Consider the following 55,907-nt stretch of genomic DNA (forward strand, 5'->3'; position numbering starts at 1 on the left):
GAAGGAAGGAGGAAAGAAGAAGGAAGGAAGGAAGGAGGAAGAAGGAAGGAAGGAAGGAGGAAGGAGAAGTGAAGGTAAGGCAGTCAACTTAATGAGGCAGAGGAAGAATACGGAAGGAGCGTAAGGAAGGAAGGAAGGAGTAGTAATTACGTAAGGACCCTGGATGATGCCAACTTCTCCTCAGGAAGAAGGATTGACCTCCATACTTCCTCCTTATTCCTAATTCCGCAAAAGTCCTCCCTCCTCCTGCATTACTTCCTGCCTCTTTCCTGTTGAAGGAAGGAAGGAAGGAAGGAAGGAAGGAGGAAGGAGGAAGGAAGGAGGAAGGAAGGAAGGAAGGAAGGAAGGAAGGAAGGAAGGAGAAGGAAGAAGGCAGGCAGGCAGGCGGGCGGGCAGAGGGAGGGTGGGAAGGAGGGGTACCATCTGCCTATCAATTACTGAGAAGCGGGAAAGCTCAATTGCTAGAGCGCTAGTTTGGGCTTCAAGATGTCTGAAGACAAACCCAAATCCCTTGTGACCCTGGGTCAGTCCCGTCAACTGGGTCATAGCCTCAAATCCCCCATCTGTAAAACCACAGATTCACCATCCATCAAGTCACCCAAAAGGGTTGTGCCCTCACCCAAGAAGGCCGCCCAGGCCCCTCTCCGGAGCCGTCGCCTTGCCCTCAACCAACATGGCCACTGCGCGTGACGTCGAGTTCCGTCGCCCCCGCCCTCCGCCTTTCCCTGGGGGGCGGCGAGCATCAATGACGGCGGCGGGCTGGGCGCATGCGCGGCGGCGGGGCCCGGCCCGCGGCGGCGGCGGCGGCGGCGGCGGCGGCGGCGGCGAAGGGGCGGAGGGGTTCTCCGCCCGCAGTTGCCAAGCCGCGGCGGCCGAGCCGGGATGGTGTAGCTGGGCCTGCGGGCGGGCGGCGGGGCGCGGGCGCGGGCGCGGGCGGGGGCGAGGCTAGGCGGCCGCGAGGGCCGACGCCGCCGGACGGGCTCGGGTGCAGCGGCGGCACGCTGAGGGGGCGTCGCCGCCGCCGGCCCCCGGCGCCGCCGCGGGAGGCCGCGCCCGCCATGGCGGCCCGGGCGGTGCTGGACGAGTTCACCGCGCCCGCGGAGAAGGCGGCGCTGCTGGAGCGGAGCCGCGGCCGCATCGAGGGCCTGTTCGGCGTGAGCCTGGCGGTGCTCGGCGCGCTCGGGGCCGAGGAGCCGCTGCCCGCGCGCATCTGGCTGCAGCTCCGCGGGGCGCAGGAGGCGGTGCACAGCGCCAAGGTGAGTCCCGCCGCCCGCCTGCCCTCCGTGCGGGGACGCAGCGAGGCGCCGCGGCTGCGAGCGCATCTCCGGAGCCCGCCGACCTGCGTGCCCGCCCTCGAGCCGTGCGACCTTGGGCTGGCGGCTCAGCCCCCGGGCGCCTCAGTTTCCCCGTTTGCGAAGCGGCGCTGACGCAAGCGCGTCGGTCGGAGGGCGTCGCGGCGACCGCGGTGGGTGCTGTTGAGCGCGGAGCGCGGAGCGCAGAGCCCGGGGCCGGCCCGCGGGGTGTTGCGCAGGGCCTGCGCGCTCGCGGCCTGCAGCCGCCTCGGCCCCCTTTCTCTCCCCGGGCCTCCGGGACCCACGGGGCTTCTGAGCCCTTCTGGGATTTCGGGCCCCTTTGACAATCCGACAAAAAAAAAAAAAAAAAAAAAAAGGCCGACCATCCATCCTAGTAGTGAAATGCACAGCGTACCATCATCCAGAAGAGATGGGGATGTTTAACAACAGTGTTGGAAAAAGAGCGTTATTCTTTGTGTTGATGTTGTTGGTCACAGAGCGTCAGGCGTTATGCTAAACCCTACACGAGGGTTATCTAACGCAGGTCTTAAAAAAAAAAAATCCGGGGCGGTGCATTTTTATTATTTTTCCTCTCTCTAAATTAAACAGCTGGGGAAACTGAAACTCTGCAAGTGGTGACTCACCTCTCAAAATCAGCATTTCAGCCTTAAACCTACGCAACACCTTCAACTACTCCCCTTCTTCCCCGAACCAAGACACAGTAACAAAGCATCTCTCTCCTCCCCCCCCCTTCTCCTCCCTTCCAGGTTTCTCCAGGTTTTCCTGTCTAGTCCGTGGGGGAGCCAAGACTCAGACTTAGGGCCCTTGTTCTTGATACCTGTCTTCCCAAATGATGAACCCTCTGGCTGGGAAGAAAATGGTCCTTTTTGTGGCATCCTACTTCAGAAATTTCAACAGTGTCCTTGGAGAATTGGATGTTCTGTGATTCCTGAGTATCTTAGACTTAAAAAAAAAGAAAAAAAAGAGCCTGGGTGCTTGTTTTAGTATCTTTGGAAGAGATAGGGCAGTTACCTGTGATTCTTCTCCGCAGCGTAACTCAAAACATTGTAGATGTTGAATCACATTTGCTTTCCTGTGCTTAATTTGTTCCCCGACTTTTCATTTTTGTAAAGTGTTTTAATTTTCTAAAGTAGCCCTATGCATCCAGCGTGGGGCTTGAACTCATGACTCTCAGATCAGGAGTCACATGCTTGTGGACTGAGCCAGCCAGGCACCCCCTAACTTAATTTTTAACTTCTTCCCAGGCCCCTCATTCTTTTTTCCCCAGCGACTGACTTTCTTCCCCAGAGCTAAAAGGTTGGCCCGTGACTAAGCTCTGTTAATATTTCTGAAAATCTCTTAGATGCACTCATTCGCTCATTCTTCTCTTTTTCGTTGCCTCTGCTGCAATTGAGACCTTCATCCTTGGTATGTGCCCCTCCCTTAGTTCACTGCCCTCACTCCATTCCTTCCTCCCTCCCGTTCTCCCTCCCTCTGGTATAACTTGCATTAAACTGATCCTCCCACAGAAAATCTTTTTCCTGCCTTGGGACCTACTAGGACCTCCTGTTGCCTGTCTCATTCACTCTAAACTCCTCCTCTGGAGATTTACAGAACATTAACCTAATCTAGTCCCACCTTATTTTACCAGTTCTGTGTGGTAGCAGCTCTCAAGCTTAAACCTCTACCGACTGACTAGTCACTGCTTTTACTGTGTGCTTCACCTGCTCCCAGTTCAGCTTTACTCAAGACTCCTCCCAAGTGTGGAAAGTGCTCTACAGAAAAACTTGGCACGCTCTGCCAGACCCTCCCAACTCCTTTTCTCCTGCTTGTCCTGCCACGTAGTTGAGTGTAAACTATTTGGAAAAGGTGTGCCTTACAGTATCTTGGTAGTAGGTGTCACTTGCCCTGGTGATATACAGTGTCTCGGATATCTTTGTGATGTGTGTTACTCATCATCCAGTCCTCCCATTTGTAAGAAATCCTTTTTCTTTTCCCTTGAGATTCATGGGTAAGCACTGAATACCGTAGTTTTAATTGGCTTTGGAGTTTGTTTTACATTCTTTTGAGGAAGAGAAAACCATTAACTTAGAAATTAAGAACAGGAAAGCAAACTTCAACATCTACAATATTTTAAGTTGTGGAGGAGGAGAAGGTTTGGGGGAAGGAAGATTTAGAGTAAGTAAGAATTTTTTTAGGTAGCTAGCTAGTAGGCTCAGATAAGATGCCAGCAACTTTTCTGGGTCCTTGCAGGTGGTTTACTTTGTTTCCTGCTTTTAAAATGTTAAATCACTGCATTTAGCTAATGTTAGAGTAGAAGAGAATGTGGGGGTTTAGTTAGTTAGGGCTCCATTGGCTAGAGAGAAAGGTAAAGAAAATGATAATGTCCTGGGAGGTTTTAAAAAGGCACACATTCTGTAAATGTGGACCCTACGTCAAAGAGGAAATGTGTTGGGGGAAGCAGCACTTGGGCTGAGCTTTGAAGAGCCTGTAAGATTCCCAGGAGGTAGTTGTGAGCAAAAGCTTGAGGTCCAAAACACAGCATCTTGGTAGAAGTGTCGGAGCCTCAGTGGACCCAAATGCCAGGTTAAGCCTTTGGGCCTTATTCATTAAGGAGTCAGTGAGGAATTTTGAGAGAAGAAGGACTTGCCTTCCCTTTACTTGGAGGCAGGAAGACCCAGCTGTGGAAAAGACATGTTCCAAGCTGGACATGGGGGGGGGTGACAGTTTTCACTGAGATCTGGTGGCTGAGTGGATGTAGGGATTGAGGGAAAGGCTTTAAGCCTTGGTGTCAGGGAGGATGGTAGATATATTGTTTCGACCTGTTGGCAGAGCCAGGTGGCCAACATTTAAAGAAAATTTATGTGTCAGGAAGTGCACTGACAGTTGCCTCTGGACTTCAGGTAATCCATAGCTTAGTAGGGGAGACAGACTTGGAAACAAATAGTACAGTATGATACATGTTACCCATTGAAATATGTACAAGGTGTTACAGTAATACAGGAGAGGAAGGATTGCTCTTCTTAATGGGGTGTTAAAGAATGGAACAAGAGTTTTCCAGGGGGAAGAACATGTGTAAAATTACAGGGATGTGAAATAGTGCCAGTTTATCACTGACTTCACAAGTGTAGGAGTAGATAGGAAGAAACAGTCAGAGACAGAAAGGGGCCAAGTCACAAAGCACTTGGGGCCTGCAGAAAAACATGGATTTTACCAAGCAGGCAGGTAGGAGGGAGTCATGGAAGGGTTGTGACAACATGAGTGATGCCATTAGATTTACATTTCTAAGAACTATCTCCATAGTCAGTGTTTATACTCTAGGCTTCTTTTCTCAGTGTGGTCCATTGCTGGTTTGTGTTGATATGAGGACAGAAATTGGGGGTGTTTAGTGACTTTTATAGCAATGTGGCATTACCACAAGGGCTGGGAGGAGATGTCTCAAAGAGAGGGAACCCGGTAGAGAGTATTGGAACCCAGCAGGAGGAGGTTGAAGTCCGTGGTGGCCAAAGTTACAGAATCATAGGAGGTTGAGGACTGAATTTCAGAGAGGAAGTGAAGGTACTAACTAGATGTTGCTTCACTCACAGATCAAAGATGCAGTGCCTGGGTAGGATCCTTGGAGTTAGACAGTGGTGGTAGAGAGGGATGAGGCTGAAGAGATCTCAGCCCTGGGAATGAGAAGTTCAGATTCTTCCTTTAACTATAGGAACCACAAATTCCATGCTCCCTGTGGGGAGACCCCATATGGAACCCGCTGGTTGGTAGGGAGGAACTGGTGAAGAAGGTGCTCATGCCCCTTGGGGGACGGTAACTAACTGCCAATGCTTAGTATTAGCCAGTTACATAGGATGGGCCCAATGATGTCTCATCCAAGAAAAGCCAGGGGCTTGGATTTGATGTGAAATCTATTTTGTTTTGGAAGAGGCAACTAATTTGTGTTTTAAAAATCATGCATGCTGTGAATTATATCTCAAAATCCACATTAATATATTTTTTAACCAAAAAAAAAAATTACTCTTTTAAAAGTAAATATTCTAAACACAAAAAGCAACCATGTTTGCTAAACCAAACATGTCAGAGGACCAGGTTCAGCTTTTTAGGACCTCTTCTTTAGACAGAATGAGTGAAGATATGCTCCCCCTCTGCCATTTGGCATAGAGGGCAGTTGAACACCTCAATGGCCTATAGTACTGTCTCAATAAAGTAGGGTATCAGTTCATAACTGGGAGGGGGGGGTGAAAGCCTGAAGACAGTGGAGCATGGTAGGCTAGATGCCACGGAACTTTTGGAAGTGCATTGGAAAAGAACAAAGAAAAAGAGGTGCATTGGAACTGAAGTAAGGCCAGGGAAAGTTAGATGGCCTGAATTTAAAATACCACTTGACCCAGAAATTCTCCAGTAGGTGATAATTTCCCCCACTCTGGATGTTGGTGAAGCTAACACCCCAAAGACTAAAGGAATATAAGGTGTGATTGGACAAGGTAGAATGAGGCTCAGGAAATGTTTCTGAATGGTCGGCGTTATTTGGGCTAGAACAATCAAAAATATATAGACTTAACTTCTACTTTTAGTGAATTGATAGCCAGAGAGGTTCAGACTAGAGAGGAGAAGGCAGAAAGGGGCATAATGAACTGTAAAAACAGGGAAGGAATAAGACCTTAGATCCTGTCCCCTCTGAGATTCATGGAATCCTGCAGATAGGGCAAGTTCAGTGAGTGTTGGAGAATCACAGAAGTTGTAGTTGGGGAGGAGTTTCAGAGATCAGAATCTTTGAAATGGAGGAATTCTGAGAACGAAGGATTGGTGCCTCAGTGGTCTGGGTATGAAGTGGAAGTATTCCCTTCAACTTAGAGAAGGTAAAGAGGATGGAAGTGTGAGGCATCTGGAGATAATATAGTGCCTAGGTTAACAAGGTCCATAGCAGTGATTTGGGTGCTAACATTAGTTTAGTTGGTTGATATAGGAGCCTGCCCTGAAGGTTAACAAACAAAAGGGAGTAATGGAAAACAAATGGCATGGCTACTTGTAGAGTTTTTCCATGAACTTTTAGGGTGTTAAATTTGCTAACCACAATGTCTATCACTTGGTGGTGTTTCAAGCATTACCTCATAACAGTGAGTTGCCACCATGAGCCATAGCCAGAACACCAGTCTGGAGGACTTAGAATAAAATTTGGAGGACTGATAAATCTTAAACATTGAAATTATAGTACACGCAAGAAACTCTGCCAAGGTAGACTAAACATCTATCCATTTTAATCTGTGACGAAGAGAAAAAGAGAGGAGGGTCATCTGAGGAGTTGGTTATTGTCCTTGGAGTTTTTACTTACTTATTTGTAGAGTAAGAGAGGAGAAAGATGCAGATTTTTTTTTTTTTTTAAAGAATTGAGTAGAAGTGTCCCATTACTGCATTGACATCAGAGGGTTAAAATGGACACTGTATTGTTTCATTTTCTTTTCTGTTAGGAGAGCTTGGTACCTGGTTTCATGAATAAATTCTTGAACAGTAGATTTGTTCGTGGAGGAAATAATTTGTAGATGTAATGCTGGGTGGTGACCTGGAGTTTTTGTTTTGATTTTACCAGAAAGGAGGTCGGTGGCCTCTTTGCATTTCCTAGAATGATTTTTATTTTAACTCACTATGGTTGTGAAAATCATCTTCTTAAGAAATGGTGGTTTGTTCAGTTTCTTTTTATGGTTAATATTTTGGGGTTATACCAGAATGTTGAAATAAGGGATACTCACAATGGTTATACTGGGGTCAAAGTGATTGCTCATGACTGTTGTTTCCTCTTCCCTTAAGATTTTATTCATGAGAGACATAGGCAGAGGGAGAAGCAGGCTCCCTGCAGGGAGCCCAGTGCAGGACTCAATCCCAGGACCCTGGGGTCACGACCTGAGCCAAAGACAGACATTCAACCACTGAGCCACCCAGGTGCCCCAAGAACTGTTTTTTAAAAAATAAGTTATGTCAAATGGAAACAACATGGGAAACTTCTTTGTTTAAGGAAACTGAATTATTATGTGTTTTAAAAGGTTCCTTCCAACTTGGTGAAGGGTTTTTGTTCAGTCTTAGTGCTGAGAGAATTAGTAATTTACATTAGTTGATGAGTAAAGAGCCACATAATAAATATTTTAGACTTCATGGACTATACAGGGTGTCTGTCTCTTCTTTTTGTTTTTTTACAACCTTTTTTGAAGGCAAAAGCAATGCTTACCCTGGGAACTGTACAGAAGTAGTCCAGAGACTGGATTTGCACCGTCCAGTATGTAGCCACTACCACATGTGGCTATTTAAATCAAAGTTCATTGAAATTTAGTATTTACTTTCTCAGTTGCACTTCAGGTGCTTGATGGCCACATGGGACTAGTGTCTACCAGTGTGAACAGTGCAGTTATAGCACATGTGTGCTATTTTGTCCAGCAATTCTATCAGGTACAGTGCAGCCCTAGGTATGAAACAATCCTTGGTTGGACCTCCTAGAAAATTCTCTGATATGACATTGAAAGAACATGCAGCCGTTCTTTTACTTCATTTCCTGGGTTTCTGTAATTTTTGTTAATTGTATCACTTGTAATCATAAATAACTTCCAAGGATTACTCTTGATCACACAGACACATGCACACAGACTAGCTTCATTGTATTTGGAATATGGGGGAGATATTAGCAATTAGTAAACTTGGAGAATTATTCTCTGTGGAAATTTCATAAGGAATTGCAGTTGAATTTTTAATAGAAGGTGGTTTTTGTTTTTAATTGCCTTTTATGGCTCTTTTATTCTAAAGCAGGAAGCCTCCAAAAAAATCAAGAAAGCCATTTCTACATTTTTCACCTATGGTGTCTATACATTTGCATGATTTTTTTCTGTCGTCAAGGTTCCCAAAATGCTAAAATTTCTGGCCTATCAGAAAGTGACTTTCTTTATACTATATTTAAGGCTGGGACCCTGTATGCCACAGAACAGGTACGAGAGCAGTTTCCTAAGCATTGGTTCTATACATGAACTACAGCCCTTGTTTTGTAATAGTGATGTTACCATACCTGCTGATTCAACAGGATTCTTAAATATGACGTTTTAGTTATGGCCTGGGTTGCACCTTGAATTCGTATAATTTTATCCTAGTAAAAGGACAGATTGTCACTGATCTGTATACAAATAACTACATTGCCACGAAAAAGTAAAAGAAACCAGACTTCCCTTTTGATTTGACACAACTTAATGGGGTTCCACTAAAGAAGTACGGAGTACTCCCAAAGAAGTGAACTAGTTTTAGCATTCTTGTTAGAAGGTAAACAATAAATCTTTGTGACTGACTGCTGGGGACCTTTGGGAAACCCCCAAAAAAGTTTAGGGGTTAACCTAAACTTTCAGAGTGGTATACTGCACGAGAGTAGAAGAGAACACAGGACTGATTTATGCACTGATACATGAATCTCAAAAAAATGCTGACTGAAAGAAGATTTACCTTAGAGCATATATCATCATATGATTCTGTATAGGTGAAATACCAGAGAAGGCAAAAAATTGTGTAATTATGGTGAAAAAAATAAGAATGTTTAGAACAGAACAACTGGAAAAGGACATCAAACATAGACTTGAGTATTAACAATACTAAGGAATCACTGTTCATTTTGTTGTGTGCTATAATGACATTGTGGTAATATTAGAAAGCCTGTATGTGTATGTGTTTAAACTGCATTTGGTGTCTGACTCATGTGGAAATTAATGATGTATATAAAGAGTATCCTTTAGTTAACCATTTATTATTAGTCCAATCAAGGTCTTAAAGTTAACTAAGGATATTGGAAATTACTCTTATGCTGACGACTGAATGGCATATAACTTTTGATATTATAGAAGTTGTCAGTGTTATAATTCAATTTGGTTGAATATATAAGCTTATATTTTTCATTATCATAAATGTGAGTAATCATGAGTAGTACTAGCCTCTCTGAAGAGCAAGCCAGCAAAGTTCAGTGTATCTCTTCATAGGGGAAAAATATATATATATGTGTGTGTGTGTGTGTGTGTGTGTGTGTGCGCATTGTTTTCTACACTGATGAAATCAGGAAAAGGATATCTTTTTAAATTAGCATGAAAATTATCAAATCATACTGGCTTACGGATTATTTTTAGTGCATGAATTAGGATTCTTAAAAATTCTTTTGAAGTAGCAGTTTCTATAAGTTTGTGAGGTTTTTTTCTTTTGGTCGTTAAAAGGCTAACATATATGGGCAGCCCCGGTGGCTCAGCGGTTTAGCACTGCCTTCAGCCCGGGGCATGATCCTGGAGTCCGGGGATCGAGTCCCACGTGGGGCTCCCTGCATGGGGCCTGCTTCTCCTTCTGCCTCTGTCTCTGCCTCTCTTTCTCTCTCTCTCTCTCTCTCTCTCTCTCTCTCTCCCTGTCTCTCTCTCTCTCAGTGTCTCTCATGAATAAATAAAATCTTTTTAAAAAATTAAAAAATAAAAGGCTAATAACATATAAGTATTAGATGTTTAGTTTCCTTACTTTCTAGGAATTCTAGAAATATAGATTTAGATTTATGTAAAAGCTTCTTATTCTCTGTAAGCCAATTAGAACAGAGGTTCTTCGGGATCCCTGGGTGGCGCAGCGGTTTAGCGCCTGCCTTTGGCCCAGGGCGTGATCCTGGAGACCCGGGATCGAATCCCACGTCGGGCTCCCGGTGCATGGAGCCTGCTTCTCCCTCTGCCTATGTCTCTGCCTCTCTCTCTCACTGTGTGCCTATCATAAATAAATAAAATAAATTAAAAAAAAAAAAAAAAAAAAAAAGAACAGAGGTTCTTCAAGAAACTTTTTAATTTTTTACTACCTTTGGAGGTAGAAATACATTTCATACTTAAACCATGAGGAATCAAGGCTTTTCTTGTTTTATAGATACAGATATGTATGTATTCAGTTCTGCTTCCACAATCTTAGCCATAGGTCAAAAGTAATCCAAAAACACAAAACTGGTCTGGAATTCAAAAAGACTGTTCTTTCAGTGGTGGTGAGACATGTTCTTACACAAACAGAAAGACAGAAAAGACTAAAACCAGATTTTCTTGTAGTATCTCATCCAGCAGAAAATAGATCCATTATCCACTGACAGATCACCACTTGGTCAGGTTGTAAAATCAGATTCCTGCAGACTAAGTACAGTGTATACCAAGGGTGTAGTTGAGACTGACTGACCTGGTAGTATGTAATCAGTGATGGAGGTGTAGAAAGGGACATGTGGCCAAGAACTGTAAAACAAAAACAAAATCAGAAGAATAATAACAAGGAAATAGCACCAGTAAAATTCTCTTCCTGCTCGGGATTCACCCTGGGACCTAAAACGAGGCATGATTGGGCTTACACAACCATGCAGTCCTCTTCTTAGGCCACTCAGTTTAATAGCTACAAGCGGTGAGTCCACTTAGATAGACTTGAGTCATATAAACTGCCGAAGTGTAAATTAAAAAACAACAACTACTACTACTATAGGGGCATCTAGGTGTCTCAGTGGTTGAGTGTCTGCCTTTGGCTCTGGTTGTGATCCTGGCATTCTGTGATCAAGTCCCACATGGGAAGCCTGCTTCTCCCTATGCCTGTGTCTCTGCCTCTCTGTGTCTCTTCATGAATAAATAAATAAAATCTAAAAAAAAAAAAAATCCCAAAACTATAAATGTGACTTTCAGACTAGTAACTCATGACTGAGGGAACCAGCAGGAATGTAAAACTGGTTCAGAGAGTGTTTGAGGATCTGAGTATTTATCTACACTAAAAAAAAAAAAAAAAAAAAAAAAAGAAGAAGAAGAAGAAGAATGGTGGAGTAAAATTGCTTGATTAGATGCAGATTGGTTTATATCTTTCAGAGTAGTATAATCATAATATTTTGTCTGTAAGGTGGAGATATTGGCATCTCTGCTGGACAAAAAAATCTACATTTTGATATGTAGCATCCCAGTTCAGGCCCTAATGAGTAATGAATCGTGTGTCAGACAAAGGTAAATTTCCCAGAGAATTAAACACTCTGTGGGTGGGCCAAAGGGAGTGCTCCATTATGCTTGAAAGGCCATCCTTTTTGCCTCATTTAGGAGTATTTAAAACTTAAAGTTATGCAAGCTATTAAAATGGAACCCTCTACCCCTTTTTGGTCATTTTGGCCACTTTCTCTTTTACAGTGTTACCCACATCATTGATACTAGGCTGGATGTCAACCTGTGTTCTCAAACTTCCTAATTTCTGCTTGAACGCATATTTGTTCAACATTTATTGATTAGTTCAGGGTTTCTCAACAGTGGCACTGTTGACTTTTTAGTCAGAATATTTTGTTGTGGGGGTTGTATTGTGCATTGTAGGATGTTTAGTACCATCCCTGACCCCTTCCCCCGAGATGCCAGGAGTACCCCATCAGTTGTGACAACCAGAAATGTCTCCTGAGATTTCCAGTGCCCCGTGAAGAGCAAAATCATCCCTGATTGAGAACCACTGTGTTTATTTTTTTTAAGATTTATTTATTTATTCATTCAGAGAGAGCGAGAGAGAGGCAGAGAGACAGGCAGAGGGAGAAGCAGGCCCCATGCAGGAAGCCTGATGCAGGGCTCGATCCCGGGTCTCCAGGATCACACCCCAGGCTGCAGGGAGCACTAAACTGCTGCGCCACCTGGGCTGCCTGAGAACCACTGTGTTTAATAACCAAGGCCAGTCCCTGCACTGTCCAGTTGAGTTATGTAAATGCTGTAGTTCATATAGTATGATAATTGTGTGTAGAAAACATTAACATCTCCCTCAACTTGCTCTTGGAAGGTGTTTTTGGATGAATTTAAGGAAGGAAAGGTTAAATTAGGCTACAGAAGTAAGAAAATGGACTAAAATCCAAACCACAGAGGACTTTGAATATGATTCTGAGGGTCTTGAACATTAATCTTAACGCAGTGAGGACCCTTAGAAAGTTTTTTTTTTTTTTTAAGATTTTATTTATTTATTCATGAGAGACACAGAGAGAGAGAGAGAGGCAAAGACACAGGCAGAGGGAGAAGCAGGCTCCATGCAGGGAGCCCAACGTGGGACTTGATCCCAGGTCTTCTGGATCATGTCCTGGGCCGAAGGCGGCGATAAACCACTGAGCCACCCGGGCTGCCCTAGAAAGTTTTTGAGTAAGGAAGTGAGACAGGTGTGCTCTCACATGTCACTGATAATGTTATTAGGGGTGGAGTATGACAAGACAGGCAACAGAAGCGTTTAGAGTTGGTTGCAGTAATATTCCCATGAGACAAGCTTTATGAAAAATGGCATGAGAAGGAAAGAAAACTTCAAATCCAGGCAACTGTGTTTCATTTTCAAGGGGACTTGGACCAAAGACGAGTGGGAAACTGAGCTCTAATTCAGATCATTAAATTTGAGGCAACTGTGGGGTTAGTCCAGTAGAAGTGTCCAGGGGATGGATAGTCTGCAGCCTAACAGTATTAAGGACTAGGGATGGAGATTTGGAGTGGTACCATAGAAGTAAAAGTTATGGCTGGAATCTGAAGAGTCTGTGAGAGTATAATTGAGGGAGAGGACTGAGGGAGGGGGAAGGCATACATTTAAGGTGCAGTAGGAAGTGGCAACCGAGGATTTCAGGAAGTAGTCAGGAAAATAACTAGACAGCGGTATCCTGAATTATGGAGAGGAAATAACTTGTCAAAGAGAAGTTGGACAATGGTATCTTGCTACAGAGAGCCTGACTAGGAGAGCACAGAGAAGGGGCGTTTGAGCTTTGCAGTAGTTGTCACAGTTGGCATTTTAAGAAAGTGGTTTCAGTTTGAATGGGGGCCAAATCCAGATTCAAGGGGTTAGCAGTGAAATGGAGTTTAGGCTACTTAAGTGTGGATGGGACGCCTGGGTAGCTCAACCGTTGAGCGCCTGCCTTCGGCTCAGATTCCAGGATTCTGGGATCAAGTCCCACATCGGGCTCCCTGTGAGGAGCCTGCTTCTCCCTCTGCCTATGTCTCTGCCTCTCTCTGTGTGCCTCCCATGAATAAGTAAAATCTTAAAAAAAAAAAAAAAAGTGTGGAGATGAAGACAGAGATGGAGCAGTCCCATGCATAGGCAGTGAGACTGAAGGAAGTGTTATGTAGGAACAGGGAAACCCACACAGGTTTGTAGGTGCGCAGAGGTGAGTAAGAAGGAAGTGATGAATCAGAACTGGGAAAGCAACATGGCTTTAAAACAGAGTGAAGGAGAACAGACTCATGAAAGGTAAAATGTTTTAGATGAAAAAGGAGAGGCAGTTGAAGGGCTTCACAAATGTTGGCCTTCAGACTGTGATAAAATAAATGTCTTTTACTCAGAGTAAAAAGAGTGAAAATGCAGTTTGGGACCTGAAGACATTTGGGTAAGAGTGAAGAATAAGTTGATCAGGAGAGCTGAAAGTTTTGGAAGCTATAGAATTTCAGATATTTACAGGTGTAATGGAGATGACATCTAGGGTAGATACTTCGTGTGGCCTCTGGTCCTGTTTTCAAGAAGTATGCTCAGAGCGAGCAAGCTGGAAGTGCTTCCCTGTGGAGCTGTTAAGACACCCCTGCTAGGAAAGATCTTGGTAGATGTTTTAGAAATGAGATTGAAGAGAAAGATGGAACAGAAAGCTAATGTTGGAAGTGCATTGGAAAAATGGCTAGTACGGTTATTAGTCGTTCTATAGCAATATTATTAATATAGATAGCCAGATAGAGACTAAAATGAACCTGTTACATATTTGTAGATTATTGATGTTAAAGCGCGTGGGGTTTTTTGTAAGGCTTATATGATGCTTCTAACAATATGTATTCTGTAGGACTCGTGTCAATGTCTAAAAATTTTATTACTACTCCTACTTTATTTTCTCTTAGAGATAATATTACAACACCATTTATGCAAGAGTCTCCTAAACAGAAGAAATCTTTAGAATCCTGAAGTGTGCAGCCAGAGATGAGAACTGCTTGTCCGAACACTTTAGAAATCTCTCTATAATGTAGAGTTCCTTGCCTGCATAGTTTATTTTGCCTCAGTGATTTGTGGTTCACTTGAGTGTCTTCTGTTATGTTGTGCCAGGGTACAGTTATGCTCCTGGCAGCTGCCACTATGTGTTAGATCTGTACTTACGTGAGCCAATCTTGAGTTGCTATGGCTTTTAACCATTGTGTCTTCCTTCAATTTATTTTTGCACCTGTGCTGTCAGTTGTCATTTGCTGTTCTGTGCTCTGCAGGTATGCCCTTTGTTGTTCCTCCTACACTCTCAATCAGCTGCTTCAAACTATGTGTGACCTGGGAGACAAGCTGACAAAGCCCTGCACGTGTGTGCCCATAATAGATGGAGGATGGTGAACAGTGGAGCCAAGAAACCTTTCCCTGGTCAAATGTGGAGACTCTTCGAGTAGCCACTTTGATCTTTTCTGGTTTAGCTATGTTCTGAATAGCACAGGTTGCCAGGGACTTCTGTCTGGATTTGTAAATGTTATGATAGAGTTGAGAAGAGCTGAATTTGTAGAAGGTAGAATAATAGGAAGTCCCTTGCTACATGAAAGGGAAATTGTTACATATATTAGATCTAAAATATCTGCTTTTTCCTTAAAAGCCTGAGTAAAGTAAAACAATATGAACATTGCAGGATGGGGAAGACAGTTTTTGACTAACATTCAAATATTCAGATACCAAATACAGCCAAATGCAAATAATGGATATTTGGGTCCACAGATGCTTATCAGTGCAATTTATGACTAGACATCTAGAACGTAGTAGTACAGGGACGTGTGGGTGGCTCAGTGGTTGAGCAGCTACCTTTGGCTCAGGGCACGATCCCGGAATTCCAGAATCGAGTCCCATATCAGGCTCCCTGCATGGAACCTGCTTCTCCCTCTGCCTTATGTCTCTGCTTCTCTCTCTTGTCTCTCATGAATAAATAAATAAAATATTTTAAAAAGGATCTCTGGGTGGCTCAGCAGTTTAGCACCTGCCTTCGGCCCAGGACGTGATCCTGGAGTTTCGGGATTGAGTCCCGCGTCGGGTTCCCTACATGGAGCCTGCTTCTCTCTCTGCCTGTGTCTCTGCCTCTCTTTCTCTGTGTCTCTCATGAGTAAATAAATAAAATCTTTAAAAAAAGTAGAATGTAGTAGTACAGTATACTTGTATACTTTATTGTTCACTTCTGAATTTGAATATGGAAAATCAATTGCTGCTACTTAGTAATCCACAAGAGTAAATTATTAATAAAAAATGGGAGTCTTGGGGGATCCCTGGGTGGCGCAGCGGTTTAGCGCCTGCCTTTGGCCCAGGGCGTGATCCTGGAGACTCGGGATTGAATCCCACGTCGGGCTCCCGGTGCATGGAGCCTGCTTCTCCCTCCGCCTGTGTCTCTGCCTCCCTCTCTCTCTCTCTCTCTCTCTCTGACTATCATAAATAAATAAAAAATTTAAAAAAAAAAAATGGGAGTCTTGGGATCCCTGGGTGGCGCAGCGGTTTGGCGCCTGCCTTTGGCCCAGGGCGCGATCCTGGAGACCTGGGATCAAATCCCATGTCGGGCTACTGGTGCATGGAGCCTGCTTCTCCCTCTGCCTATGTCTCTGCCTCTCTCTCTCTCTCTCTCTCTCTCTCTCTGTGTGTGTGACTATCATAAATAAATTTAAAAAAAAAGCATAGAGCTTTAAAAAAAATGGGAGTCTGAATCTCAAGAAATAATTACTCCTGTCTTTTGGGAGTACACAGTTTTGTGCATGTGAAGCTGTAATAAGCTCTTAGCACAACTCTCCCTCAAAACTAGGCATTTAGTCTTGCAGTAATAGTTTTAGTTATTTGGGGAATAACGTCAGATGACTCTGCTTGTATTGGGCATTTCTCTGCCAGTCCTGATGCTTACACACCGAGAGCCACAGGAGCTCTCCTGAGACCCTCTATGATCTTCTCAAAGGATCTAACTTTACTTGAGCATTTTTTTCTTTGAAAGATAGTAATTTAAATAGTATCTGGATACATCCCTGAGAATATCACTTGCTGTGAAATGGTTGCATAAGCAGTGAAAAGTAAATTGTTTGTAAATAACACATCAGATTTACAGTTTTAAAGTATGTATTTTCTGTAGGCTCAAATGTATAAAATTGATTAAGTTGATAAAAACATACAGAATTTTAAGGATTATCAGTAAACAAATTATGTATATTTTTTAAAATCTCTACCTTCTCAATTTTGCTGTGAACCCCCAACTGCTTGAAAAAATAAAGTCTATTTACAGAAATCAAAATCAAGATTATCACAATCTTTGCAGTTACCTGTCTCAGCCTCTCGTTTAATCTTACTCTTTTTTTGGTTGCATAGGATTAAGAACATCCTAAATCAAATACAAATAAAATTACAACTAATTAATTATAGCTTTTCTTGCAGATTATACCACTCCAGAAAAGTAACAGAAGTAATGGAAAATGTTTGTTTCAAAGATGAATCACTCACATTATTTCAAAACTGCTAACATTTATCTTAAATGTAAGATAAAAATCAAGGAAAACAAAATTAATGCTATCACTAATATAGCATCACAGCATGTTATGTATCCATTTTTTAAAATTTTTATTGGGATTAGGAAATGAGTATCCCAAAATATATGCGCATGATTAAAACAAAAAAGTAGTGCTGAGAATTTTTACAAGAAACAGTAATCGTCTCTTCTACTTCCTAAAGACAGTTACTTTTTACTGTTTTTAGCTGATGTTTTGATGGTTAAATAATTGTAAATAACATACTGCTATTTCTTATAAATTTTAGGCATTATCCACTTTCCTTTTTTTTTTTTTTTTTTAAGATTTTATTTATTTATTCACGAGAGACACACAGAGAGAGAGAGGCAGAGACACAGGCTGAGGGAGAAGCAGGCTCCATGCATGGAGCCCGACATGGGACTCCATAACAGATCTCCAGGAGCAGGCCTTGGGCTGAAGGCGGCGCTAAGCCACTGAGCCACCCAGGCTGCCCCATTATCTACTTTCTTTAAGATAGACGAGATTGGGCACCTCGGCAACTCTGTTGGTTAGGTGTCCAACTCTTGGTTTTGGCTGAAGTCATGATCTAGTGTTCGTGGATTGAGCCCCTCTCTGGGCTCTGCATTCAGGGAGGAGTCTGCTTCAGAATCTGTCTTCCTCACCTTCCTGCTCTCTGTCTCTCTCTCTCTCTCTCTCTCTCTCTCAAATGAATAAATAAAATCTTTAAAAAAAACAATAAAGATGGGTGAGGCCAAAACTATCCCCATTTTCCCATTTACTGTGGGCTGAATATTTGTGTTCTGTCAGAATTCATAAGGTGAAATCTCAATGCCCAAAATATGATGATATTAGGAGATGGAACCTTTGGGAGGTAATTAAGTCATAAGGGCTTGAATGACATTAATACTCTTAAAAAGAGGCCCAGGAGAACTCCTTTTCTTCTTCCACCACGTGGAAAAATGAGAAGACTGCACCCTGAAAGACAGCCCTCACCCGACCATGTTAGCTTCCAGCCACCAGAACTGTGAGAAATAAATTTCTGTTGTTTCTAAGCCACCCAGTCTGCTATTTTATTTTAGTAGCCTGAATGGACTAAGACATCAATATAGTGATTTTGTTTTTAGCTAAAGCAAGAAGCAAGGTTTATATAATGACTTACATCATTATTACTGTAAAGCCCAGTACTCTATTTTCCTTCTGATACAATTTTTAATTTTTACTGTAATTTATCTGCCCTGTTTTCATCTACTTGTGAAATATGATTTTAAAATATCCTTAATCTTGTACAAATATTCCTTTATATCAACTATTTGTTGAGCTTTCTTTTCTGGGAGAGCACTCCTTGAGCCTCCTCCCCTCCTCCACTTAGCTAATTGCTCAGCTTGTTTGCCACATGGCTGTAGTCTTTGGACTTTGCCAGGCTTGGATTGAATTTACTAATTATTTCATCTCTTATTTTTAGTGGCCTTCATCTTCAAATAGTTTCTCAAGAAAATAGTCTGTGGGAGTAATTTTGTCTGCTTTTAGCCTGTCCAGAAATGGATGATACAGAATTATAGATTGAAAATCAGTTTCCCTTAGAATTTTAAATGTTGCTATCCTTTTTTCCCAGTCATCCAGATCTGCTGTTGAGAATTTCTGATATTCTGATGTCATCCTTTTACATATGCCCTGTTCCCATCCTGCCCCCAGGATTTTTTTCTTGTGGGTCTTTAGAAAAAATAATCATGCTTAGATATTCTGTGGACGCTTTCAAGATAGTATCTGTGTGCTTTAGTTCCCAAACAGATTTGATGTAATTTTTTCACTAATCATACATGGAGTCTTGTGTATTTTAGTTCCAGGAAATTATTTGTGTTACTTCTTTATTAATTGCCATTCTGGGTTGGTTTGTCTGTCTTTCTTTCTCTCTCTCTCTTTCTTTTTTAATGTCAGTTGTTTGGATATTGGATATACTGGATAGATCCTTAAAGTTTCTTTTCCCTCTTATTTTTCACTTTGTTTTTGTGGTACCTCTGGAGAAATTTCTTCCAATATGTATTTGAAATCTTTCTCTTAACTTTTGTTTTGGCCATCATATCCATAATTTACTAGTACTCCTATTTTGATTATTTGTCTCTTTTTTTAGCATCTTGATTCCTGTTATATGAATTCATTATCTTATATCTGTTAGAAACAGTAATTAAAATTTTGTTGAAGTTTTCTTTCCTACCCTGCATTCGTTACCTGGTTTCCTCTGGTTTTCCTCTATTTTATGTTCTACTTTATTAGTTTCTTTCTTTCATATTTGAGATTGTATTCTGATGTTGGTCTTTTTTTTATGTTTCATATAGCATCTGAAAAACTAGTTGGAGGCCTTGTGTCTGGGTAGGATAGGTGAGCTTTACAACTTGAATCTATTCAAGGGTTAGCCCTTACTTGAGAGGATACTTGTTTTAGAAGCCTTTTATCTGGAGAAGAAACCCCTTCTCTCCAGGTTGGCTAATAGTTGTGCTAACATTCCACTGAGTAGGTGTGATCACCTTTTTTCTCATCCAGCGGCTGCACAGTAGTCTCAATGGTATTTGGTGAATTCAACCATGCACTTACATATGCTAAACAGGCAGTATTACTTAAATAGGCAGCAAGGAGGTTCTAATTCTGAGTAAGATAGAGCAAGCATACTCCACCCTGTCACTCCTACTGAATATAGTTACAAGCCCCGGATAGCATGGAGCAGCTGTATGAGGGCTCTGAAAAGTAAATAGGAGGCAGACTGGGGAAGAAAAACAGAATTCAGAACACCACCAAACCAGTGGTGAGTTTTCCATCTTTTTCCTCTCCTTTGTCCCCTAGTTTGGGCTCCGTGGCCATTTTTTTCATTTCAGTGCATACCAGCTTCCAAACAATCGTGGCAGGGGCATTGGGAGCTTGCAGGAACCAAAGTTCTGAGGGAGAAGAATTTTCCTCTATGAGTGGTGGTTTGGGGTCCCAAGAGGTTGGGGCCAACCTTATTACTTTCTCTGTGTGTATCCTCTGGGAAGACCCAGGCATAGATGCAGTAATGCAAGGTAAAGTAGGGGAACCAGAAAGCACTAGAAATATGGCAGAGAGAGAGAGAGAGAGGAGCTCAGAAAAGTGATTCCATAAAATTTATTGATGATCTCCTGGATTTATCCCTAAACTACATGTGTGGATCTACTTTTCATCCATAACAAAGACTTTTGAAAACTGAACTAACAGCAAAACTACTATCTAAGTCCCAGACTGGCCTCTGGTAGCATGCATATGGGACAGATACAGGTAATGTTGCAGAGACTTTAAAAACTGAATTGACAGAATCACAGCTTTCTGAAGACAGGCTGCAGCTTGCAGTGTGAATCCAACTAGGTCAATTACCTGCTAGAACAGAAATATCAGCATTCATTATACATTCAAGAGTACTAGTAAATTAAATAAGATTAAGAGTCTCATAATATTCAAATTAGATACAGTGCACAATTACTTGACATGTGAAGAACAAGGAAAATATCAATTCTCATGAGAAAGGACAGCAGATACCAGTACCAACATAACATAGATATTAGAATAATCTAACAAAAACTTTTATTTTATTTAAGATTTATTTATTTGAAAGCATGCCCACAAGTGGCAGGGGGTAGGGATGTGCAGAGGGAGAGTGAGCAAGAATGAGAGAATCTCAAGCAGATTCCATGCTGAGCACAGAGCCCAACTCAGGGCTCAATCTCACAACCCTGAGATTATGACTTGAGCCAAAATCAAGAGTTGGACACTCAACTGACTGAGTGAACTTAGGTGCCATTCATTCATTCAGCTAGCTAGATAGCTCAGCCCCACACCCAGTTTGGAGCCCAATTTGGGCCTTGAACTCCAGACCTGAGAGATCAAGAGACCTGAGCTGAGATCAGCACTCGGACACTTAACCAACTGAGCCACCCAGGTCCCTCATATGACAGATTTTAAAACATCTATTATAAAAATACTCCAACAGACCATTACAAATACCGTTAAAAGTAGTTCAAAAAGTAGAAACTTTCAGCAGAGAAAAAGAACCAAATGGAAAAGTTAACACCAAAAAATACAATAACCTATATTAAAAAAAACTCTCTGGATAGACTTGATTTTAAGATGGAGACGAAAGAAGAGTCAGTGAGTTTGAAAATAGAAAGTAGAAGTTATCTAATCTGAACAGGAGACAAGAGTGTGATGCTAAAAAAATTCAGAGAAATAATGGCTGAAGACTTCCAAAACCTGGTGATGAAGATATAACATATAAGAAGTTCATTCAGACTTCAACATCCAGACATCATAACCACAATGCTGAAAACTGAAAACAAAAATTATGAAAGCATCTATTAGAAAAACACATATAGAGTAACAGCAATTAGAATACGTACAGGTTTCTCATCAGAAACTATAGAGACCGGGGATCCCTGGGTGGCTCAGCAGTTTAGCACCTGCTTTCGGCCCAGGTCATGCTCCTGGAGTCCCAGGATTGAGTCCCACGTCGGGCTTCCTGCATGGAGCCTGCTTCTCCCTCTGCCTGTGTTTCTGCCTCTCTCTCCCTCTCTCTCTCTCTCTCTCTCTCTCTCTGTGTCACTCATGAATAAATAAATAAAATCTTAAAAAAAAAAAAAAACTATAGAGACCAGAGAAGTGGCATATTTTTCAAGTGGTTTAAGAAAAAAAAAGTTAACCAAAAATTTCTTATCCAGTGACGTTATCCTTCAAGAATGAAAGTGAAATAAAGCCAGTTAAGAATTCTCATTTGAAGAAAAACTAAAGTGAAATTGCCAGTAGCCTGCTCCCAAAGATTTGGTAGAAAAAAGTTCTTCAGACAGAAATGATAAATATCTGGATAAATGTAATAGATTACTTTCTTCTCTTGAGTTCTTTAAAATGAGTTAGTGGTTGAAAACAAAATTTATAACGTCTGCGGGGCACCTGGGTTGCTCAATGGTTGAACGTTTACCTTCGGCTCAGGGCGTGATCCCAGGATCCGGGATTGAATCCCATGTCAGGCTCCCTGCAAGGAGCTTGCTTCTCTCCCTCTGCCTGTGTTTCTGCCTCTCTCTGTATGTCTCTCATGAATAAATAAATCTTTTAAAACAAATTTATAACATCTAATGGGATTTCAAATGTATATACATGTAATCTATGAGATAGCTATAACATAGAAGAGAGGGCAGAGAGAATAGAGACCAAGGGTAAAGGATGATCATGTGTTCTAAAATTTATACCTGTGGGATTTTAAGTTAGGAAAGTGACTGAATGATGGCCTGGAGAAGTCAATGCCACTGAAGGAAGCTTTTGATTATTTATATCTTCTAGGAGAAGGGTGCATACTTCACCATGCTGGGCTCCAGGTTAAGCATCAGATTTTGGTCAGAAGCAGAAGCAAAGGGAAGTGCAAGACAGGATAAACAGTTTAGGATTAGCTAATTTAGATAATTCTACTGGGTTTTGGGGCATAGAGACTGCTCTTAGTTGTCTGATTCCTAACCCAGGCTTGATAGGGGAAATATTGGCTTAGTGTGTGAGTTAGATAAGGAGATGGGTGTGGGAGCACACCACTTTCAGGCAATCTGCACATGAAAGGTGTGCGCCAAGCATGTCCACCCTGCTAGAAATTAGAGCAGGGGTCTCTCCTCAGGTGTAAAAGGCCCCCTAAGATGTCAAAACATAAGTCACAAAAAATATAAACATGACTAGTGCTGATAGTAAGGTTTATACATTCTTCTTGAAATGATAGATTTTTTTACTTTGAAGTGAATCAGTTATGTTATAATTGATACCATGACCACCTAAAAAACTATACAGAGATACAGTAAAAATGCAATAAATGAATCCTAATACTAAAAATGTTTATGTAATGCAAAAGAAGGCCAAGTAGGGAAAAAGGAATTAAAAACGGAACAAAGCACCTGGGTGGCTCAGTCAGTTAAGCATCTGCCTTCGGCTCAGGTCATGATCCCAGGGTCCTGGGATTGAGGGCCACATCTGGCTCACAGCTCAGCAGGAAGCCTGCTTCTTCCTCTCCCCACTGCTTGTGTGTGTGCTTGCTCGCTCTCTTCCCTGTCTCTCTCTCTCACCCAAAATCTTTTTAAAAAAATAGGGAACAAGCAGAAAATAAATAAATGGTGGACTTAAATCCAAACAATAATTTTATTAGAAGTAAATAGTATAAACACACCAATAAAAGATTGTCAGAGTGGATTTAAAAAACATAACCAAACTGTATGGTGTCTTCATGAAAGTTCTTTCCAATATAGTGATACAGGTAAGTTAAAGTGAGGATAGAACATACTGTGCAACCATTAAATTAGAACAGAGCTGCAGTGGCAATGTTACTGTCTAACCAAAGCCTTCAGAGCAAAGAGAAATATTTACATAATAATGATAAGAGGGTCCATTCTCCAAGAAGATGTAACAGTGCTTAACTGGGTATATTCCTAACAGCAGAGCTGCAAAATATATGAGGCAAAACTTGGGAGAACTGATGGGGAAATGGACATAATTATGAAACTTTAGCATCCTCCCAAAAAATGAATCATCAGAGAATCAGCAAAGATACAGAAGAACTCAACATCATCAGCCACAGGTCCAAATACATGTTTTTTGAACACCCAACAGCAGCAGGAATACATGTTCTTTCCAAGTGCCCACAGAATATCTGTCCATATCCTGGGCCATAAAACAGATTTAAAAGGCTAGAAGTCATTTGATCACCAAGGAATCAAACTAGAAATTAGTAACAAAGATAACCAGAAAATCGCTAAATATTTGCAAACTAAACAATCTTCTTCTAAATATTGAATAATTTCTAGAGAAATTTTAATAATACATTGAAATAAATAAAAATGAAAATATAACATCAAGATGTGTGGGATGTATCTTAAAGTAGTGCTGAATGGGAAATTTATAACATATTACTTAAGAAAATCTGAAATCAATAATTGAAGCCCCCATTTCTAGAAACTAGAAAAAGAAGAGCAAAATAAATGCAAAGCAAGTAACAGGAGGGGAATAGCAGAAGTCAACAAATTTGAAAACAGAGAAACAATAGAGAAAAAATGAAATAACAAGCTTGTTACTTGAAAAAGAAATGAGCAAACCCAGAAGAAAGCAGATATAAATTACTAATATCAAGAATGAAACAGGTATACCGTGCAGATATCCAAAAGATAAGGAAACACTACAAACAACTCTGCATGCATGAAGTTGACAGCTTAGATGAAATCAGCCAATTCCTCAAAAAGTACAAACTACAAACTTACCCAACATGAAATAGATAATTTGAATAGGATTACAGCTATTAAGGAGATTGAATTAATAATTTGAAAATTCCTAGAAATCTCCAGGCTCAGATTATTTCACTGGAGAAGTCTACAAAATATTTTAGAAAGAATTAACATCAATTCTACACAATCTTTTCTAAAAAACACAAGAGAACACTTCCTTCTTCACTCATCCATTATTATTCTGATGGTAAAACCCAACAAAGATGGTACAAAAATAGAAGACTACAGACTAAAGTCCCTCATGAATATAGTTGCAAAAGATGCAAAAATTCTTAACAAAATATTAGCAAGTAGAATTCATCAATATATTTATATATCAGGACCAGGTGGCAGTTATTCCAAGGATGCAAGACTAGTTCAGTATTCAAAAAAGTCAGCAGTGCAGCCTACCATATTAACAGACCGAAGAAGTAAAGTCATGATATCAATTGATATACAGTAAAGCATTTAGCAAGTTTCAATACTCATTCATATTCATGTTCCTAGATAAGTAAGAATACAAGGTGACTTCCTTAACATGATTTATTAAAAGTATATAAAAATCTAACATCATAGGGGTACCTGGGTATCTCAGTTGGTGGAGCCTGCGGTTCAGGTTGTGACCTCAGAGTCCTGGGATCGAGCCCCGCATCAGGCTTGTTCAGTGGGCAGCCTGCTTCTCTCTCTCTTTTTACCACCCACCCCCAAGTTCATGCTCTAGCATGGGCTCTCTCTCTCAAATGAATAAAATCTTTTTAAAAGATCTAACATCAGTCAAAGGTAAAAGACTGTTTTCTGCCTATGATGATGAACAAGACAAGCATGTCAGCTTTCACTACTACTCTTCATAGTGCTTGGGAGTTTTATCTAGTTCAATAAGTTAAGAAAATAAAGTAAAAGGCATAAAAGATACTTGCAGATCTTATCATTATCTGCATAGCAAATCCTTAGGAGTCTAGGGACATCTGGGTGGCTCAGTGGGTTAAACATCTGACTTTGGCTCCACTCATGATCTCGGGGTCCCGGGATCATGCCCGGTTTCCGGCTCCCTGCTCAGCCTCAGCAGGGAGTCTGCTGCTTCCTCTCCCTCTACCCCTCCCCCTGCTGGTGCTTGCATGCTCTCTGTCTCTCAAATAAATAAAATCTTAAGAAAAAGAAAATTCCAAGGAGTCTGTAAGAAAAAATCCTAGAACTAGAAATAGGTGTAGCAAGGTCACAGGATACATATCAAAATCTATTTCTATTTATTAGCAGTGCACAGATAGAAATAAAAGTAGAATGCCATGTTCAGTCACTCAAAAAATGAAATATTCGGATGTGCAGGGTTTATATGCTCAAAAGTATAAAACACTGATGAAAGAAAGCAAAGATCTAGAGAAACAGACTTTTTTCTTATAGGAGATTCAACAAATACCTGCTACCCTCAAGTCAGTGTGCTAGTTTAATTCAATTGCTAAACGGTTGCTAAAGAAGATTATTCTAAAATATATATGGAAAAGCAAAGGAACTAGAATAGCTTAAGAACAATTGTGAAAAGAATAAAATAGCAATTACTGTTGGGGCGCCTGGGTGGCTCAGTGGTTGAGCATCTGCCTTTGGCTCAGGGCGTGATCGTGGAGTCACGGGATCGAGTCCCACATCGGGCTCTCTGCATGAAGCCTGCTTTTCTTCCCCCTTCCTGTGTCTCTGCCTCTCTCTGTGTGTGTCTCATGAATAAATAAAAAGAATATTTAAAAAGAATAGCAATTACTATCCAATTTCAAGACCTTACATATATAATTACAGTAACCAAGATTGTGTGACAGTGGTGAAGGGATAAATACCTAAGTCAATATAACAGAATAGAGAACCCAGAAATAGCCCCACACGAGTACGACCAACTGATTTTTGACACCTGTAAAAGTAATTAAAGATCATCTTTTCAAGAAATGATGCTAGAACAATTAAATACCCATAAGCAAAAACATGAAACTCAGCCTAAATCTCCTATCTTATACAAAAACCAATTCAAAACAGGTTGTAGATTTAAATTTAAAATTTTGGAAGATTAATTAACATAGGAGAAATCTCTGGGACCTAGAGCTTGGTGAAGAAAAAAGCCAATAGGCTAGATTTCCTTAAAATTAAGAACTTCTCCTGTCACAAAAGGCCGTTAACAAACTATTTGTAAGCCACATATCTGAGAAAGGACTCCTGTATCTAGAATGTATCAAGAACTTCCAAAGTCCAACAGTAAAACCCAAATAATCCAGTTAGAAAATGGACCAAAAAAATGAGCAGTCAGTTTACCAAGAGGGAATATAGATGGCAAATAGCACACGCAAAGATGTTCAACATCCCTTACCATTAAGGAAATAGAAACTAAGACCATGGTGAGACGGACTACACTCTCAGTAGAACAACTAAAATAAAAAATCGAGATCCCTGGGTGGCGCAGCGGTTTGGCGCCTGCCTTTGGCCCAGGGCGCGATCCTGGAGACCCAGGATCGAATCCCACGTCGGGCTCCCGGTACATGGAGCCTGCTTCTTTCTCCCTCTTCCTGTGTCTCTGCCTCTCTCTCTCTCTCTCTCTTTGTGACTATCATAAATTAAAAAAATAATAAAAATAAAAAAAAATAGTGATAACAAGTGCTGGTGAAGATGAGGAGAAACTGGATCTCTGGATCTCATACTTGCTAGTGGGAATGTAAAATGGTACAGCTATCCTGGAGCACAGTTTGGCAGCTCCTTGAAATCTAAACATGCACTTACTGTATGGCCACCAGTTGCACTGCTGGGCATTTATCCCAGAGAAATGAAAAGTTAGGTCCACATGAAAATCTGTACATATAACTTCATTTTTAATAGCCCCAAACAGGAAAACCAAAACGTCACTCAATAGATAGGTGATTAAAAACCTGAGGGGCGCCTGGATGCCTCAGTTGGTTAAGCATCTGCCTTTAGTTTGGGTCATGATCCTGGGGTCCTGGGATTGAGCCCTGTGTCAGGCTCACTACTTAGCGGGGAACCTGCTTCTCCCTCTCCCTCTGCCTGCCACTCTGCTTATATTCTCTCTCTCCCAATAAATAAGTTACTAAAACAAAAACCCTATAGTTCTTCTGTATCATGGAATAGTACTCAGTGACAAAAAGAAATGAACTTGAAAAATGCAACAATTTGGATGGGTTTCAAGAGCATTATTTTGAGTGAAAAAGGCCAATCTCAAAAGGCACAAACTGTATAATTCTGTTTATATAATGTTGAAGTCACAGCATGAATAGAAACAAAAACAGGTTAACAGTTGTCAGGAGCGAAGGGATGGTGTGGGTGGAAATAGGGGTAAATAGGACTATAAAGGAATAGTATGAAGGTAATCTTTGTGGTGATGGAGTAATTCTGTATCTTGGTTGCAGTAGTATTTGCTTGAATCTATACATGTGATAAAATGGCACAGAACTGTATATATACACTGTATCAGTGTGAGTGCCCTGGTTTTGATACTGTGCTGTAGTTAGGTAAGATACAAGTAATGATTGGAGAGGACTGGGTGAAGAGTACACAGAACCTTTATGTCCTCCGTTTGTAGCTTCCTGGAAACCTATGATTATTTCATAATAAACTGTTTTTTTAAAAAAACAACTTCAAACCACAACCTATGTGCAGCATAAGTTCAAGCAAGTGGTAGCAAAATGTCTATTTGGAGGTGTTTAGGGATGCTGACGTCAATATTTAGTACTCTGCGCATCCAGGAAGAAAGGATATTCAGTTACTGTACTTTGTGTTTAACGCAATTACTGTGTCACAAAACTGGCAGACTGCTGTAATAAACAACCAGCACTTCTCTGTCTCCTGTTTCTGGAGTATCATCTATTCACAGGGTTATTGTCCTTCCCCATGTGTAAACAAGGGATGTGTACTCATTTGTGTATGAATTCTCCCTGAAGCTGCATGACCACTGTGAAAACAGGCACAGGGACAGGTCTGCAGAGTGTTGGTGCCACACAGGTTGAGCTCTTCAGTAGCACCATTTGGGGGGAGCACCATTCTGATCTTAGTGTAAAGGATGGGTCACATGTTGCCAGGCTCATTTCTTATAAATATCTTTCCAGAAAACTTCCACTGGTAATTTAAGAGTGTTGTTATTATTTAGGAAGCACTTAACTAGATGCAAGACACTGTCATCAGAACATTATTATCTCATCAAGCTTCCCCCAAAACACCTGAGATTGCACTGCCCTCCTCTAGTTCTTACAGTTGAGGACATGGGGTTAGAGGGGCTGTGGAACCGTAACAAGATCCTCAGCCCCATGGCTGGGGTTTGAGCAGAGGAATGGACTACAGTGCCCATGTTACTAAGTGTATCCTACCATTCCTGTGTGTGTATGCATGTTGGCTTCATTCACACTTAGGCTTCCAGGAGCAGCAGCTGAATTGCTGGAGAACCCAGCTCCCTTTCTTAACTCACTGAGCCCTTGTTTAATACCAAACTTACTAGAAGCTCTAGTTTTCTATCAGAGAGGGGCAGTACTGTCCAGCACTCTTTGGTTCTTTATATTTAGGTCTACATTTAAACATTCTGGCCTTTTTATAAAAAAAGAGAGACATAAAATTATATAGGGTATGCATTGTTCCAGCCAGCTGGGGAAGAGTTTTGTTTGTTTTGTTTTGTTTTGTTTTGTTTTAAGGCCTTCAAAACCTCAGTTTGTTTTATCTGGAAACTAAGGGCTGTAGTAGCAAAGCAAAAGTCAAGGTTTATTCTGGAGTAAATTGTTGGACTTAATTATCTTATCTCTTAATTATGTCATAGTATCAGTAAATGCCAGTAGCAAGCAAAAATGTTCTTTATAAATGTAAATAAGTCCAGTCATTATCACTGTCATTATCCACTGTGCATCTGGGCAGACCCCAAAGATCACATCACAAGATATATTATTGTAAATGTTACAAACAGGGACGCCTGGGTGGCTCATTAGTTGAGCGTGTCTGCCTTTGGCTCAGGGCATGATCCCTGAGTGCTGGGATCAAGTCCCATGTTGAGCTCCCTGCAGGGAGCCTGCTTCTCCTTCTGCCTATGTATCTACCTCTCTCTCTGTGTCTCTCATGAATAAATAAAATCTTAAAAAAAAAAAAAAGTTACAAACACCTGCTTTTTCGATTTACAGGCAAAGTTTTAAAGTCCAATAGAAATGATTAAGCAACTTAGATCTGTTATCTTGAATCTTTTATTTAGAACATGGCATTTTTTCTCCAAGTTATTAGCATGCTTTTGATTTTTGTACAGCCTGACATTTGCAATTACACGTGTGACATATGTGCTATAAAGAACTTTTATAAATTGATCTTATTTCTTATCTGCTCTTTACAGGAATATATTAAAGGAATCTGTGAACCTGAACTAGAAGAAAGAGAATGTTACCCCAAGGCCATGCACTGCATTTTTGTTGGGGCCCAGAGCCTGTTTCTAAAGAGCTTGATTCAGGACACCTGTGCCGATCTCTGCATTCTGGACATTGGTCTTCTTGGCATCAGAGGAAGTGCCGAAGCTGTGGTCATGGCCCGTAGTCATATTCAGCAGTTTGTGAAGCTCTTTGAGAATAATGAGAACCTACCTAACAGTCAGAAAGAATCCGAGGTGAAAAGGGAATTTAAACAATTTGTTGAAGCTCGTGCAGACAACTATACAATGGACTTGTTGATTTTGCCCACTTCCTTGAAAAAAGAGCTTTTGACACTCACACAAGGTGAGGAGAATTTATTTGAAACGGGAGATGATGATGTTATTGAAGTTAGAGATTCTAAACAAACAGAGTTTGCACAGAATGCTGCCACAGGACTGAATATTTTCAGAGATGAAATTGTTTTGCAGGAAGATGCAAGAAATAAAGCTGGCACTCCTGTTTCTGAGCTTACAAAACAAATGGACACGATCTTTTCTAGTTCACAAGATGTACTTTTTGTTCCAATAAATGGTCTAACCCCAGGTGAAGAGGCACTTTCCAAAGACAGAATTTGTCACAAAAGGAGATTTTCTGATTCTGAAGAAAGGCTTACCAAGAAACAGTTTTCTTTGGAAAATGTTCAAGAGGGAGAGGTTTTACACGATGGTAAGACGTTAAGTGGAGGTGTAATCATTGACCTATCTGATTCTTCTGCTGATCCTGAAAATTTAAGTCCAGATGTAAAGGACACTACTGAGGAAATGGAATACAACATCCTCGTAAACTTTTTTAAAACCATGGGCTATTCCCAAGAAATTGTTGAAAAGGTCATTAGGGAGTATGGGCCATCTACTGAACCATTATTGCTCTTGGAAGAAATTGAAAAAGAAAATAAAAGATTCCAAGAAGACAGAGAATTTTCACCTGGTACTATGTATCCAGAAACCAACAGAACCAAAAACAAAGGTGTTTGTAGCAGCATAAATGAGCTTAAAACAGATTCCACTCCAAAGAAAACACAAACTCAGACACAGCAAAATATGGTAGAAAAGTTTTCTCAGTTACCATTCAAAGAATCAAAACCATGTACCTCAAATTGCAAAATTAATACTTTCAGAACAGTGCCAATAGAACAGAAACAAGAAATCTGGAGTTCAAACCAGAATTACGTTTGTAATATGGACCTTGAAACTGATGGCCTTTCACCCTCTGTTATCCCTTCAAGTCCCAAAGAAGTTGTCAGTTTTGTTTCAAGAGGAGCTTCAAGCCACCAGCCCAGAATTCCAGTGTTTCCTGAAAATGGTTTGCAGCAGCAAGCAGAGCCCTTGCTTCCAAGTAATATGAAGTCGGCCTGTGAAAACCGTTCCGGGTGTTGTAGCTCTCCTCAGTCTAAGCCAAATTGTCCACCCCTTTCTCCACCGATGCCACTGCCCCAGCTGTTACCTTCAGTTACTGACACGAGGTTGGCAGGACCATCTGATCATATTGATTCCTCAGTCACAGGCGTTCAAAGGTTCCGAGATACTCTGAAAGTACCCTACAAGCTGGAATTAAAAAATGAGCCAGGGAGAACAGATTTGAAGCACATTGTTATAGATGGGAGCAATGTCGCAATTACGTAAGTCCACTGTCTGCAAGTATATTAGAGTTGTAAATAAGGCCCTAACCAGTGTCTCAGAATTACATGCAGTTGTAGGAACTACCCTATGCATCTATCTAGTTGATCTCTGTCTTACCTGGAAGGAAAAAAACCCATGAAACAGCTGTTTGGAAAGTTGTGTTATTCCATCTTCTCAAGTTGTAAACTTTGCTTCATCCCGCTGAACCTGTTACTTCTGAGGGCGAGAGATGACAGGAAATTTGTCTTTTCACTTTGCATTGCCTAGTGAGCGATAAACAGCACAGAGACTTTTAAATCATTAGCTTTTTTTTTTTTTTTATCATTAGGTTCTTAATACCAGGAATACCATTAGGTTCTGAATATGAGGATGGAGCTTAAAGCCAAAAAGATTTTTCTGTCTCTCTGTGCTACACTATGCTAGAGCCAAGAGTGAAGTGATAATGGATGTGATGTACTTCTGTTGTACTTTGTGGATAGAGTAATAGCAATTTCCTTTCTAAAAAAATTCATCAGTTTAAGCTTTTTATGATTCTTTGCTGCTACTAAAAGCTATATTTGCTTTTAGTAAAAGGAGTTAAATGATCATTTCTATTCAGCCTGTCTTAGAAACCTGAAGAGTGATTTTTATATGTCTGGTACAGGGTTGGGTTTCTTCTCTAAGAGGCGCTTTAATACAGTGACTAGGAGGAGAAGAAGGGGTCAAGTTTTAGAGTCTGCCCCACCGTGGACCAGCTGTTTGACCTTGTGTAGGTTTCGGCCTGCTGAGTTTCACTTGCTGTAATCTGTTGCCTTTTGCCCTGTCCTAAAGGGCATCGTTACCATGCCATTTCAACAACTAGTAGGTAAAGTCTCTTCTCCAGTTTTCCAAATCACTGTATTGCTTTTTAAGAAGTCTGCAAGGTCTGGCATTTTGAGTAGCTGTCATTCAAGAAAAGGGGCACCTGAACATGGGATGAGGATGGTGAAACACTCTTCTGAATTTTAGTGAATGTGTATGTGGCATCTCTCTGCTAACAATTCCATAAGTGTTTGTTATATATTTATTTTTTTGTTTCATTAATTTTTATTAGAATTTTCAAACAAATATGTAAAAAGGTAATAGAATGAATCCCTTTTTTAATTTGTTTAGGATTTCCATGTGCCCATCCCCCACCTTCAGTAGTTCTCACGTGGTGGCCAGTCTTCTTGAGCCTTCACACACACCCCCACTGCCTTTCACCGTGTTATTTTGAAGGAAATCTCAGATATGTCATTTTATCTGTAAATACTTTAATGTCTATTTTTTAAAAATATGGAATCTTTTTATTTTTTGAATGAATTGTTGATGCTTTATTTTGCTGTCAAAAGAAAGAAAAAAAAGTTCCAGCATTTCCCATGTTCAAGTTTGAAGATAGCCTGGGAAAAATATGTAATATACTTATCTTCATTTCTAAATAATACTGTTTGTTGTCATTTCACTTTGTTTTTTGGCAGTTCTTTTTGGGGAAACCCAGCAAATCACCCGCAGCTGCATAGCATTATCTAAGTAAAAATGTGAAGTGCAGTTTCAGTCACCCACAGTTCAAGCCCAACACCAGTTCCTCATTGTTAAAATTTCTTGAGCCAAGTGGTGATATAAAATTTAGGTCATGATTGTGAGTAATATTAATCCCTTTTCAATCTTTATAAGTGAAAAGATTTTCCAGATTGGTGTTCAGGGACTAAGAAATGCAAATTAAAGTAGAATGGGCAGTGATGATGACACTATTTGAAAACCTTTTGGGAGTAGTAACTAAATGTATTTCTCAGAGGGGTCACTATTGGAATTTAGAGTAGTACTGTCTATCCATGACAGGCTGTTTTGCATATCTAGTCCCTCCTACTTTGCCCATAGTACCTCTCTCCCATCATTGTGATACCCCAAAATACTCCCACATATTTTCTAACACCCTTAGGTGCAGTGCCATCTCTTGAAAACCACTGAATTAGTGCACTAAGGGAAATCACGAGCAGACTTTCATTACCTTTTCTTTAAAAAAAAAAAACTGATTATTTGGGGAAGATTCTAATTTTCTTTGAATTCACAGATGTCTCAGTTTAAAAGCAACATTTATTTATAAGGATGTATTATCCAAAAAAGACAGACTTATACTTAATTTGGTAAAGATTGATCTGAAAATATCAGAAACTAAAATGAACTCTTATTCTGAGGGAAAACTTAATAGGTACACAGTTTTATTTTGGAGTGATGGAAATATTTTGGAACAAGATCTAAGTGGTGATTGTACAATATTGTAAATGTACTAAATGCCACTGAATTGTTTACTTTAAAATGATTATGTTATGTGAATTTCAACTCCATTTTTTCTGAAAGTTGGGGAAAAATTAACCCTTATTTGAAATCAATTGCTCTGATAGTAAATGTGAATTATAGATTGTACATTCCATGAAGGAAGTGATTTGTGTGTTGTGTCCTGTTCACTGAAATCCCCCCAAGGTCCACAGTGCTGGCATATGGTCGGCACTCAATAACATTTTGATAAATGATGAACTGAAGACTTAAATATTCGGATTTCTTAAATGACTTTTCACCACTATTTTATAACCTGCTATTCCAAAAATCAATTTAGGTTAAATTTTAACAGACATTTTTCGACAAATATTTGGAATCTTAAAGCTCAGTTTCCTGTTACGTTTCAGGTACTTTTATCTTTTAAAACGTAATCTTCACACTAATTTTGTGAGCTAAAAATGATCTATACTTTTATATAACATGAAATGGCTTAACAATCTTGTCCCAGATTACACAGATAGATGTGGGCCCTTAGGCTCCCAGAACCATCTTACATCCTGCCTTCTCCCATAGAAGGTGAGGTTGGAATTTTGGCCTTGGCAACATAAAATACTTAAGGTCTTGAGTTGCTTAAGCACTGCTGAGTAAACCTCATTTATTTGACCCACCTAGTTGGGGACATCGTTTAAAAAGGAAATTTGGACCCTTAAACAATAGGATTTGTTGGTTTGATCCTTACTCTGGAGCAGCTCAGACCTACCCATCCCTAGGTTTCTGCAAGTCTTCTATTATGTTAGCTATCCAGCGTGCTGTCTGCAATTCATACACACTGTGAGAAATTCCAAAATAACCAATTTCATGCTGCTAATTTTGTGTATCTCTACTTGGTTTTTCCCCTTGTCACCATGAATGAGTCAAATGATGAGTAAATGGAAATTGTTTGCGGTGCACAGCTAGACATCACAGTGGTAGCTAGATAACGCTCAGACTCGGTCACTCCGAAACTTCAGCAGTAGGACACCTGACTTATCTGGGTAGATAATTTTCCGTGAAGATGAGGTTTGCCCCTTCACTTGCCAGCGCTATGTATTTTAACCATTTTTTTTCATGTTAGTTTTCTATATCAAGGTCTCATGGCTATTTTTATTAAGTGGAACTATAGAAGGAAATTACTGTTTCCTGGATAACTCCTAAAGAGTTTTTTTCACTGTTTCCCCACACTGCCCAGTCTGGTTCCATTACTGCCTGTGAGTTTTTATTAAGTATCTGTTGCTCATCTCCTCTCTGCTTGGGACACTCTTCCTTCCAGTTTACTGCCTGCTGTAATATGGAAAACAACCAGATGATGTAACTTGTTTCCAACTATATGGAACAGGAGCTTAAATCTCCCTTGAGAGCCTGCACACACCTGGCCTTTTAGGCCTAATATGTGTTCATTCTGCATTTGGAGCTGAAAGCCCCAGAGCTTTGGCCTTCTCAGAAGTAGAGGAGGAGTTAAGGTACATAAACCCTTTGTCTCTGAGTCTAAATAGACAGTTGGTTTGAGTCTCCCTGTCAGCGAGCTCCTCTGGCTTGACCGCAGGGAGGCAAGGAGGCACATTTCTGCCTAGCCAAGATGTGAAGGATTTGAAGTGGGAAATAGCAGGACCTTGTATTATTCGGAGGACTTAATTTGACTCCATTTGATTTTCTTGTGTAGGAATCTGTGTGTTTTCCACTGGAATTTTGAATTGCTGTTTTTATTCCTAAGAAACGGCTCTCAGGATTTTTCAGGGTATCCAAAGTGATTTGATCTTATCACTGAGAATAATGCTTGTGGAAATTAGTAGAGAGCTAATGTTTCTAGAAACACCATTTCTTCCCCTTCTAAGCTTGAGTGCGTTGCAGGGCAGCAAGATTGGCTTCTACTTACATTTCCCTTTGTTTTCCTTTGTGACCCACGGGGACAGAGCTAGGTTCTGTCCACTTTCTACTGTTGTAATCAAAAGAAGCTTTAGAGGGACAGAAAAAGTTAGTACACGTTTATATCTGTCTGATGAATAAGCCAAACTTCACAAGCGTTTTTAATGCAATTTTCTTGAGGATTGTTCTTTTCAGGATTTAACTAGCATACATGTCCCTTGACTTTTCTAATGACGAGTAGCCTGTTGTATTTTGGATTTTTATGTTCAGGCTGTGTTGATATGAACTCTGGATGTGTTCTCACTTTTAAGCAATTACAATGATTTTTAAAGATTTTTTTTTTTTATTTTTTTTTTTTTTTTTTACGATGAGGCCTAAGAAAACTACCTCCAGCCTTTCTCCAGTAACAGACGTCCTGTTGCTACATTCTTGCCATATTTTGAATGTTTTTAGATAAACATACCACTACTGAGTTACCTCATCAAGAATGGATTTTCTAGCATATGTTTTTTGGGGCAAAGCTGTGCAGTCTCTTGTTTGTGGCTCACTGAGGAGAGAGTAGGCTTTAGTCTCTTAAAGGAGGAGTTCCTGAGCTACTCTTCTGAGTGTTAGAAGTTTAGTGCATGTCCAGCTCATTCCTCCTCCATGAAAATATAGATTTAGGTGGAGCCAGTCCCATTGTAGGGTGCTAGAAAGGACACTGGTCCAGAAGTACGGAAGCCTGAGTAATTCCAGTGCACCCACCCTGTGATTGCAGCACTCCTGGGAAAGTCGCTCTGCCTCTCGGGGCTTTCATTTTTTTTTAGCTAACAGGAATCTAACTGTTCTGTCTCCTCCTAAATTCTGTCATTCTGGGGCACAGTACAGGATAGCAAAACAGGAAAAAGGAGGGATGATTGAAGGCCTGTTTCTAGGGATGGCTTCATAGAAGAGGGTCTGGAATTGAGTCCCAAAGGCACTGGAAGAAGGTATAAGAGAAGGTCTACAAAGCAGTGAAACGAAAGCCCACTGCCCAGGAAGAGGGAGGTGGTAAGCCCACCCAGACAGAAATGAGTGTGGCTGGATCCCTCCTGACTAGTCAGATGTGGAGGGGAACTTGAAGCACTGCCCTGGGTTTGTCCAGAGGGATAGTGCCATTGAAGACTCTGAGCAGGATCAGAGGCATCAGGGCTGCGTTTTGGGGTCTAACTGGGGTTTGAGGACGGATTGGGTTTAGTGGGGCTGACTTGAGACACGTGCAGGAGCTGGTGGGACTTTTAAGTGAAGAAATTCTCCACCAAGTGGTTTTGATGTGGAGACACTAGACATAAAGAGAAGACAGGACTGAAGGTGCAGGATTTCCTGTCACTGGAGTATAAGTGACTGTGGAAATAGTGAAGATAGATTATGCTCATTTTATAAACTGTAGCTTTATAGTTTGGGGTTTTGATTCTTTTTCTCTCTAATATCCATTAGGTAAATGGATTACTGCCTACAAAATTTCAAACTTTGAAAACCAGCTTTTTAAAAAAATCTCCATTTTTATTAACTGCTAGAGAATACAATTTAAAGATTTTTTTGTTTGTTTCTTTTGAAATTTGTTACCACATTTTTGGGTGGGACCAGTTTGTAATCCACTGTATCAGGGGTTGCGAACTGTGGGCCAAATCTGGCCACCACCTGTTTTTGTAAATAAAGAAACACAGCCACCCTCATTCATTTCCAGTTGGTGGACTTGAGTGATGCAGCAGAGACCAGATGGCCTGCAAGGGCCCTCTCCAGAAAATCGTATCCTGACTTACATTCTATACTGTCCCTGTTAGTTTCATTGTAATCATGCCCTCAACTTCCTTATCTCCCTAGAAGCGGTAAACTGAGTAGGTTTCACAGTTGCCTAGAAAGTGTATGGAACCTTGGAGCCAGAGGCATCTGTAGCCTTTAGAAGTTGTGAGTCCCGTATCATGGAAGAGTCATCATGTCTACTTCTGCTTCAGCAACAAGTTTCTTAATAAAATGTATAAAATATTCTTAGAGGCCAATGACTAGGCCAGGACTCTTTGGAATGGGCTCTCTAAAAAAAAAACAAAATAAAAAATGTAATAAACAAGTATTATCATGAAGCTAAAACTGCCTTCTATACCAATAGCACATTCAATTAAATTAGCAAAATACAAGAAAAATCATAAAGCTGTTAATCACATGTCATGCAAAGGATTCCATCTGGCTTTGCAAAGTCATAAACTATGCAGCTTGATGCCAAAGAGTGTAAAAGTATTTGCAATTGTTTTTGTTGTATGTGGAGTTTACCATTTCACTTTTTCATGGTGAAACTTAACATACTTTAAGCTGAAATAAATTTTGTTTTCTTATAGCCATGGTCTGAAAAAGTTCTTTTCTTGTCGTGGAATTGCAATTGCAGTTGAATATTTTTGGAAGCTTGGCAACAGAAATATCACTGTATTTGTCCCACAGTGGAGAACAAGGCGTGATCCTAATGTCACAGGTGAGGCAAAAACTGATCCTTCCAAATTTCTCCCTTTCTAGATGTTAATGAGTTGGCTTATAATTGCAACACATTCTTCTTAGAGTCACAGCTTTAAAAGTAAAATGGTACTCTGTTGGTCCCAGTAGAACAATAGTGCGTTAAAGCCTAAGAAGTACTTGGGGGAAGGATGGAAAGTTAACATAGTTGTTTATATGGAAAGTTATGTTAGAGTTCATTATACATCACAAAAATTTTCCTGACTTTCTAAAAAGTAGGTTAAATTTGTCTTTGTTAGTCTGGGCTTTTGCCTCATTAAATAGTCCTTTCTAAAATGGTCACTTGATAAATTTGGGAACTCCCATATACAGTGTTTTTTGAACAGTGTGTTTAATAGCTTAATATGAGTTATGTCTTTTAATCGTGTGGTGGTACTCCATGGTTGATTGCAGGCCACACACGAGAGCTTTGAACTTGGTGAATCGTGCAGTATTCCAGAGAAACCTTAGGTTGTTTCTCAGGTCACAGAAGAGTGGTGAGACTATGTCAGGCAGCTTAACATGGCAGTGAGCCTAGACACAAAAGGTAGATTAGGAGGAGGAAGGGTGAATACAGAGCTCACCCAGCATTTAAACAGGAAGTGAAACTTAGTCACTGTTGAGGTGGAAATGGTAAGACCACACATTTCTCAAGTATCCCAACTTCCCTCATTTTGGGGAGCAGATCAGTCTTAACTGAGGGTGCTTGAGGACTGAGGCAGAGCCACTAATTTTTGCAGTAGGATCCATGAGAGGGTCTTGTGAGCCCTCCTGTGCTCTGCATGTCTAGGACAATAAAACTGTTTCAGTCTAAGCCAACAGTGAGTACCATTGCTGGGGTGCGGGTGAGGGCCACCACACCCTGAGCTTTTAGCTGCTTTTTGCCCATTGACTGGTTTTCTACAGTTTGGCTTTGGCCCTCATTTCTTTGTCATGACCCACTCCCATGAAAATCAGCAAAGCTTCCTGCACATGACAGAGAGGTTGAATTCAGTGCCAGCCAGAGGGATATTTTGACAGACTCTTGGGGTGGGACAGAGCCTCTTGTCCCTGCACTCCCTCTGCTTCCGGTCCTGTTTCCTGTCCCATCCCCACCTTCTCTCTGGGACTTGTGTCTTCAGTCCCTGTCCTGCTGCTTGTGATGTTGCTGTGAAAAAGCTATTGATGGTAGGGTTCATTAAATACAGGTTTATGGTTTACTCTTAATTTAAGGAACAGATGAGTTTAAAAAACAGCTAAGGTCAATTTTTACATTCTTTTTGCCTTAGTGTGTGTTGCTTAATTTTTTTTTCCTTCCTAGTGTGTTAGTAAAAGTGAGTCTTTTTGAGTTAGGAAGGAAAAGGTTTTCATAACTCTCCAAGTGAAACATTTGGGGATACTTTCATTTATTTAAACATCTGGGAAGATAGCCTTTTTCTGAATGTGTATTCAACTTATTCTGTAAACAGAACAGCACTTCTTAACCCAGCTACAGGAGCTCGGAATATTATCTTTAACTCCTGCCCGGATGGTCTTTGGAGAAAGAATTGCTTCTCATGACGACAGGTATGACAGGCTGTTTTCTTTCCTGAAGTGGTGGGGAGCGGGGTGGTGAGGAGCCTACCGCCTGCTCCACTGGCCAGTTCGTGATGCTCCTGGACCCACATGCATAAAGGACTTAATAGATCAAGGGGTTTGAGAATTTTAATATTTATGGACATTAAGGTTATATACTCAGTGAGTTACTTTTATTTTTTTAATTTTTTTTTTCTGGGTTTAAGAACATTACCTAAAGTCTGTTAGAATGTTTGTTTGTTATTTGTTTCTTAAATAAAACATGATCGAGAATCCATAAGTAAAAGCGGACATTGAGTTCTCTTTTTTGATGCATACTAAAAGTGATGTTTGAGTAAAGTTTGTCTTGTCTGAGTGTGGCAGCCTCACGGATGCTTTTCAAACATTATCTATCTTCTCTAGGTTGATTTTGGCCAGACTTAGTTTGTCATTGTCATACCTAAGCCCTCAGTATTTCTTCCATGTAATGAAAGATGGTGTCAGCTGACCCAAAGCATGATCAGAGTAAGCTGCATTTCTGAGGTTGGAGTGTCACTCAGAAAGCAAGTGTTAGTGCATTGGAGACAATAAGCTTTAATCTGCACCTTTTACATTTTCTTCTAAAAGCTTTGCTGAGCACGAAGTGCAGTGCCCAGAACTAGACCCGGAACACGCATGATTCAGATACAGTTTCTACTGATCTAAAGAAGAAGGCACACAAATAAATAATAGAGGAGAGTGTTGTGGTGGTTGAATGAGAGAAGGTCCCAAATGTGACCATTGACACGACAGCCAATTTTTCAAACCCACTTCGGAGTGAAGTCAGTAGTAGTGTAGTAGCCTCTTGGTGTTTCTTCTACATTGCCCCCCTTTATGGTATTCTGGCCTGAAACACTTAGAATGCCCCGGTGGTTTTGCCTCAGTATTCCACCAAAATGGTCCCCCCCACATTGAAGACCGTGTTTGGCTTGTGATAGTCAAATGGGTTAAAGGTGAAAAGGGGCTGAGTGGGGATGGGAGGGGGGAGCATGACTTGGGATGACAGCAGATGTTCATTCAGCAAAAGGTCCAGAGGGCTTTCTCCATTGACAGCCCTTTGCCCTTTTCCAGGCTGGGATGAGAGACCAAGTCAGATAGAATCAGAAGTGACAGGAAAGATAGTGTGAGCAAAAGTGGAAGGAGAACAGCGTTGGGGTGAGGCAGGGTTGAGGAAGTTCTAGGAGACCATGTCCGGCTCCAGCTCCATGATGCTGGGCTCAGACCCTTTCATGCTTGGGTAGAGGGGCAGCTGGGCTGTTGGGCTCACGAGGAACCTTCAGATCGCTAACACCATAGCTGTACACCTGCAGAATTTGAAGGCCTGTGCAGGTATACAGACTAAAGTTTGTGCTTAATTTATATGACTCTGAGTTTTTAGTGAACATGGATCTATGTCTTGATTCATAGTACTTGCACTCAGAAGCATTACTATTTTTGTTACTACCTCTGGGCAAACATCACCCATTTACAATTCATGCCAGCTAGAAATAGTTTATAAAATATTCATTAATAAATTCAGAATGTTAATTCATACTTTCCAAGGTGTCCTAAAACCTCTGAAACTAATGGCTTTTTAGTTCCTTTTAAGTATTCACTATCACTAATAAAAGTAGTTGTTTTGTAGCTTTGATTCTACTAGGGATCTCTTAATGTACTGTTTCATTGTCTTGTCTCCATTGCCTTAGCCAAATGCGGTCACCTTAAGGGATAAAACTCAACATTATCCTCACAAACCTCTCATTAAGAGGGTTTGAGCATGAATAATCTCCAGCAAGGAAATAGAATTCTCAATATTGAGTTCTTACCCTTTCTTATCACCAGTGCAGCTTCTCATAAATGGCATTTGAGTGAATCTATAACTTGGGCTAAACAGAATGACAGTTGCAGACATCTCAAGTCTGAGAAGTATAGGTGTTTTGTTCTGTTTTGTTTAAGAAATGCAAGGCTGACTCTAGAAGCAGCTAATTGAGAACCGGAGGACTATAGCTTAGCAACCAAAACTTGAATAGTGATTTCACAGGCTTGTCAACATGAATTTATTCTTGACTTTAGTCCTCATGCATTATCTGATGACGATCTATTGATGATGCAGCTTTTTTAGAAAAATGTATAGATCATGGTTGAGATCATTTAAAAAAATAGTACTATGTGAAAACCAAATCTTCATTTATAATCACACTAATTTTAGAGGTATTCAGTATTTCAGATTGATCTTCAGCTAACAAGGGCTTAACTTTTCTACCTCCTAGCCATAGTTAAATTCTTTAGTGATTTTCCTATGAAGAGAAATCCTTCTGTTTTCTTATAACATAGCTTCTGTAAGCCAGGAATGCCTGCTTGCCCATTTTAACCTCTTCTATTACTATAGGTTTCTACTACACTTAGCGGACAAAACTGGTGGCATAATTGTAACAAATGATAACTTCAGAGAATTTGTGACTGAGTCACTGTCTTGGAGAGAAATTATTACAAAAAGGTAATATTTTCTTCTTGTCTTTGGTTAAGTGTTTTTTGTTGTTTATCGTTTGGTTTTGTGTCCACCTTGGCCCTGCAGAAAGCAGTACAGGGAGCCAAAGTATCATAAGACTGTGCTCCCCATCCGAGACTATGGCTGGCCCCTCTAGGTAAATGGGGGTCCCAGTACAAAGCTGCCAAAGCAATGGGTGATATATGAGCATGCTGTGGTGGCTGCAGGGTGTCTTCCAAGAGATCAGTATTCCCTGACAGGAGGCAAGAGGCACAGGTTTATGGCTTGATTAACTCTTGTTAATAGTGCACTGGAGCAGAAATGGCCTCCTTACTTGGCCAACTTGAGTTGCCAAGGGAGACTTTGGCAACTCAATGGGCATCCCTACTAGATTCAACCATGAAATATGAAGGTTGGGTTTAATGACAGCTGTGATTCCAGTAAGAGGATGGGATCAAAATCAACTTGCTGATGGAGTTTTTACTTCTTGGGAGTGGGAAGAGTCTGTGTGCTTTTTAATCTGTGATGCTTTTCTTGAGCATTTACCATCATAGTTTAGTTACATATATTGAAAAACATGTTTGAATATCTTCCAAAATAAAGTCAGGAGTTGAGCATTCACAGATGTATTTTATTTGTGATGATACTCTGAATGTGTCCACGTGCCTTAAGATCAGTGAACACTGGCTTCCAGGACTTCTTTTAACAAGCATCATCTGATCAAGTTACCTAAAAGTTACCTATTCTGTGATGGTGCCAGAGATGAGTCCCGTATACCATAAATCTAAAAACATAAATCAGCATACCTCAAGCTGTGTGTAAGTAGTATATAATGGGTATAACTGGATATTTCCCTGTGTTGGGGTTTCACAGTTGCCCCTTGTCTGATATTTGTATTTGGCTAAATCATTAGAGGATTTTATAAAATAATTCTTCACTGTAAATGCCCAGGTGTGTACTGTATGCATTTTGACCCACATGCTGTTAAAAAGTTATTGGTAAACGCTGAACTGAGAATTGGTCTTTGACCTTCTGGGCACAATTACCAAGCCATTAATCTTCTAGGACATGTTTCTGTTGGATCTTTGCCCTGGATTCATTGTCAGTATTTATTATACAGTCATCTGTGTATGAAAGGTCTAAATGCAGTCAGGCTCATGTTCGTACACCAACTCATGGCTCTCAGAAGTCACAAAACAAGGCAGAAACTAAGGTCTGGACAACAAACATAAGCACTTGCTCTTTTTTTCTTTTTTACATCTTGCCTAGACTTGCTAAATCATAAATCATGCTGAACTGATCTCTGATTTTCTTTCCTCATAGATCGTATTGTTTTGTTGTTTTAAGAGGATATATCTTCAATGGTTTTGTCCGTAGACCCTATTCAAAAGTAAAACCTTTGTTGGACACCTGTTGTGTCCTTAATTGAATTAAGAGAAAAAGATGCTTTCTAAACCTAGATTAAAAATCTACAAGAAAAAGCATTTTCATAAGAGTTATAACTATATGTAAACATTGTATAATGGTATGGAATAAAATGCACATTGTAGGACATTTTCTTAAAAAAAGAAAAAACTCCAAGTCTCAAGAAACATGAGGGCCAGTTGATAAAAGTTTCATACGTTACTAAATTTGTGTCCAAGAGAAATTCAGATGGTTTACCGCTTGTTTTTTTTCATTAGGCAGTTAAGCAGCCTTATAATTTTATAGGTGACTGTTGCTTTGGAATTAGGTGACCACTTTTACTTTCTTCTCAGTTCCCATAGCAATGAAAACTTTGTGTTTTCTCTAGCATTGTAATCATACTGTGTTGTAGATTGCTTCAGTATACCTTCGTTGGGGACATATTTATGGTTCCTGATGACCCTCTGGGAAGAAGTGGACCTCGATTAGAAGACTTTCTTCGGAAGGAAGTCTTCCTTAGGTATTTGCTTTTTCACATTATTTTGTATTTACAGACTTGCTTCAGTTCTTTGTGCTTAATGTAAGTGATGTCTCTGAAGAACTAAAGATGGCACTTTTAAAATTTTTATTAGCCTAGACTTATAGTGCTGGTGTAATATATTTGAAAGCTAATCAAGCACATACCCTAAAGACCAGATCTTCATTTGTGATCCTTTTGATTTTTTTTTTTAATATTTTTTTGTTTTTTTATTCATGAGAGACAGAGAGAGAGAGGCAGAGACACAGGCAGAGGGAGAAGCAGGCTCCCTGCAGGGAGCCCGATGTGGGACTCAATCCCAGGACCCTGGGATCACACCCTGGGCTGAAGACAGATGCTCAACCACTGAGCCACCCAGGCGTCCCTCCTTTTGGTTTTAATCCTAGAAAGCATGGGGGCCAGACTGTGTAGGTCTAAAAAGAGCAGATTTTACTGGTGGTCACTTAGGTTCATTATGTATGTGTGACTGTCCTTTTATATTCACTTTCCAAAATAATTTGCTTTTAATTTGTTATGCTCCTCTTAATTTACTTACTATTCAGGAACCACTAGCTGGGGAGCTTTCTATCTCCACTGAATGGAGATAATTTATATTCATCTGAAATTGATTTGATAGTTTAGTTTTTCTTTGTTGTAGTTTGGGTCTTTGGGTTTTTTTTTTGTTTTTAAAGATTTTATTTATTTATTTGAGAGAGAGAGAGAGAGCACAAGCAGGGGCAGGGGGGAAGGGAGAGAGAGAAGCAGACTCCCCGCTGAGCAGGGAGCCCGATATAGGGCTCCATCCCAGGACCCCGGGATCATGACCTGAGCTGAAGGCAGATGGTTCACCGACTGAGCCACCAAGCACCCTTGTTTTGTTTTGTTTTGTTTTTAAGATATATTGCTAGTGGTTGTTTTTGTTTTCAGAATTGTCAGGTAGTGGACATTGTTAACTAAAGTATTCTTTGTGCCCAGCTGGCAGACAGTATGACCCAGTGACACACAGCTGATCTTTTTTATTTATAACCGCATCCTTTGGGTTATATAATCCAAACCTTGGGTGTTCTAGGTTTGGATTTGAGGGTAGTTCATGCAGAGGTATCTTCTATAGAGGAGACCAATGCAATATCAGCTCCCTGGTCTTAGGAATCATTTCTCTTTTGAGCCTTTGGGTTTTATTACATTGATGAGGGCTTATTTCCCAAGGTTCTGCTTCTCTACCTACACCTAGAGAATGGCAGCCATTTTAACATCTGCTGGGTGTCATTGCATCTGCACTGGGCTTTTAAGACCTGGTGCCTATGTGCAAGCATCAAGGCCCATGGGTCAGACTTAACAGAAAGCTCTCTGGCTCCTTCCACACCTCAGCAGCCTGACAGCAGGGTCTGCCTGCCTGCACACCTCATCACTTTTTTACAGTGTGTTAACTAGTTGAGTAAGAAGTTAATAGTAACCCCTCACAGAGGGTCTAACTTTTGAAGTTAGTTGAGCTATTGAATTTGGGAAAAGTGTTCAGCCAGCCCCATTTCTCAGCTGCAAGTCCAAGTCACCTGGGATGCCTCTTAACAGGACAGATGCCTTCAACACACACACACACCCATGAATGTACAGGTTGTGGGTACCAACACCTCCCCCAGATTGGCAGGCGGCGTTGGGGACTACAGGAATTGGTAGTGGCTGTCTCTCCCCAAAGGAGTCCCTTTTTCTGAGCCCTTTCAGCTAGGGTTCCACACAGAGTTAGAGTCTCCGGAAGACTAACACCCTGTTTTCTGTGTCTCTTGAAAGCTCTCAGGTGAATCTGGCAAACCCATGCTGCAAGCCAACCCAGTTGGCTGGGCTCAATTCTCAATAGCTAGGGACCTGGGAGGGCAGGGTACTCATCACTGCCTGTTGTGACCAGTCTGGGGATGGTGTAGGTGTCATCCCTATGGACTGTGGATGTGGACTTCTCTGTGGGCAGCTGGCCTTTAGAAGCCGTGGAGCAGCACAACCTTGAGGTCAGCAGCAGGTCATGTGGATATGTTTCTCATTTATAACCCAACTCACCAGACACATTCTATTCACAGAAATATGCAGCCCCTCCTCAATGCCTTGCCAAATGTGGGCATGTTTGACCCCACCTTCAGAGTCCCTGGCGCCCAGGCAGCCAGCACCAGTCACCAGCCTCCAGCCCGGATTCAGGGCACCCCACCGAGCCACTGGCTTCCTCAGCAGCCCCGCTTCCCGGTTCTGCCAAACCTTCCCAGCATGCAGCAGAGTGTGCCCATGCCAGCACAGAGGTCTCCCGCGGAAACCAGCGAGCTGAGGGAGGCCCTCCTGAAGATCTTCCCTGACTCCGAGCAGAGACTGAAAATCGACCAGATACTGGTGGCCCATCCGTACATGAAAGACCTGAACGCACTGTCGGCCATGGTGTTGGACTGAAGGTCTCACTTGACCTAGTGTCTGCACGTGGCAGCGGGGAGCAACATAATGTGAAGAGACCGATTTCCCAGTGGAAATGCTGTTGTAGTGTATAGAAAAGAAAACAGATGTTTTGTGTATAAAAAAATCTGGGTTTTCAAAACCAGCTTTTTCTATATATAAATTATGCTGCTATTACAGATTTAACATTTTCTGTAAAAGGAAAGTACATTTTCTGCCTGTTCAGAACTGTTTAATAGCAGTTACTCTTGAGTGTATTTACATTTTTATGTTTTTTAAACTATTTTCCTTAAAGCTGAAAATATTGACAAATGGATATGATTAGCCTTTCTAAATAAAAAAAGAGTCACTTTCTTAGGGAAAGCAAGACCTCTTAAAGTATATTTTCTTGAGATGACTATGTAACGTCCACTAACATGAAGTGTGCTCATCCCCCTACCCCCCAGCCTCCTCTGCCCTCACCCCTGGAATTAGAGTCATAGGAGTAGGTTTTACTCCTGTGGGTCTTTCTTTGGAGCCATTTGTGAGAATGGGCAGGTGGTGCCACTAGATGGCACCTGTGCCTAGCCATTGTTAACAACCAGGGCACAGTTAGACTCCCAGACTGTCTGGGTGAGAAGATACTCTAGAACTCACAAAGTCCCACCCTACCTCCCCTCCCACCCTGCAGAAGAGGGAACTGAGGCTCAGTGTGCTTGCATCGCACACGCCCAGGTCCACAGCTGCAGAGCAGCTGGGCAGGGACCAGACTCCTCGTCCAGTGCTCTGACATGCTCACCAGGCTGAGGCCTCACTGTACCTGGCTGACTCTAGGAGTCATGTCTTAGCCTCTGAAAATAATAGCAGGATGTGAGGACGTTCCATGAAGAGCCCCATTGTTACCGTAAATTTATGTCCATGAACCATGGGAGAAACCCATGTGAAGTTTGTGAGCTTTGCCAAAACGTGATTTTCTATGCTCAAGAATGACCCAAGCCAATAAATAGCATTAGTAGCTGCCGTGGGGGCCCAGAGCCCCTTATTTATTTTTCCTGTGTTTGTCTTTTTAGTATTCTCCTCACCGCCCTTCCAGTGAGTCTATCTCAGCATTGGTATCTTCATATTGTGTTTTTCGGTGTTGCTCAAAATTCTGTGTTAGTGAAGTTCTTTTCCTGGGTAATTATACTTAACATCTTTACTGTTCTCTGGACTTTCAAAGGGCTTTGTATTTTCTACCTGTTCTCTTCCCAGGCTGCTCGCGGTCAGTTTCGTGTCTGCCCTGTGGCTTGTGTCCCTCCTAACCCCAGAAACAGCTGCCGAGGACTCGGGGCCGATCTGTTCTTCATGGTGAAGGGACTTTGTCACCCACGAGCAGAGCTAGTGGCTCCCGAGGAGGCTCCCCCAGGTGTGTGTGTCCCCTGCCTCCCTCAGGGGATGAATCCAGAGTCCTCCGGGTGGCCAGATTTGTATATCAATCACATTTTCTCTCCAATGCCTTTAAGATGTCTCCTAACCAGGAGCTGGTTGTCCCCCGCCGCGTTGGGTCAGGTTGCCAGAGTCCCCTGCCCAGCAGTGCATGAGGAGGTAGGCGACTCCAGGTGGGCAGGAAGTGACTCAGTCCCACAGCCCCTGTGCCTCAGCTTCAGAACTGGTGGTTTGTAAAAGCGTGGCAGACGTGTGAGGGCTAGAGCTGTCTCACAGTGACTCTGATCTTCTGGGTTGAGGTTTGGTCGGACAGCGCTGCCAATCCAGTATTTCTCCTATTTGCAGAGAAGGACCCAGTGGTAAACCTCCCTGGCCCAGGCTTAGCCACACAGATCCTCCTGGAAGGGGACCGGGCCTCTAGGGATGCCCCATGGGGCTGGCTACAGCCAGGACTTCCAGGGTTTCCTAGGTTCTAGAAGTGACTAGACCCTTGACCTTTGGGTTATCTAAGCCTCTATATTCTTAGTATTGTTTCTGAAAGCTCTATTTGCCCCTTTCCTCTTTCTGGGGTACGAGAAGGAGGGATGCAGAAGGCTAAGTAGGTTAATTACTCCCCTTGATAAATTATAACACGTAAGTCACAGTTCTTTCTGAAGCCCAGCAGGTTTAGTTAACTTTAATATTTAGAAATTCAATTTTCAAACCTTTAAAAAAAAAAAAAGCCATTACTTGTTCTCGGCCTTCTCTTAATACTAGGCCCAGTGTTGATGCTACTCAAATGTTTCTTTGTGGTCTGCCCCCAGTGGTCGATTTCTGAACCACCGTGGTGGTGTTCGGCAGCAGAGCTTCCTCGTTTGGCAACTCCTCAGGCATGTGTGTGTCATGGCTGTGCATCCCATACTTCCTGGCATTCCTGGAAGTAGGTGGCAGGGCGGGGGACGCCACCTCACTCAGACGGCCGCCTGCCGCTCAGAGAGAAGCTGTCCAGGGCTAGAGAATTTCATAGATGGTGAATACAGGACAATTCCCAGGCCTGCCTTCCTCCCCAGGCCCCAGCTACCTCCTCTGGTAGAAAAACGCCTCGTTTGACCTTTTTGTCCAGTAGCCTGTGTTTGCAGCCTGGAGGCTGCAGGGTTGGAGACCGTGGGAAGGCCCCTGAGCCATCCCGGATGACGGGTAGGCTCAGCTGTGGCTTGGCAGAGTCGCCCTGGACTCAGGCCTCTGAGAGGAGGATTGGGGTCCCACTTCCTTAGGTTTGTTGTGGCACTAGTGGAATATGATTGACGGAGAAAGCCATGCTCCCCCATCATGGGAAGCGCCCCAGGCCCTGGGCCCCCTGAGCTTCCAGCCTGCCGCCCTGGGCACCTCCGAGATGTGGCCTCCCCTGTGCAGCTCTCCACCAGCACTGCCGTGTCCTCCCTCGGCCTTCCTCCTGGGTCCCTCTCCTAGCCATGCTCGGTTCCGTCAGCTGCTTGACTCCTGCCATTTGTTTCTTCATGATCTACCTCCCCTTACTCCCCATTACTACAGTCCAGATCCTATACTGAGAGTCCCCGATTGCCCCAGGAATCCTTTCCATGCACTACTGCTCCCCCTCACCTTCCCACTCTTTACTTCCTGTTTTGCAAACTCCGTTTTCATCCCACCGCATGGAAATAGGAAAAATCTAGAAGTGACGTAATTGCTGAATTCAGAGGCCTTTTCTCAATCTTCAGTCTTCGAGGCCTTTTCTCAATCTTCAGTCTTCATGTCCACACTCAGCGACCAGAATATTTGTCACTGTGGCCTTCTTTTCCCCATTTTCTGAGATTTTCCTCCCAAATGTTCTTCATTCCTTTCTCTTCTTTTACCAGAAGGCCACTCCTTGATACCCTTTTCTTGACAGATGGTTCTCAAATTTTGGACCAGCCATGGAACTTGTGGTGGGAAAGGCAGCTCTTACTAAAAATTGCAGATCACAGCTCTGGGGGCTGTGCCCTTGGAGTAAAGTGTGGAAACTGGGGAGATTTCAGCAGGCTCCCTGGGTGTTTCCCAGCAGGCTGTCCAGGGACCAGGTTGTGAGAAACTGCACTCGCCCTTAGGGCTCACTAACTCCAGCTTTCCTCCACCCTGACTTCCCTGGGTTCACATGTCCCCTCTGGGCAATGACTTCTAGTCCCACCTGTAGGCCTGCCCCGAGGGAGCGAGTTTCCAGCTCAGCTGAAAGCCCCATCACATCCTCAGACACGGGCCCCAGGCCCTCGGCCGGCATCTGCACCTTGCTCTCCTTCCCCACCCCAGTCTGCCACAGGGTCCCCTTGGTCCACCCGTCATGCTCTCGTGGCCTCCTGACCAACCAGCCCACCTCTCCTCCCTCCCAGATTTATCTTCCAAAACACATTGCTGGTCACACCCTCATCCTGTTCAGTGATCTTCAGTGCCTCTCGGCCAGAGCACGCAGCTCAGCCCTCCCTGAGCGTAGTATCTGTGCTGTCCACCCTGTGGCCACAGGTGACTGCCCTTCCCCGGATGCTCACTGCAGCCCACATGCATTTCCTCGGTTACCTGTGGGCTCCTGCCTCTGTGTGCGCCTCTCTTCTCTGCCAGAGATGCCCTTTCTCCCAAATGGCTTCCCCCTCAAAGGCCCAGCCTGTGTCCTCTTTGTGCCCTTGCCCGTGCTTCTGGCCAGATGCAACACCATGGCACTCTGTGACCTACAGCACTCGTGTCTTGCTTTTGGCACTCGCCGCCCTGGCCGGTGTCACTGCTGCTGATTGTGTACTGTGTCACCTCCCTTTCTAGACTGTGAGCTCCTCGCGGGCAGGGACCGTCTGTGTTCACTCTTTGTATTTCCCATGGCACCTAGCACAGTGCCTTGCACTTAATAGGTGCTCAATAAACGTCTGCTCAACTGAACTGGACGACGGTGCCTTCTTGACTGCGGTATCTGGCAGCTGATAAGACTTTGAGAAATCACACTGTGTGCATTTGCACCAGGGAACCCACTACTCCGCTGCGGTGGGAGTCTAGGCTGCAGGCGCGGTGTCTGCCTGGCTCTTCCCTTCTCGTCAAGGCTCCCAACACACCGTGCGGCCCTGAGGTGGGCCCGGGACAGGCTGAGCCAAGCTGTGGGCACCGGGGCAGATACCTGGCCCGAGCTGGGCTGACCAGGGGCACCCTTAGGCTCTTTCTCCCTGGTGGTGGGACTGAGGAACGTCATGCCCAGGTCTCCTGAAGGCCATTTTCCTGCCCTGGGGGAAGCTGTCTGGTAGAGAAGCAGGAGCAGGACAGCGGGGTTCCTGGGCAGGAGCACAGGTCCCGTGGCACCCACGCCCTTCCTCGGATGTCGAGAACGCGCTTCCCTTTGTGAAGTTAGCTCAAGTTGGCTTTACAAGCCTTGAAATCAAGAGTCCTGAGTGAAGCAGGTATAACTGCGCGTAGACTCAGCAGATTGAGTGGGAGGGGCTCAGCATGGCTTTAGACCGACCCCGACGACTGGGATGCAGTCAGGGCTCAGGAGCGTTCACCCCCATCAGAAAACCGTTCAGAGGCTGACCAGTGTCTGCTGAAACTCTCCCTCCGGCCTCAAGGAGCCCTCCGCCCCTACCTTCACGCAAGCTGTTTCCTGCTGCTGCTTATCCTCCTCGGTGTCCCATTTCCTCTTGAGGCTGCCTGAAAAATCCCCCAATGTGAATTCCTTTTTTTTTTTTTTTTTTATTTATTTATTTGACAGCACAAGCAGGGGGAGCGGCAGAGGGAGAGGGAGAAGCCGGCTGCCCGCTGAGCAGGGAGCCCCGTGCAGGGTTTGATCCCAGGCCTGGGCCCCGGAGGTCACCACCTGAGCCACCCAAGTGCCCCCTGCTGTGATTTTCTTTGTTCGGTTCCCCAGCTGGCCAGACACCAGGCCTGTCTGTCCAGAGTCAGGCCTTCGTACCCTTCCACGTCCTCATCTGTGAACAGGCGTAATGGAATACACGCCCTGCCCCAGGGGCGTCGTGCGGAATAGGGGTGCTCATACCCAGCGCCTCACACCGGGCCCCACTCAGTGACCTTCTGAGCCATCGCCGTGGCTCTGACCAGCAGCCCCTCGAGGACACCCCCCTGTTCACAGCCTTGCAGGTGCTCCACGTCTCCTAACCAAAGGTCCGAGGGCTCATCCTCTGGACTCCAGATGCTCTCCTGTCCCTTCCGCTCACCGGGAGTGTGGGCCAGACCTGGAGCCTCCACAGGGCCCCCCGATGTCACCACCTGGGAAGCAGGCAGAGCCACTGTCTGGCCCCGAGCTGCGCGAGGACCCGACCCTGGCGCCGAGCGCTCGCCAAGCCTAATTCTGTCTCGTGACCCACACGACACTGAGGAGTCTGCGAGGAGCCGCCGCGCGGGGCCGCTGGCAGGTTTGCAGTTGTCCAGGCCGACGTGTCCAGGATTCGGCCAGAGGTGACGTGGCAGCCAGAATGGCGCCCAGCGGGCCCTGCCCCCACCCAGGGCGCCGAATTGAGAGCCCGTGACCCGGGTCAGGGTCGTCAGGCTGCTGCCCGGAGAAGCTGTGGGGGAAGCTGCGTCCTGTGCAGCGCGGCCCGTCCAGCGCTGTTCCTGCGGGACGCTCGGGGAACACAGCTCTAAAAAGGAAAAGCCGCCCCGCACGGCCTGGGGTGAGCCCCTGCCTCCATCACACCCACCTTCCATTTCACTTAGGGGGGTGCAGACCAGTAGGAGGAGCTTTGGTGATTTTTGAAAACTGAAAAAAAGCCTTTTCCGCAGCTCCAGTTCCAGCCCCCTGACACCTGTGGTTCCGGGGCGGTGGCCGTCATTGGCAAGCAGGGATTTGCCAGAAACAGGGCAGAGGCGGCCACAGCCAGTGGCACCTCCTGGACCGGCCCCTCCCACCGGCCTCCCAGCACCGACTACACCGCAGCTTTGGGGCCTCCCTTCCCACCCCCACCACGGCCCCAGGGAGCCCTGCTGGGCCTCACGGCCTGAAACCCAGTCTGGGGTCAGCCTGGGCGGGCCCTGCCCGTCCCCGTCCCCGTCCCCGTCCCGCTCCCAGAGAGGAGGAGGCCGCCCTGAAGAGAATGCGCCTGTCTGCCCGCCTGTCTGGCTCCAGCATCTGTCTAGGGTTTCATCCACCGAAACAGGCTGCAGGAAGCAGAGGCCTCCCTCGGCGGCGGCAGGGAGCTTCAGGCGCTGCCGGGCTCCGCGCCCGCCCCGACCTGAGGCTCCAGGGCTGCAGGTCCCTCTCCCCTCGCCAGCCCCCCGGGGCGGGCAGGGCACGTGCTTCCCCCCGTGTGTGGCTAAGGAGCCGAGGCCTAGCTGGAAGGGGGGAGGTGGGACGTGCTGCGGGAGGGGGGACAGCCGGGTGGCCTGGCCACGAGGGCTCGGGTCTTGCTCTGGTGCTTCCTGCCGTGTGACCTCGAGGTTACTGAGCCTCAGGTCTGTTTCCTCATCTGAGTGGAAGTGATGCTCCTGCCCTTGGAGCTCCTGGCTTGCAGCCCTGGCTGCACATCCAAGTTCTAAAACGCTTGTGGCCAGGCCACACCCCAGACCACCAAGATCAGACCCACGTGTGACCCCAGTGTACCCTCAGTCTGCAAACCAACACCCCGCCTGAGAGTTGTTGCAACCCAGCCTGGCCCCTGGGCGAGAGCTTATCTCTCCTGACACCCACTATCAGGAATGCACCTTGAGGGCCTGTCAGTGCCCCTCATGAGGCATATAGGTCCTGTAAGGCTCCTCCTCAAGGCCTCATCTTGCCTCTTGTGTTTCTCAAACTCAAGACACTGCAGAGGCAGGATGCCACAGGGAGCACAGAGCCAGAAGGGCCAAAGGAGCCCCTTCCAGCACCCCCCTGCTTGTAGGACTGGTTTCCCCCCACCCTCAGCCTAGCTGGGCATCACTTCCTGGTGGAAGCTGGCTCCCATCACAACCATCCCAGGGCAGTTTCTGAATGAGGGTGGAGGGAGGGATGCAACTGGCACCCTTGACACATGCAAGCTTCTTTCCGCCTTCATGCACACCCCCAAAGACCCCATCACCATCCAGCATAGCACAGATGAGGGGGCCAGGGAGTCCAAAGCGGTCAGCACACACCCTCAGGAAGGAAGAGGTTGTCCAGCCCAGGACAAGTCCTACTTCACAGTGGGTACAGAGGTCAGCTGGCTTGGGTTCCCACAACTGTCAGCCATTAGGTGAGGCAAGGCTCAACTCTAGATCTTAATCCACTATGTCCCTGGAAGAGTATTGTCTGACACCTGCAGGGGCATCCCCAGACTGGGGCATTGGTATGGAGGACCAGCCTGAACACCATGTGCCCAGGTTGGTCCCCCTGAAGTGGAAGTATTAGAGAGTGACTGCCGGGGTCACCTGGTTCCTTGGTCCCAAATCCCCAGGACTGGGAGGGCACCTGGGATAGCTGGCGGAAAGAGGCCCTCATCCACAACCGAGATGGCCTGGGCAGAGGGAGCGGGCTCCCTCAGACATTCCAGCACCCAGGCTGGAGTCCATCTGCTGCCCCAAGGCTTGTCTCAATCTAAACCACCCCATGGGGCTTTGCATCCCCATGTCACTGTGTCCATGACCACCATGAAAATCTGCATGATGAGGCCAGGACGTGTGCCTGCAAACCACCCCCAACAGGAAGGGACTTTTTTTTTAAAGATTTTATTTATTTATTCATGAGAGATACAGTGAGAGAGGCAGAGACATGGGCAGAGGGAGAAGCAGCCTCCATGCAGAGAATCTGATGCAGGACTCGATCCCAAGACCCCAGGATCACAACGTGAGCTGAAGGCAGATGCTCAACCACTGAGCCACCCAGGTGCCCCAGGAAGTGACTTTATGACACAAGCCCCAACACTGCTCCTTCTCTACCACCCCCTTTCCAGACTGGAGATCAGGTCCCATCTGTTTGGTCTTTCCCAGTGTCCTTCAGGGCACCCCCCAGTCCCAGCCAGAGCTTCTCACCATCCTATTTACTAGGACCAAACTTCTGGCAGCTTGTGGGTAGAGGTTATTCCACCTTGCACATGAGGAAACTGAGGCAGAGCCATTCTGTGACCTGCAGAGCCAAACCTCCACACTCGGTCCCTCCCCTGATGGCTCAGGAACCACAGCTGAGCATCCACCAGGTCATCAACCAGCTGTGTCAGTCTCTAGTCAGACCTGCCAAGTTCTGCACTTTTGGTGGGAGTAGGGCTGAGGGCTGGAGGGCCAGAGAGCAGAAGCATGAATGGGGAGACTGGTGCCAGCGGGGATGGGGGAGCTGGGGACGTGGAGGAGTGTCCCCATCAGAGCAAACAGCTCATGGGAGGGGAGGCCAAGCGGAGGAACTCCGGAGAAGGTCAGGGAGGAGAGTTTGGCTCGGTCCTAAAGGGTGCACTCTGCCTCCATTTCCGGAGGTGGGGGCCTGGGGCCAGCAAGACGTCTCTCTGCTCTTTGGAAAAGCTCTTCTGGAGCGTCCATCTGAGCCTTGTGGACAGCCCCGGCTCCAGCCCTCGCTGGCTCTCGGGCCAGGAGGGCAGCCTACGATTCCCACGGACCCAGCAACATCCCACGGAGGGTTGAGGGAGTGGCCGGGTGGGGACTGGGGACCTCCAGTGCCCGAGGGACCACCACTGCGCTCCCACGTGTCTGTCCTGGGAGGCCTGCCTGTCAGGGCTAAATCCTCCCAAGACCCCTGAACTGGGACGTCTCTCCTGCAGCAGCGCCTCTGGCCCTCCATTTCTAGCCTCCAGAAGGACCAGCACCAAGGGGCCAGTCGGTCCTGTCACTTGGGACCAGAATTCCATGCCCAAGTACAAGAAAATGTACTTGTCCCCTTTGGGGAAAAGGCAGGTTAGGTTTTGGGGAGCAAAGATTTATCCTTAATCATGACTTGCCATATAACCTCCACTCAAGAGAGTGCCTTAACTCTTCTGAGCCTCAGTTTCCCCTATGTAACTCAGTTTCGTAAGATCATGCCTGTCGTCAGCTTGCATCTGCTAAGCCCCGTATTAATCATCGTGGGCCCCGTGGCACACAGAACAGTGCTCGAGCCCTAAATAGGCAGCTCGCCGAACCAGGCCTACCACGTCGCCAGCACCCAGCTGACCAAGGATTTCAGCCCTCCGGAGCCCTCCGCACCCCCACCGAGGGAAGCACAGCCTTGCCTGCTAACAGGCTGTCAGGAAGGCTCCATCCCCTTCCTCCTGTGCAGGCCAGACCAGGACACAAAAAGAGAAAGAGCAGAGGGGCCAGGGCCAGGACCCCTGTGGGTGACACCTGGTTCAGGGGCCGCGTGAACACTGGCGTTTCTGGAACGTCCCCCGGGTCTTCACCAGGTGGCCCCTGCCGAGGGGACCTAGGAGACACCTCTGGAAAGCACATCCACAGAAGACCACTCGTGC

The 55,907-nt window shown here is 43.6% G+C and overlaps 1 protein-coding gene across 1 annotated transcript; it reads left to right on the forward strand.

The window, feature by feature from the left end:
- The first annotated feature begins 1,058 nt into the window (after positions 1-1,058).
- Positions 1,059-50,442, forward strand: N4BP1 (NEDD4 binding protein 1). Its single transcript, XM_038531101.1, has 7 exons — positions 1,059-1,256; positions 29,393-31,083; positions 37,612-37,742; positions 39,208-39,304; positions 41,700-41,807; positions 43,615-43,722; positions 45,786-50,442. Exons 1-7 carry the CDS (start codon positions 1,059-1,061, stop codon positions 46,141-46,143), a joined length of 2,691 nt encoding a protein of 896 aa, XP_038387029.1. The 3' UTR covers positions 46,144-50,442.
- Positions 50,443-55,907: the final 5,465 nt, after the last annotated feature.

The sequence above is a fragment of the Canis lupus genome, chromosome 2 (assembly GCF_011100685.1).
Source record: "Canis lupus familiaris isolate Mischka breed German Shepherd chromosome 2, alternate assembly UU_Cfam_GSD_1.0, whole genome shotgun sequence".
Lineage (NCBI taxonomy): Eukaryota > Metazoa > Chordata > Mammalia > Carnivora > Canidae > Canis > Canis lupus.

Excerpts from the sequence above, each read along its gene's own strand:
- N4BP1 (XM_038531101.1), top strand. The coding sequence starts at position 1,059 with ATGGCGGCCCGGGCGGTGCTGGACGAGTTCACCGCGCCCGCGGAGAAG. Across the intron at positions 1,257-29,392 it reads AGGCGGTGCACAGCGCCAAG|GAATATATTAAAGGAATCTG; the intron begins GTGAGTCCCGCC and ends TGCTCTTTACAG. Across the intron at positions 31,084-37,611 it reads GGGAGCAATGTCGCAATTAC|CCATGGTCTGAAAAAGTTCT; the intron begins GTAAGTCCACTG and ends GTTTTCTTATAG.